The sequence below is a fragment of the Rhinatrema bivittatum genome, chromosome 3 (assembly GCF_901001135.1).
Source record: "Rhinatrema bivittatum chromosome 3, aRhiBiv1.1, whole genome shotgun sequence".
NCBI lineage: Eukaryota > Metazoa > Chordata > Amphibia > Gymnophiona > Rhinatrematidae > Rhinatrema > Rhinatrema bivittatum.
This window is the reverse complement of record NC_042617.1, coordinates 595,128,983-595,201,071: the sequence shown is the minus strand read 5'-3', so window position 1 is coordinate 595,201,071 and position 72,089 is coordinate 595,128,983. Positions and strand designations below refer to the sequence as shown.

Genomic DNA, 72,089 nt, shown 5'->3' with positions numbered 1-72,089 from the left:
TGTCTGTGAGAGACGTTGGTGTGTGAAGCTCCGATAGCGTTGTTCTTTTGTTCTTTTGTCTGTGAAATTTTTTTAGGTTTTTTGAAGATGCCTCACACTAAACGTAAAGGCCGGGTGAGGGAGGGAGCCCTGACCCCTACTAGACTCGCGCTGATTCAGACAACACTGACGAGCTTTCGACCCCCGATGGAGGTATTATCCCCGGAGAGGCCTGCTGAGCAGATTGGTGGTGAGCAAGCACCCCTGCTCCTGGGTGAAACCACCTTGAGTCCTGGGGCTCCTACAACCCCCAATCCACCAGGTGACGGTGAAAACGCTGTGGGGCTAGACCCAGTACAAGGACGGATGGCGTTGCTTGAACTGAGTCCCATCGGGAAAGCCACAGCGGGAGTAACTGCGTCACCAGAAAGACCGGAAGGTTTGTTTACCTCCTTCCCTCAAGTGGAGGGTGATTTCGGCATAGACCGAGCTGCTACCAGCGGGATGGGAACTGGTTTGGCAGCGAAGACCGTTCAGCTTCTAAGAATTCCGGACTCTCAAGGTATTTCTCTACCTGAAAGTATAAATGTTATGCCTTTCCTATTTGATGAAAAGCCTAAGGTCGTGACTATGGATCTGATATGGCAGGCAGTTATGTCGACACAAAAGGCCTTGATGACTTTGTCTTTGAATATAAAAGAAATGCAGTCAACTCTTTAGAATTGGACTCCAGAAATAAACAAACATACAGTTAATTTGGTGTAGTTAGATGAGGAATTGAATCAGATAAAACAAATACAATCTTCTATAATTCAAGGAGCATCATTGTTGGAGAAAAAGATGGAAAATATAGAGAACTCACTTAGGTACAATAACCAAAGGATATCGAATTTCCCAAAGTGTAAGCTGACATCACCAAAAGAACAATTAAACAATTATTTTCAAGAAATGTTGTTACTATCTTCAGATAAATTACCAAAGATATTAAAGGCTTAGGGGCGGATTTTCAGAGCCCTGCTCGCCGGTAAGCCTATTTTACATAGGCCTACTGGTGCGCGCAGAGCCCCGGGACTCGCGTAAGTCCCAGGGTTTTCGGAGGGGGCGGGTCGGGGGGCGTGTCGGGGGGGCGGGCCCGAACCGCGCTGCGTTTTCGGGGCATGTCGGGAGCGTCCCGGGGGCGGGCCCGGGGGCGGGCCCGGGGGCGTGGCTACGGCCCGGGGCAGCCTGGGGCCGTGGCCGCGCCCTCCGGACCCGCCCCCAGGTCGCGTCCCGGCGCGCAGGAGGCCCGCTGATGCGCGGGGATTTACGCCTCCCTCCGGGAGGCGTAAATCCCCCGACAAAGGTAAGGGGGGGCTTAGACAGGGCCGGGTGGGTGGGTTAGGTAGGGGAAGGGAGGGGAAGGTGAGGGGAGGGCAAAAGGAAGTTCCCTCCGAGGCCGCTCCGATTTCGGAGCGGCCTCGGAGGGAACGGGGGTAGGCTGCGCGGCTCGGCGCACGCCGGCTATACAAAATCGATAGCCTTGCGCGCGCCGATCCAGGTTTTTAGCATACTTTTGTTTGCGCCTGGAGCGCAAACAAAAGTAGGCCTATTCGCGGAGTATGAAAATCCGCCCATACTTTCTACCGAAGAAGAAAGATGAAGAACAAGTAAATGAAAATATACAACAAGAAAACCTGGCATTAAATGTTACTGATTTAATAGAGACTTCTTATAGCTCCCAAATAGAAAAGCGGGGAACTTTATTGGTGAAGTTTAATTTATCTGAAGAAAGAGATGCTATATTAAAATTATATCTAAATAAAAGATTGTGTTTATATCTAGGGGAAAAATTATGGGTATATCCTGATGTCTCTAAGGAGACCCAGATAAGACGCAAAAAATTCTTAGTTCTTGCAAATCAGGCCAGAACTTTTGGGATCCAAATAAGTATCAGATTCCCTTGTAAATGTGTATGAAAACACAAGGAGTAAGATATGTTTATTTTGACCCTGATCAGTTGGAGAAGTATTTAGAGAGTCGCAGGAGTAATGAGACAGAGTAATAACATCATCTTCACATTGTAGGAATCTTAGTAAACTCCGTGAACTCTCAATGTATGCTATAATAATGTATGATTATTCTTGCGAATAGGAACCCCTCCCCTCAGTTATTGTTTGGTGTTACGGAGATTTGTTTTATTGGTTGGAAAGATCTATAATTCTTTTTGGAAACATAATAATGTTTTCTGAATGTACTCCTGAATTATGCTGTTATCTTGAATTTGATTTGTCAAATTTGAAATATGCAAAATAAAAAAAAAGAAGGATTTAGGAGGGTTTTTTATTGTAGTAAATTTACAGTTTGAATTTAGATTGGAGTGGATTATAGAATGGTCCGACCAGGGTATATTCATGATCCTTGTTTGGTGGTTAGCCCATATGTCAGTACTGATGAAGACTAGGTCTAGTGTGTGAACTACTTTATGCATTGGGCCATTGATGATTTGACTAAGGCCTAGGGATGAGAGAGCATCAATAATTGAGGCACATGTGGGGGAGTGGGGGATGGTGTCTATGTGTATGTTGAAGTCACCTAAGATGATTATGGGTTTGTTGATAGTTATTTTGGTCAAGAAGAATTCTATAAGTAGTGAGCAGTTCCAATCCAGAGAATTAGGGGGGCAGTATATATATAAGACAGATTTGTAGCTTTGGTGAGTCGAATAGTGTAATTTCCAGAGGAGTGTGGGTGTTAGTTGGAAGTAATTTCATCTGTAGATTTTTTTTTATGATTAGCATTAGGCCTCCACCTTTATTTTTTGATCTGGGGATAGAAAATGATCTGTAGATAGGGTGGTTGATTTGGTTGATTAATACTAGAGATGTGAATCGTGTGATCGATCGTCTTAACGATCGATTTCGGCTGGGAGGGGGAGGGAATCGGATCGTCGCCGTTTGGGTTTTTTAAATATCATGAAAATCGTGTAAATCGAAAACCAGCACACTAAAACATCCCTAAAACCCACCCCAACCCTTTAAAATAAATCCCCCACCCTCCCGAACCCCCACCAAAATGCCTTAAATTACCTGGGGTCCAGTGGGGGGGAGGGCGGGAAAGCCAGCACACTAAAACAACCCTAAAACCCACCCCGACCCTTAAAAATAAATCCCCCACCCTCCCGAACCCCCCCAAAATGCCTTAAATTACCTGGGGTCCAGAGGAAGGGTCCCGGTGTGATCTTTTACTCTCGGACCTCCGGTGCTTGTAGAAATGGCACCGGGGCTACCTTTGCCTTGTCATATGACAGGTCAAAGGTAGCACCGGCGCCATTTTGTTTTTGTCCCCCGAGGTCAGGAGCATAGGAGATCGCTCCCGGACCCCCGCTGGACCCCCAGGGACTTTTGGCCAGCTTGGGGGGGCCTCCTGACCCCCACAAGACTTGCCAAAAGTCCAGCGGGGGTCCGGAACGACCTCCTGCAGTCAAATCGTGTTGTCTACGGCCGGCGCCATTTTGCGCCAAACACGATTCGACTGCAGGAGGTCGTTCCGGACCCCCACTGGACTTTTGGCAAGTCTTGTGGGGGTCAGGAGGCCCCCCCAAGCTGGCCAAAAGTCCCTGGGGGTCCAGCGGGGGTCCGGGAACAACTTCCTGCATGCGAATCGTTTTTCCGTACGGAAAATGGCGCCGGCCATACAGCGTACTCTCAATGTATGCTATAATAATGTATGATTATTCTTGCGAATAGGAACCCCTCCCCTCAGTTATTGTTTGGTGTTACGGAGATTTGTTTTATTGGTTGGAAAGATCTATAATTCTTTTTGGAAACATAATAATGTTTTCTGAATGTACTCCTGAATTATGCTGTTATCTTGAATTTGATTTGTCAAATTTGAAATATGCAAAATAAAAAAAAAGAAGGATTTAGGAGGGTTTTTTATTGTAGTAAATTTACAGTTTGAATTTAGATTGGAGTGGATTATAGAATGGTCCGACCAGGGTATATTCATGATCCTTGTTTGGTGGTTAGTAGGGATGTGCAGAGCAAAATTTTATGTTCATATTTTTTATGTCCGAAAGGGGGTCCCACTTGCGGCCAATATGGACATAAAAAAAATCCAATGAGTTGGGTATATGTACATATGTGCAAAAAAAAAATTTAAACCCCCTCACCCTCCTTAATCCCCCCCCCAGACTTACCACAACTCCCTGGTGATCGAGCGAGGAGTGAGGACGTCATTTCTGCAATCCTTGGCGAGAAGCATGTGACGTCGGTGGCACGTCGAGTGACGCGGCGTCACGTGATTCCCGGCGAGTTCGCGCCGGACGGCTCGTTCGGCCCAAAAAGAACTTTTGGCCAGCTTGGGGGGGCCTCCTGACCCCCTCAAGCTGGCCAAAAGTTCTTTTTGGGCCGAACGAGCCGTCCGGCGCGAACTTGCCGGGAATCACGTGGCGCCGCGTCACTCAGACGCGGCGTCACGTGATTCCCGGCAAGTTCGCGCCGGACGGCTCGTTCGGCACAAAAAGAACTTTTGGCCAGCTTGGGGGGGCCTCCTGACCCCCCCAAGCTGGCCAAAAGTTCTTTTTGGGCCGAACGAGCCGTCCGGCGCGAACGAGTCGGGAATCACGTGACGCCGACGTCACGTGATTCCCGGCAAGTTCGCGCCGGACGGCTCGTTCGGCCCAAAAAGAACTTTTGGCCAGCTTGGGGGGGCCTCCTGACCCCCTCAAGCTGGCCAAAAGTTCTTTTTGGGCCGAACGAGCCGTCCGGCGCGAACGAGCCGGGAATCACGTGACGCCGGCGTCACTCGACGTGCCGCCGACGTCACATGCTTCTCGCCAAGGATTGCAGAAATGACGTCCTCACTCCTCGCTCGATCACCAGGGAGTTGTGGTAAGTCGGGGGGGGGGGATTAAGGAGGGTGAGGGGGTTTATATTTTTATTTTGGCTCAACAATCGCGATTTCCCACATATCGAACATATCTATGTTCGATATGTGGGAAATCCGATCGTTTATGTCGAATCAATTTTTTAAGTAAAAAAAAAATATGAGTTGCGTTTTACTAATGCGGTCAATCCGAATGCACACCCCTAGTGGTTAGCCCATATGTCAGTACTGATGAAGACTAGGTCTAGTGTGTGAACTACTTTATGCATTGGGCCATTGATGATTTGACTAAGGCCTAGGGATGAGAGAGCATCAATAATTGAGGCACATGTGGGGGAGTGGGGGATGGTGTCTATGTGTATGTTGAAGTCACCTAAGATGATTATGGGTTTGTTGATAGTTATTTTGGTCAAGAAGAATTCTATAAGTAGTGAGCAGTTCCAATCCAGAGAATTAGGGGGGCAGTATATATATAAGACAGATTTGTAGTTTTGGTGAGTCGAATAGTGTAATTTCCAGAGGAGTGTGGGTGTTAGTTGGAAGTAATTTCATCTGTAGATTTTTCTGTAGCGTATGGCCGGCACCATTTTCCGTATGGAAAAACGATTCACGGCAGGAGATCGCTTAAGGCATTTTGGGGGGGTTCGGGAGGGTGGGGGATTTATTTTAAAGGGTCAGGGTGGGTTTTAGGGTTGTTTTAGTGTGCCGGTTTTCCCGCCCTCCCCCTTCCCCTCCCCCTTCCCCGATTTACGATTTTTTGACGATAAATCGGGAGAATTGTTATTGTATCGCGGCTCTAACGATTTTTGACGATTTAAAATATATCGGACGATATTTTAAATCGTCAAAAAACGATTCACATCCCTAATTAATACTGTGTCTGTGTTTTTTATCCATGTTTCCGTGATTGCTATGAAATCCGGCTTGTAATCATCGAGTAGGTCGGTGATGATGGATATTTTCTTTATTATGGATTTTGCGTTAAATAGCAGGAATGATAGTGCTATGTAGCTGCTGTAGCTCTTAGTGTTGATATGAGTGAAGTTAGTGTGTTGGTATTTGCGGTTTTTCTTTGTTTTTCTGCTTGTTTCGTTCTGAGGATTATCCACGTTTAGATCCTTTCTGTGGGTCTTGCTGTAGTCAGGGGGTTGAGAGTTTGCCATTTCTTATGGAATTTAGGTTTTTTAAGGTTTGGTGTAAATTTAAGGCTAGCACTAAGGCTAGCACTAAGAGGTACACAAAGGGGAGTGCCCGTTTGTCGCGCTCCTTCGGTGCGCGATGCCTGGGAGCACGCCTCCTCTTCAGGTTGCTGGGGCACCTCCTGATGAGGTCACCCGGGGCGGGCCTCACCTCCTTGGAGGCCCTGGTGGCTACTGGGGCATTGCGGCGGTGACCCCCCTCTTCTGTTTGGGCTCTGGGTGCCCGCTGGGGTCCACGGCGCGTCTCTTCATCAGGTGGGTGCCTGGGGAGTAATTAGCAAATTAGCCAGCTAAATCAATGTTTGAGCATGTATCTGGGTAAAATCTAACCAGCTAATAAGTTAGGCAGCTATAATTTAACCAGATAATATAGTGGCATTCCAGGGACGTAATGGGAGGAATTGAGTTAGCTGACTACATTAACTGGCTAACTCTGATATTAAAAGTTGATGGGATGGCTTAGTTGGCTAAGTCTGATTGGGCCAAAGAGCTGTCCTAAAGTTAGCTGGCTAGAGTTAGTCAGGTAACTTTAAGATAGCTGTCTTTATTCAATAGTGTGGTTGTGCTATTGAATATATCTCCAAAATTAGCTGGATAAGTTTATATGGACCTGTATATTACTGTCTGAGCACATTCACTGCAGAGAAAAGTCATTCTGAGCTTTGTATTCTTCTATCACTGTGCAATAACCAAATGTGCAAAAAAAAAAAATATATATATATAATCCTACATTGCCTCCATTATATGTAAATCTATCGCATGCATATTCATTGTGGATATTTTGAAACCGAGTCCTGTTTGTGGCTCTCAAGGATTGGAGTTGGCCTCTCCTGGCAGAATGGAACTAGGTGTTGCAGTCCCGGTCGCTAGACTTGTGACCGGGCCCTTACTTTCCTCTCTTGCCGCAGCCTGCAACGGGGTCCGGTGTTTCTTGGTCCTACCTGGCCTCTCCACGAGGGAGACGCCGCCGAGTCCTGATTCTGACTCCGCCCATCCTAGGGGTACGCGCGCGAGGGAGACCATCTTAAAGACTCAACTGCAGGAAGCTCCGGCCTGCCTCCTTGATGATGTCAGACACTGGCAAGGTATTTAAGCCCGGCGTCTGGCTAAGGAGGTTGCCTAGCAATGAGGTTCTCTCCTTGGAGGCACCAGTTGCTGTGTTTCTGATCCTGGTCCTGCTGTGTTTCTGATCCTGATCCTGCTGTGTACCTGATTCTGGTTCTGCTGTTCCTGATCCTGCTCATGTTCCGGATTCTTCTCAGCTTGTCTCCTTGGTTCCTGTTCCTGGTTCACCTCTGATACTCCATGTCTGTCGCCTGTCTCGACTCCTGCTCCGTCCTTGCTGTGGTCTCGCTACTGCCACCTAAGTCCCAGCGGTCCGGATCCTCAAGGACTCCTCCCAGGGGGATCTCAGATCTCCAGGGTGAAGATTCCATCTTCTCTTCAGAACTCGCTTCTGCCGCCTAAGTCCCAGCGGTCCGGATCCTCAAGGGGGCGGATGCTAAAGTTTGGCCTAAAGCAGCCTGTCAAGCTTTTGAGGATCTGAAACAAGCTTTCTTGTTGGACACTTTTTTATACCATCCAGATCTGCATCGTCCTTTCGTTGTAGAGGTGGATGCTTCCAACATTGCAGTATTATTTTATTTATTTATTTATTTAAGGCTTTTATATACCGACTTTCTTGATACAGATCAAATCAACTCGGTTTACATCGAACGAAGCAGAAACAATAACCAACCATATAACAAGACAATTTGAAGGAGCATAAAAGTTACATTCTAACAAGGTTGCCTTAACTGGGAGAAGGAAAAAAAGAAGGGGGGGGGGTGGGTTGCAAAATGGTTGCCGTACGGCCGGCATCATTTTGCAAAATGGCGCCGGCCATATTGCAAAATGGTGCCGGCCGTACGGCAACACGATTCGAGTGCAGGAGGCCGTTCCCGGACCCCCGCTGGACTTTTGGCAAGTCTTGTGGGGGTCAGGAGGCCCCCCCAAGCTGGCCAAAAGTCCCTGGGGGTCCAGCGGGGGTCCGGGAGTTATCCCCTATGCTCGTGACGTCGGGGGACAGGAAGCAAAATGGCGCCGGCGCTACCTTTGCCCTGTCATATGACAGGGCAAAGGTAGCGCCGGCGCCATTTCTATCAACGCACCCATGGCCCGAGAGTGGAAGATCACAATGGGACCCCCCCACTGGACCCCAGGTAATTTAAGACATTTTGGGGGGGTTCGGGAGGGTGGGGGATTTATTTTAAAGGGTCGGGGTAGGTTTTAGGGATGTTTTAGTGTGCCGGTTTTCCCGCCCTCCCCCTCCCCCTTCCCCTCCCCCTTCCCCCGATTTACGATTTTTGACGATAAATCGGGGGAATTCCTATTAAATATCGCCTCTAACGATTTTTTACGATTTAAAATATATCGGACGATATTTTAAATCGTCAAAAAACGATTCACATCCCTAGTATACACCGATCATAAGAATTTAGAATTTTTGTGCCAAGCCCAGCGGTTAAACCCTAGACAAGCCCGGTGGTCCCTCTTCTTCAATCGCTTTGACTTTGCACTTCGGTATCGTCCAGCGGCAAGAATGCTTGTGAGGACGCCTTGTCACAAACTATGGAACTTGAAGAAGAGGGAGAGCATCTCCAGTACATCTTGGATCCAGCAAGAATCAACATAGCGGCAGTGACAGTGAGCCCACTAGGAAGGACGGTAGTTCCAAAGCGTCTCCGAAAGGAGGTATTAAGGTGGGCCCACAACTCCCTTTCTGGTGGTCATGCTGGCTGAGAAAGAATGTTAGACTTGCTAAACTGTTATTATTGGTGGCCAAATGTGAGAACCGACGTTCTCAGCTACGTAAGTTCCTGCCCCACTTGCGCTAGACAAAAGCCTCGTATTGGCCAACTTTGGGGGTTGCTGCAACTACTGCCTGTTCCCACGGAACCATGGGCTCATATTGCCACAGACTTTGTGGTGGATCTACCTTCGTCGAACGGGAAGTCAGTTGTTTGGGTAACGGTGGATCACTTTTCCAAGATGGCCCATTTTGTTCCGTTGGCCAAATTGCCATCAGCACCAGAGTTAGCTCTGCTTTTCACACAGCACATCTTCTGGATTCATGGACTTCCACAGGACATTGTTTCTGACCGGGGTCCCCAGTTTATGGCCCGTTATTGGAAAGCCCTGTGCAAGACGTTTGGGGTTCAACTCAGTTTCTCTAATGCCTTTCATCCCCAGAGTAACGGCCAGACTGAGCACATGAACCATTCCTTAAAAACGTTTCTTTGCGCCTTTGCCAATGAGAGACAAGACAACTGGGTAGAGTTACTACCATGGGGCGAATTCTCTTACAATACTCAGATTCACTCAGCCACGGGGAAGTCACCCTTTCAAGTTGTGATTGGTAAGCAACTTAAACCACCGCTACCCCTGCCTCTGACCATTCCGTCACCGGCAGCCCAAGTGTCTGCTCAGCAATTGCATAATCTCTGGAATTCCATCCAAATCAGATTAACTGCATCAGCAAGCTCTGCCAAGAGGCAAGCCGATTGGCATCGTCGATCTGCACCAGTGTTTCTTCCAGGAGACAAAGTTTTGTTAAGCACAAAGAACATTCACCTTAGATTGCCTTCGAAGAAATTGGCTCCTAAGTTCTGCGGTCCATTCCGAATTGCTGAGAGAGTTGGAATGGTTTCCTATCGCTTACGGTTGCCCACTTCCTTACGTATTCACAATGTATTTCGTGTTTCTCTTTTCAAACCAGTTGTTCTTTCTAGGTTTCATCGAAGACCTCCAGATCCTGCAGATACCCCCGTTGCTGCTGATCCCACATACCAGGTTTGGGAGGTCCTTGATGTCCGATTCCTCCACCGCCGCTGGGTGTACCTGTTGGATTGGGAGGGCTGCGGTGAGGAGGAGAACCCTGGGAACCTGCTCGCAACATCCTGGACAAATCTCTCCTGCAACAGTTCCATCAAGACCATCCTGGTAAACCGGGTCCCTTGAAGAGGGGGTGTCAGAGGGGGGGGGTACTGTTGTGGTCCCGGTCGCTAGACTTGCGACCGGGCCCTTACCTTCCGCTCTCGCCACAGCCTGCAACGGGGTCTGGTGTTTCTCGGCCCTACCTGGCCTCTCCATGGCGGCGTCTCCACGAGGGAGATGCCACTGAGTCCCAATTCTGACTCCGCCCATCCCAGGGGTACACGCACACGTGAGGGAGACTGTTTTAAAGACTCAACTGCAGGAAGCTCCAGCCCGCCTCCTTGATGATGTCAGACGCTGGCAAGGTATTTAAGCCTGGCGTCTGGCTAAGGAGGTTGCCAAGCAACGAGGTTCTCTCCTTGGAGGCACCAATTGCTGTGTTTCTGATCCTAATCCTGCTGTGTTTCTGATCCTGGTCCTGCTATGTTTCTGATCCCGCTCATTTTCTGGATTCTTCTCGGCTTGTCTCCTTGGTTCCTGTTCCCGGTTCACCTCTGATATTCCGTGTCTGTCGCCTGTCTCGACTCCTGCTCCGTCCTCGCTTTGGTCTCGCTACTGCCGCCTAAGTCCCAGCGGTCCGGATCCTCAAGGGCTCCTCCCGGGGGAATCTCAGATCTCCAGGGTGAAGATTCCATCTTCTCTTCAGAACTCGCTTCTGCCACCTAAGTCCCAGCGGTCCGGATCCTCAAGGGCTCCTCCCGGGGGGATCTCGGATCTCCAGGGTGAAGATTCTGTTCCTGCGTTCATCTTGGTACCGCCTCCCGGCCTGTCTCATCTCCGTGTAGCTCTCTCTTGCAACCATCTTCCTCCACCAGGTCGGCCCAAGGGTCCACTGTCCAGTCCGCAACAGTTTGCAACACTAGGTGGCTACATTTAACTGCACTATGCGGTTATATTTAGTATATTTAGTAGTTCTGGTCACTGGAAAGGGAGCAACTTTGGATCACAGAAATAACTAGTCAGCACTAATTTTTAGCACTAGTCTGGTGAAAGGCCTATTTTGTAAGAAATGTTAATGAAGTAATTGTTAAAGGTGAAATTTAGCATTTAACGTGCATTAAAATCTTGTTCACTTGTGATATTTTTATTGCTCACTGATATCACAGAAAAATGTGGCTGAATGTGAAGGGTTAAGGGGGCATGGGAGCCCAGTGAGGTGGAGTTTTGGATTCTGGAGTGGGATTAATCTGATATCTCTTATGTATGGGGCTGCCATGGGGAGGGGGAGCCAGAAGATAATCTGGTTTGAGAGAGATTGTGTGAGGGGAATGGGTATTATAGCTCAGGGCTATCTGCTTCTTTAAGGAATCCAGTTGGGTGATGGTAATTACACTTAATTTTATTTTCTTTTTATTTTTTAAAAATTAAATTAAAAAAAAAACCTCAAAAATTCCTCTTTTTTAAAATTTACTTTTGTTTTAGAATGTTAAAAAAAACCTGTGAGCACCAAAACAGCAAAATTAAGCTAAACCTCCATTTGCCAAAGAACCAGCCTTACAAAACTGACACCGGCCTCAGGGATTGCTGGTACCCAGCGGGCAGCAGTAACTGGGGATTGCTCCTGCCCCTTTCTACTTCAGGAAGCAGCTAAGAGGCCTCTGGCAGTAGTGGGAGCTTATGAGAAAGGCGCAGGGAGGAGGTAATTTTGCAGTTTTGGTGCTGGAGAGAGGCATCTGGGAGGCAATTTCTTTTTGTTTTCTTTTTTATTTCTTTTCGTTTTGTTCATTTAATGCTTATTTTGGCTTGGAAAATGCAAGGAGCCAAAATGAATTAAAATGCAAATTTTAAAAACCACCCAAATTAAAAAATATTTTCCCTGCTCACTCCTACCCTTTAGTGAATCCCTCATTCAAGTTGGGCACTACCACATTTTTAATGCTTTTTAGAAAATAATCCCCTGTCTTTAGAAATGGCAAGCCAGTTTTCAGTGTAACCCCACTAAGTTGTAGCTGAGCACATACATTAACTTAAACAAGTACAGGATAGCCATAATGCTGTCGCCCAAATGCCCTCTCTTCCATGCGACTCGTATCCTTAACAAACTGACCCAAGACTTTTTATGGATGAAGAGGCCACAGCTTTATTTTAACATCAATATCATAACTTCACTAAAATAGCACGAGCTGCTATCCCAATTTGACACTCACCAAGTCACCGGTGCTGCCCATCATATCTCCTAGCAAGGCAGCAATCTTAACCCGGTCCCCCCGCCGTGACCTCCAAGCAAGGGGGGCCCACCAAAGCCTATTCATTTGGCCCGGTGGCTCGTGCTCCCCACCACCGGCATGAGGTAGTGCAACTTGCCTCTTGCTCCCCCCCCCAAAGCTGCAGCCTCTTCACTTCAGAAAATCGTCTGTAGCTTCCTGTAATGTATTGTTGAAAAGATCATACCCAATATCTGAAAGATGAATCCGATCTGGTCTGTACAGTCCTTCACAGAGATCATCTTCCCAACCATGTAATATGTGGCATCCCCCCATCCTCCATGCTCATCGCCCTACCTGTCGTTTCACCTTCATGCGCCCTCTTTTCCATAGCTTGCTATCTCGCCATTTCAGCTGATGTATGATATCGGACCACATGAAACATGTCCTCGGGAACCATGAAGCCAATTCCCTCAAGTCATTCTTCACGCTTAGCCTCAGTTGGACACATGATGATTTCCCCAGATCGTTGCTTCCTAGGTGAATGTCCATGACATCAGGCTCCGCCAGCATGTCCCTCATAATTTGTAAAAAGGGGAGGAACTGATCCCATGTCCTTTCTTGTTCCCCCATCCTAATTATACTAACATTTCGTGCCGCTAAACCTAAATATGAATGACTTCTGGCCCTCCCTTGCTGCCCAATGAACAAATGAGTGTCCCACGATCCAGACATACCTTTGCCGTCGTGATAATTCTGCAAAAGAGGCCAAAGAAAAGGTTATAGAATCATATTTGACCTGTCCTGATATAAGTGTACACTAGAGATGAGAATCGTGTCCTCGATCGTCTTAACGATCGATTTTGGCTGGGAGGGGGAGGGAATCGTATTGTTGCCGTTTGGGTGTGTAAACTATCGTGAAAAATCGTTAAAATCGTGAGCCAACCCCCTAAAACCCACCCCCGACCCTTTAAATTAAATCCCCCACCCTCCTGAACCCCCCCCAAATGCTTTAAATTACCTGGGGATCCAGCGGTGGTCCAGAACGGCGGCGGTCCGGAACGGCCCCCTCAATTGAATCCTTTTGTCTTCAGCCGGCGCCATTTTGCAAAATGGCTGCCGCAAAATGGCGGCGGCCATAGACAAAAACGATTCGACGCAGGAGGTCGTTCTGGACCCCCGCTGGACTTTTGGCAAGTCTTGTGGGGGTCAGGAGGCCCCCCCAAGCTGGCCAAAAGTTTCTGGGAGTCCAGCGGGGTTCAGGAAGCGATTTCTTGCCACGAATCGTTTTCCGTACGGAAAATGGCGCCGGCAGGAGATCGACTGCAGGAGGTCGTTCAGCGGGGGTTCCGGACCGCCGCTGAACGACCTCCTGCAGTCGATCTCCTGCCGGCGCCATTTTCCGTACGGAAAACGATTCGCGGAAAGAAATCGCTTCCTGAACCCTGCTGGACTCCCAGAAACTTTTGGCCAGCTTGGGGGGGCCTCCTGACCCCCACAAGACTTGCCAAAAGTCCAGCGGGGGTCCGGAACGACCTCCTGCGTCGAATCGTTTTTGTCTATGGCCGCCGCCATTTTGCGGCGGCCATTTTGCAAAATGGCGCCGGCTGAAGACAAAAGGATTCAATTGAGGGGGCCGTTCCGGACCTCCGCCGTTCTGGACCACCGCTGGATCCCCAGGTAATTTAAAGCATTTGGGGGGGTTCGGGAGGGTGGGGGATTTAATTTAAAGGGTCGGGGGTGGGTTTTAGGGGGTTTTAGTGTGCCGGTTTTCCTGCCCTCCCCCTTCCCCCGATTTAAGATTTTTTAACGATAAATCGAGGGAATTGGTATTGTATCGTGGCCCTAACGATTTTTGACGATTTAAAATATATCGGACGATATTTTAAATCGTCAAAAAACGATTCACATCCCTAGTGTATACTACGTCTGACTTCCACCTCCGATGAAGGACAAGACCAGGAACATCAGGACAAGGAGACCAGGAACACCAAGAACATGGAATGAAGAGCCATCTAGACAAGTGACGACCACGGAGGATCTTGATCCGATGAAGAAGAACATGGACAACCATGGAACCCGGATCTGAAGGCCCTGAGGATCTAGAAGTGAGCCCTTTTATAGGGATGAAGCAGGAAGTGAGAAAAGGCTGGCTTCCGGAGGGCCTGCGGGCTTTTCCCGCCGCTGGCCCTTTAAATACAGTGAATAGGCACGCGCCAGTGCCTACAGGGCCTGGGGGCAGGACCAAAGACAGTGGTGTCCCTGCCGCATGGACAAAGAAGCAGGCCCTAACGGTGGCACTAGGCCGCGAAAGAAGGCGGACCTGGAGGCGGCTTCCTGCAGCGAAGATGTGGTTGTCCCGGGGCAGCACTAGGCTGCAAAGATCATGGCATGACAGCGGTTTTAAGGTCCCAGCATCAGTGCTAGGGCCGCAGAGATGAAGGCAGCAGTGGTGGTTGCTTCCTGCCACTTAGGAGGTCCTACAGCGGTGCTCAAGCCACTAAAAGGAGGACCGACGGCGGCACTAGGGCTGCAAGGGAGGTGTTAGGGGCATCCGGCCGCACAGGCAAGGCCCCGGGGAAAGGTCCAGCAATGTCAGCAATAGTGGTGGTGAGTGGCGAGGCCTGCTCACGGGATGAGCTCCGCGAATAGGATCATAACAGCACTCCCTCCTCAAGGCCACCCCTTCAACGGCTGAAGGCAAGAAGGCATAACTACTATACCAGCTGGGGAACTTGGAGGTCCAAACACAAGAATCTTCAAAGCTTGGAAGGAGCTGAAGAATGAGGTAAAACAACATACTGTAGACAACGTAGACACACGATGAAACTCAAAAGACATGACCCAGGTTGAATTGGAAGCATAGAAGTAGAAATAGCATCTTAAGGGACGGTCCAGTTCAGGATTTTATTAAATAACTAACGGTACCCGGCCACGCGTTGCAGTGGCAGAGTCAGATTCTTTACCCTCCCTCCCCCTTCCCCTTGCTCATTTACCTCAGTCACTCATCCTCCTCCCCCTTGGTCACTCACCCCCCCTTCCCTCCCCTCCCCTGTCCCCACTCCAACTCTCTCCCCTCACACTCACCTCTCCCCTCATTCTCCATCCCCTGACACTCACCTCCCCCTCATTCTCCCTCCCCTCACTGTCACCTCCCCCCGTCTACTGCCTACCCTTCAGATCAGAAAACCTTTGTCTTTCTATTTCTGTGGGAACCCCCCCACCCCAAAAAAAAAACAAACCCCAATCCCAACCCTTTAAATCAAATAATAACCCCCCACCCTCCTGCCCCCTCCCAAGACCTGGGAAATTAAAATTGTTGGTGCTACATGTGGTCTGTCCCTGGGTGTCTGTGCGCATTATGTAGCCAAATAGGGGAGTGCCTAACCAAATTTGCACTTCCAAATTTGTTTTGTGGTCTGGGGAGGGCTATTTTGGTGCGTTCCCGAGATCGTGCAAGTTTAGTGTATGTATTTGTGTGTGAACCTCCCCCTTCCCCCAAAAAACAACCCTATGAGAAAAGTTCTCTTAAACTAAGCACCCCACACTCTCCTGCCCCCCTCTCCCCTAGCCCTGTGAAAAACAGTAGCCCCCCCTGCCCCCCCCCAGAGTTGCTGAATGAATGAAACCTGCCCCCCCTTGTGACCCCTCCCCAAGATGTTCACAATAAATTCATCACCACCCCCCACCCTCCAGATCCCCCGAGACCTGATAAAAATGCCAGTCGGTGGAGAGGGCGTTCAGGAGCGGTCCGGGAGCGATGTATTGGCGTTGGTCCATTGGCTGCGAGCACTGAAATGGGTTCCGACGGCCCTTTGCCCTTACTATGTCAGTGGGATAGAGCAATGGCAGCAGTAGGTCCTCTGACATAGTAAGGGCAAAGGTCCACCAGCTGCCAGTCCTGAAAATGGCACCAAGGGGCCCTCGCCCTTACTATGTCACATGGGCTACTGCCGCCATTGGTGTCCCTGAGTGGCATAGTAAGGGAAAGGGCCATCGGCGCCATGTTGATTGCTGGCAGCCGACAGCCGTAGTGCAAGAGATGTGTCCCGGACCGGTCCTGGCCCCCCGCTGGAGCCTCCCGGACTTCTGTCAGGTTTTGTGTGTGTTGTGAGGGCCTGGGAAGTAAATACATTTGGCATGTGTGTGGGGGGTGTGAGGAGGGTGGTTTTGTGTGTGTTGGGAGGCTGTGGGAAGTAAATCAATTTGGCATGTGTGAGGAGGGTGGTGGGTGTATTTTATCTGTAAAGGAAATAGTTATCATCCGGCAAAAAAAGTGCGCAAATGTGTTAAAATGGAAGTGAAACGTGGACCTGGACTGGCGAAATGATTAGTGTAGTGTGTGTTAGTGTATGGTGTAACAGATGGCGCTTACGTCCAGCAGATGTCGCTGTTTTCTCGAAAAACATATTTTACCTGTCACAGGTGTGACATATCTGTAATGTAAGTGCAGAAGAACCTTCCTGTATGTGAAATGAAGGTTGTGTCCAAATTTGAAAGCAATCGGTTCAGTGGTTTCTGAGATTAGCGATTTTGTCCAAACTATTTAACATCAATGATGTTCCTTATCATCTCCAACAAACATCCCTCTCCCTCCATTCCCCTTGCGTACTCCACCACTTTATTCTCCCCCCCCCCCCCCCCCCACACCCGTAGCCTTGGTGTCCTTATTGACAACCAGCTCTCTCTTAAACCCTTCATTAAATCTATCCTAAGTGACTGCTATTTCAAACTGCAAACCATCAAAAAACTCAGACACCTCCTATACTTCACTGATTTTCATACAGTACTACAGTCTATTATCTTTTCTAAAATGGATTACTATAACGCACTCTTCCTTGGTCTCCCTGCCATACACACCAGACCATTACAACTCTTGCAGAATGCCTCCGCTCGTATCCTTACCAACTCCAGAAAACATGACCACATCACTCCTACCTTCATCGAACTCCACTGGTTGCCAACACAATCCCGCATCATTTTCAAAGTTCTTTCCCTTATACATAAAAGCATCACCAATAAAAACACTGACTGGATAAACCCCCCACTTCTTCTTTGCACCTCTACTAGACCAACCCGTTCTGCCCTCCAAGGAACTCTACGTACCCCCTCTATCAAATCCACTAAACTAATCCCCACAATGAACAGAGCCTTTTCCTTGGCTGGCCCCACCCTATGGAACTCCTTGCCCCCAGATTTACGCACTGAAACCTCTACACCCAAATTTAAAAAAAACCTAAAAACCTGGCAGTTTCTACAGGCCTACCCTTCCTATGACAACCACCCCCCTGACGACCCACTCAGCTGCGGCTAGCACCTTTACATTGTATTACCTTTTGCAATATGCTTCTACCCCCCTCGTGTTAATACCTAGTTAAACTACTCATCCCGCTCCTCTCTCCCCCCTTCTACTAAAACCTTTGGAACATCCTTCTGTTACCATATTGTTCAATCGCAAATCCTGTAATTTTCTTTGCCTACCCAGATCCTCAATCAGTTTATGGACTCCTTTTCTAATCAGTTTATGGATGTTATACCATTGAATCCTGTAAATAGTTACTAATTTTTCCAGGTTATTTTGTTAGTTCCATGTAAAGGCACTGCCGAATAGTCACAAGTTATATGTAAACCGATACGATGTGCAAACGGTTGTCGGTATATAAAAAACTTTAAATAAAATAATAATTATTTTTATTTATATAGATGGGAGTGAGGAACACCTCCACAGCATCTTTTTCTTGAAGATAATAGCCCGAAAGTAGGTTTAGGGCATCATTGTTGGAATCTTGGATGCAAGATGGTGAATCACAAGATTGCAAACTTACAGATACCACTTGTTAGATGAACATTGGTACTAGGAATGCCAGGTGGAGATAGACGGTCCAACAAACATTGCTCAAAAAATGGAAAGCTGGACTTAGGGCAATTTATACTTCTTAAAGACAGAAGGTACATGGAGTAACAGTTGACAGATGAAATGAAGAGATGCACAGAGTTACTAAACCCAGACTCTTATAAAGCCAATGGCTGGGAAAAGTTCCTTTAACTAGGTTGAGAAGAAAGTTGCATAACAGGTAAAATCCACATGTCAATGTTTGCTCCCATACCACGAGGAGTCCATAAGGCGTTAGATGGTCAACAGAATTAATTGCCCAGCTTTATACAAGGAACCATTTCTTGAAGAGAATCTCCAGAATAGTGATAGAAGCAATCTCTTGAACTCGGATCAGATGAGCTACTTTAAGATAAGGGATAAGGCTCCAAAAGGCAAGGCTTGAAGACAATGAAGGATTCTAACAGAATATATTGGACTCTTATTCCCATCATAGGTGGATAGTGAGAACAGATGGTAACAAAGGTTTTTGTGAAGACAGCCTATAAGGGTGGAAACAGTTGAAGGCTGGCAAGATTTGTTCATCCTTGAAGAGCCGTCCTTAGATGGAGCAAAGGGTCCTTCCTGATGGAAACTGAGCTGAAGGACAATGAGGGCTTTCCAGACAAGCCTAAAGGTGGCAATCACAGACCTTGTCTGGCATCAGAGACAACCTCAGATGGACGGATAAAAAACAAGTTGGATTTCCCAATCCGGACTCTAGCAGCCCAGAAGCTGTGCAAAGGATACCAGAAGTATGAAGGTTTACAAGTTGGGGCATAGAGACAACTTGCCATGATGAAACCAAGATGAAGAGACCCAACAAGGTGATATCTCAGGAACTTTGGGATTAATTTGAAGCTGGACTTCCCACTTGTACAGAGCAGCATCAGGATGGTAGCTGTAATTAGTCCCATGATGAGCACCAAGCTGAGAGAAGCATGGACTGAATTGAAACTAGTGAAACGAAGCCAGGTCTAGGGTGCAGGCACCTCCTGCAGGTCAGTCAAACCCAAGGACCTGCAGTTGCTGTAATCCGATCCAAGTAAGCATACACTCTCGGAAACTTGATGATGCTCAGCGAAGAAGCAGAACTTGGTAAAGGTGATGTGGAAACCTGGGCGCAAGCGCCTCCTACAGATCGTTTGAAACCCAGGTTGGAACCCCACATCTTTGCGGAACCGAACAGAGATGGTCTCTGGAACTAGTGCAGGTGCCTCCTGCTGGTCGAGAGGAGCCCTGGGACTGGACTGGCTTGAAAAGATTTTGCTCCTGCGGGTCGTAAAAATCCTGACATACTCAAAAGGTGAAAGCAACAACAAAAAAATTTTTTAACCAGGCAAAAAGAGTCCAGGAACTAGGAGCAAAAATTTATGGGCAAAGAACAAGATTCAAAAAATGTCCAGGAAACTTGAGCCTGTTGCAGACACATGCTCACCGAGCTCATTGCCTTCGGATATTGTTGCGGGCGTAGCCTTTGGCTGTGAGAGCATGAAGGCACAGTTGCTAGCTCATGGAAGAGTGTGAGCCCCTGGACCACGGTACGACTCAGGGAAGAGCCCCAAGGCACACCATGGGAGGTGAGCACATGCAAGTGCGGGCGGAGCAGGAACAAGGCAAGGTCAGCCCTCTACTGGACCTACATGCACCAGTGTGACCCAGCAACACAATTCTTGTCACAAGAATAGCCCCCCGGCCACTTGATAGCCCTTCCAGACCCGCCGCTTGGGAATGACAAATACATGAGGCCAGATGGAGGCTGAGGACAGGAACAAGACAAGACAGGAACTCAGGAACTTGGAAGACGCAGATGAAGACTTGGAACATGGAAGACCCGGACAAAGATTCATGAAACTTGGAAGACTCGGACGAAGACTCATGGAACTTTGAAGACTCGGACAAAGACTCAGGTTTCTCAGAAGACTCGAACACAGATTCAAGTTATTCAGAAGACTCAGACAAGGATTCAGGATTCAGATGAAAATACTGGTTGAGAACAACATCGCAGCATGCCCTACACAACCGCCCATGGCTGAATGCAAAGCAGACTCCAGGCGAGGAAATGGAACATGTCGAAGATTCATTAGAGGCCTGCATTGGGGCGCACCCTCACAGCCACCTGTGGCTGGTCGCGGACCATGGTGAAGCGGAGCGGAGCAGGCACAAGGAACTCCAAAGACCGGTACAGGATTTAAGTCTCAGGATTCAAGACTCAGGATTCTCAGAAGCAAGGCATTAAAAACAGGAGTATCTTGGAGGCTTGCGCTGCAGACGAAAAGACAGGGCTTGTGCCACAGAACACCCTACACAGCCCCCCAAGGGCTGGTCACGGGCCATGATGGTGGCATGCCAGGAAAGATGGATGCAAGGAATCTGGGAACTGCATGCAGAGGCGAAGACAAAGACATCAGGACCAGGACATCAGGAACACGGAACATCAGGACATCTGGGACATCAGTACATCTGGAACATCAGGACATGGAACGTGATGAAGGAGCTCTGACGAAGAACAAGACCAGGAACATCAGGACGAGGAGACAAGGAACACCAAGAACACAGAATGAAGAGCCATCTAGACAAGTGAAGACCACGGAGGACCTTGATCCGGTGAAGAAGAACATGGACGACCATGGGACCCTGATCCGAAGGCCCTGAGGAACTGGAAGTGAGCCCTTTTATATGGTTGAAGCAGGAAGTGAGCAAAGGCTGGCTTCCAGTGGGGCTGCAGGCTTTTCCCGCCGCTGGCCCTTTAAATACAGTGAAGAGGCCTCCACAATCGCCTCATTCTCCAGTGCCGAGGGTCAGCTGGTCGCATCTTCTGCTCTGCCTCACCACCCGACGGGAGAACCTACGGATCCACCCCCTTAGGTATACCATCCTCCCGTTGGTCCAAGGGTTCACAAGCCTGAGCATAACACCATTTTGTCCTTCTGCCTGATCTACCCTCAGCACCAAAATTACCCCAGCTCTTCGTTCAACCTATCTTCCGAATTCCTGGACTACCCCAACATATCATTTCAGATAGCGGAATATAATTCACAGCACGGTATTGGAAGAACCTATATAAAAAGTTTGGTATACAACTTGACTTTTCTTCAGCATACCACCACCCACAGACCCATTGTCTGGCAGAACAGACTAATAAGTCTCTTAAAAACTTCTTGCATTGCTATGTAAACCAACGACAAGACAACTGGTCCTCGCTACTTTTCTGGGCAGAGATCTGTCATAACAATCACTGTAGGATGTCAGACGAAAAGGACGGACATTTCAGTATTTAATATCTTGGAAAAACTATGGCCCAGAAGAGAACTCCTAGGAACCAGCCAAGATCAGCCAAGCTCCCCAATTAATTTGCAAATTTCATTTACAGTTTCCTCTCACGCCCAGGCCTTAGAAACAGAAGAGAGTGCCTTGTGGAGGAGGTACTGTTAGGACCCAGACCCCTTCTTCCCAGACTGCCAGTGCGATGGGGACCCTCTCCAATGCGGCCGTGCGCCATGGCAAGGCACATGAATGGACGCAGCCACACTCCTCCCCTCACGTCAGCGCCCCTCCCGATATCCCCTTCGCCTAGCGTGGGAAAAATCCACTATTTAGGCAGAAACCCAGCACAAGCCCTTGCCTCGGCTTCAGACTTGCTTGTGCTGGTGCTACTCTCTGAGCGTTCCCACATTCCCTACCTCTTTTTTCCCCCTGCTATTGATTGTTTATAGTTATCTGTAAAACAAAGTCCATATTATCGCTTGTTCTCTTTTAAACTAGTTTACTGTTTAATGATTGTTCATTGTTCTCTGTAAAGCTCGTTAGCTGCATTTTGTTTACTGTGAACCGATGAGATGTTCCCAACGTTCATCGGTATATAAAAGAATATAAATAAATAAAATAAATACATTTCTTATGTTCTTACAGACCAGCTGGACAGATGGAGCCACAAAATTGGACAACTGTGACAGAATTTCTACTCTTGGGCTTCTCGGACCTCCCAGAACATCAGATTTCCCTCTTTGTGCTGTTCTTCACCATGTATTTGCTCAACCTACTAGGGAACACAATAATGATTACTTTAATTGTCACTGATAATCATCTTCACACTCCCATGTATTTTTTCATCAAGAACTTATCCTTTGTGGACATATGTTTCAGCTCAGTCACTGTACCACAGATGTTAATCAATTTCTTCTCGGAAAATAAAGCCATTTCATACACTGCGTGCATGACACAATTATATTTCTTCGTTACATTTGTTAATCTTGAAGTGGTCCTGCTTGCTGTCATGGCCTATGATCGGTATGTGGCCATCTGTAACCCTTTGCACTATCCCATGATCATGAATAAAGAAACATGTCTTTCTCTCCTGGGAATGTGCTGGCTCAGTGGGGCTCTGCATTCCTTGTTACACACCACCTTGATGTGTCGTTTGTCCTTCTGCAGCTCCAACAAGATCATTCACTTTTTTTGTGATATTCCCCCACTATTCAAACTTTCTTGCACAGACACATCCCTCAATGAGCTGATGATATTCACAGAGGGATCCCTGTTTGACATGGTGCCTTTTCTGTTTATCATTGTTTCTTATATTCGCATTCTCTCTACCATATTCAAAGCTTCTTCTGTGTCTACGAGATCCAAAGCTTTCTCCACTTGTTCTTCTCACATAGTAACTGTCACTTTGTATTATGGAAGCATATTTTTTATGTATTTCCGCCCCTTAACCAGTTACTCACTGCAATATGACCGTATAGCCAGTGTTATTTACACAACAATAATACCTATGTTGAACTCATTCATCTACAGCTTGAGGAACAAGGAAGTTAAAGTGGCCCTCAAGAGAGCAATAAGTGAAAAAATATTGCAGAGGGTTTGCTCTGTTGCCTAACTCATCCCTCTATACTAACTATGTAGTCTTCTGGATCTCAGTTTAAAATCCAAGAATGGAAAAGCATGCCTTTCATCCTTCTTAGAAAGAGATTTACAAAGCTGCAATATTTTACCAAAGGAAGGGTGAAATATTGCAGGGGGGAGCTTTCTCAAGATGTTTTTCTCCTCCCCAGAATAATATCGCAGCCATTTCAGCACAAAATGTTTTCCTGCAGATACAAAATCATGATATAAAGTTTTGTGACAAAATGGTAAAAAATGGCAGCCCACTTCATCCAGGGCCGCCATAGTGTTAAAGGGCCATGTGTCCCCCAAAACACAAAATCTCAACTGGAGGCCTTGAGGAACCCGTGCTCTCACCCCACTACTGCTAGAGGTAGCGCAGCCTAACAAACAATTTTATTTTGGATGGTGATGCCCTGCTTTTTCCTAAACCCCACACTTTCCAAGAAAATGACCTCTGATTCCAAACACCAAGCCCCCTCCTTCCAGTGCCAATCCCCCCAAGGCATCAAACCACCCCATACCATTTCCATAGATTCCATTTCTGGTTTCAAGAGGGAATCCCCCCCCCCTCTCTCCCCCCCCCCCCCCCCCGCCCCCCATCCTTCTCCCCGTTACCAAGAAAACAGACCCTGGTGGTCTAGAAGGGCCCCAGGATTACAAAATGGTGGTGACCAGACTTTGCCCCATCATAAGTGGGCCCAGAGCTAGGGGGTGCTCTTGGCTGCCACTAGACCAGCACAGATTCTTCTTTGTGGTGGGAGGGGGTCTGTGATCAGAAAGAGGGTAGGAGGGGGTGGGAAGGCACTATCGAGGGGACCTCTAGATCACCAGGGTCTGTTTTCTTGCTAAGGAAGATCAACTGGCCAATTAGAAACCAGGGATTAGATCTAGGGAAAGAGGGACTGGAAGGAGGATTGAATGCCTTGGAGGGGCTTGAACCAGGAGGGGCTGGGTTTTGGAATCTGGGTTCATTTTCTTGGAAAGGGAAGGGGGTTTGGGAAGAGGTGGGGTATCATTGTGTGAAATAAATCTATTATTTTACATTTTGTTATGCTGTGCCACGTCTTGTGGCTGCAGGGAGGTGGGTGAAGGTCTCGTACTTTTGGTCTTCATTTCCCTTTAAGATGTATCCTGGGAACATCAGGATGTGGATTAGCATTCTGATGTCCCAGGGAAAAAATAACTACAATTCCTTGAAATGCTATAAAATAACATGTCAGGATTTTTTTAAATCAGCCATGTAATTTTATTAGCATGTGATTGACTAGGCATTAGCTGCTTTACATGCATTTGTTAATTTTATGCATGTATATGCATGCCAGGCAGCTAATTTCAACAAGGATGTAATTTAAAAAAGAAAACCACATGAAAATGCAAATACCATGTGATATCACTGCAACATTGCTATATTGTGCAGTAAATGCTGTTTTACATTCATTATTGCCTTATTGCAGCTTAGTAAATTTATCTAAACTGAGGGGCAGTCGTATATGTATGAACAGACTGCAAATGTTTTATTCTTTAAGAAATAGGAGGGTAGCTGAAGTGATGGGGAGGAGGTGGGTCTATGCTTTCTCAAAGAATGTGAAAATTGTTGCTTCATATATATTTAATACGTCTCTAGAAACCATTGTATGCTCAAATATATTATAAAATATGAAAACTAATTCAACCTTGTCAAGTAGTCGTGTTTTTATATGTGAGCTTTTGCAGTCACGTACGTGTCACCATCAGATATGAATGGCATTAAAGATGAAGGTATGGTGAAGGGCATGATATTTTTCTGAAGGTAGAAGGCATATTGGGTACAAAAAAGAGGATTCTGCCAGTGAGGTCAAAGGTCAGATGAAACCGCTACCAAGTTGTCCTTTGAATGTTCTCACAACATCCACAACTTATGTTTCAAAAACGTATGGCATATGGTGTAATGGGGAATACAGGATGGATTGGGGCATTCTGGGGTGGAGTTTAAAGGTGCGCACACATGTTGTATTTTATAATTGTTACAAGTGCACACATTTCCAAACTTATTCATACACTTTTCCACCCGCTAATTAAATTGCAGAAGTAAAGTTGTACATGTCCTTTATTTGCAGATTTTGGGTGGGAGGTCTGGGTTAAGTGGTGAATTGTCAGGGTGAATTACTAGAGAGTGTGGGTGAACTGCTGGACGTGTTGTGAAGTTGTGATGTCAGGTACATGCGTAAATAAGTATTCTCAGAAGCAGAGTACATATACAAGAGAATGAGCTTTTTCCAGTGTAGCTCCTCAAATATGGAATTAAGCCAAAAACATTCACCTAAGAAAGGAATATCTAATTATTAAGAAAGTACATGCGTAAATAAGTATTCTCAGAAGCAGAGTACACATATGCTTTATAAAATTCACACCTTCTCATATAACTGAGGCTTATTACATGCATGCTATAATTCCTGTGTTCATAAAATGTATGCATATAATTTTATAAAATGCATAAAGTATGTGTTTTCCTTCATTTTAAATATATGCAGATACTTTTGTTACATACAGAGGCCAATATTCAATAGGCCATTTCATGGAAGTTTTCCGGCTAAAGTTAGCCAGGATACAAATCCCACTGAATATATAAGCTTACAGTTATCTGGTTACGTGTAACAAGATAACAAAAAACCTAACCGGTTATATTTGAAAATAGCCAGGTATGATTTTAGTTATCCGGCCAGGGCCAGATATCTTTATTTATTTATTTATTTATTTAATAACTTTTCTATACCGGCATTAGTAGGAGACATCATGCCGGTTCACATGACAACAAAAGAATGGAAAATACATTATAACAGGGCGGTGGGTGGGGAATATAACAACAACAGAGAAGGCAAGAAGATATAGGTCTGAGCAACTGGTTAACAGAAGCTAGGTAATACAATTCAACAGGTTATAAATTAGAGATGTACTGAATGGGAAGCAGCACCAGTGGAGTATTTACAAAGGATCCGGGACAATCTGGGGGCGAGCATTTGGGGCAGAGGTAGGGAGGGGAGAGGGGCTTAGTCTGGGAAGGCTTGCTGGAACAGCCATGTTTTTAGTTTCTTTTTAAATTTAATTGGGCAGGATTCTAGACGAAGCATCGTGGGCATGGAGTTCCAGTGTGTGGGGCCTGCAATAGAGATAGCTCGTTCCCTGGTTGATGTAAGGTGTGCTGTTTTTAAGGACGGGACATGCAGGGTTCCTTTGTGAACTGTTCTCGTAGGACGATTCAGTGAGACAGCGCTGAATGGTATGTCCAACCAGTGGGAATTGTGAGAGAACAAAGATTTATGTATGGTGGTTAGTGTTTTATAGAGGATTCGAGAGGGGATGGGGAGCCAATGTAGGTCTTTCAGGATAGGAGTGATGTGGTCAGTTTTCCGGGTGTTGGTAATGATTCTGGCTGTTGCATTTTGCAACATTTGGAGGGGTTTGATTGTCACGTAAGGGAGTCCTAGGAATAGAGAATTGCAGTAATCGAGTTTAGATAAGAGGGAAGATTGCACAACAGTGCGGAAATCTTGGGGGTGTAACAGGGGTTTAAGTTTTTTTAGCACGTTGAGTTTGTAAAAACCGTCTTTCAGAATGGAGCTCACATATTTTTTCATGTTTAGATGATTGTCTAGGTAGATTCCAAGGTCTCTTACACAGGGTTGATTAGTAGTAGGATTGGAAGAAGGGTTGGAAGGATTGGAAGGAGGGTTGGATGAAGACAGGTGTTTGGGAAAAGGATGAGGAGAGACAAGCAGGAGTTCAGTCTTGTTAGTGTTCAAGGCGAGGTGGAGGTTCGTTAGGAGAGCGTTTATAGGGGTGAGACAGGTTTCCCAGTGCTTCAGAGCATCAGAAAAGGAATTATGGATGGGGATAATGATCTGAATGTCGTCTGCATACAGATAGAATTTAAGTTTGAGCTCGGTTAGGAGGTGGCATAAAGGAGTGAGGTATATGTTAAAGAGGGTGGAAGAGAGGGAGGAGCCTTGTGGGACACCTTGTTGCAAGGGGTGAGAGGTGGAGGTTGCATTGCCGATTTTGACTGAGAATTTTCTATTAGATAGATAGGACTTGAGCCATGCTATGGCCAGTCCGGAGATACCAATGCCTTCTAAGCGTGAAAGGAGGTGATTGTGGCATATGGTATCGAAGGCTGCAGATATGTCCAGGAGGGCAAGGAGGTAGCTGTTGCCCTTATCCATTCCTATAAGGAGGTGGTCAGTGAGGGTGAGCAGGAGGGATTCGGTGTTAAGGTGCTTACGGAAACCGAATTGTGCAGCATGAAGGATATTGTGGTTTTCTAAGTAGTCCATAAGCTGTGAGTTGACTACTCTTTCCATTATCTTGGCGATGAGAGGAAGGTTAGATATGGGGCGGAAATTTGCAGGGTCTTTTGGGTCTAGGGAGGGTTTCTTAAGGAGGGGTTTAACCACTGCATGTTTAAGTGTGTCGGGGACAGAGCCAGTAGATAGCGAACAGTTGATGATGTCAGCTATTGCTCTGGAAATAGTGTTAGGGATGGCGAGGAGCATTTTAGGGGGAATGGTGTCGCTCGGGTGTGAGGCAGGTTTGAGTTTTCTGAGTATGGATTCTATTTCCTTAGAGGAAGTATAGTCAAAGACAGAGAGGATGGCAGAGGGGGGAGGAGAGCTCAGGAGGGGGGGGAGGTAGAGTCGGGGAATCTAGAGAGGAGATTCGTAATTTTATTCTGAAAGAAATGTGCAAGATCGTTGCACTTGGCATCAGCTTCAGAGTCGGGGATGTTGGGTGAGGATGGCTTAACGAGGTTGGAGACAAATGTAAAGAGAGCTTTGGGATTATACCTGTAGTCATGAATCTTGGCAGCATAAAAATCTCGTTTATGCTTTAGGGTGGTGATCCTGTAATGGTGCAGGGCCGTTTTATAGCTGTCTGCAAGCTGAGGGGTAGGCTCCTTATGCCAAATTCTCTCTTTGCTTCTGAGTTTGTTTTTTAATGTTTTTAGTTCAGTGGTATACCATGGGTTGGAGTGTTTTGAGGCGGTGTTTATAACACGTTTAGAGATAGGACAGAGCTTGTTAGCTATCTCTTCAGTGATGTTGCACCAGGACGAAAGTGCGGAGGCAGGATCAGAGCAGTCTAAGTTGGACAGGGCGTCTGAAAGGGCGGAGGCAAGTTCATCACTAGGGCAGGATTTTCTAGCTATTATAGTGGTGCACCGGGGGTTCTTCTTCACTGAGGATGCGTAGATAGTAAAGTGGCTTTCAATAAGGTAGTGGTCAGACCAGGGGACTGGGGTGCAAGATGGGGAGAAAGAGGACTGGACACTGGAGTTAATGAAAATCAGGTCCAAAGAGTGGCCAGCTTTGTGGGTGGGAGAGGTAATAATTTGCTGGTATCCAATAGCATTGAGTGCATGGAGGAAGGTATCACATGAGGAGGATAAGGCTGCAGAGTCAACATGGAGATTGAAGTCTCCTAGGATGAAGGCTGGGGTGTCGACATTAATGCAGTCGGCAATAAATTCAATGATGGGTGAGGGGTTAGTTTCAAGCAGGGTGGGAGGGGCATATACAAGGCAGATTTGAAGAGCAGGTGATTTGAAGAGCTAAGTGGCAGTTTCATTAAATGAAAACTAAGTAAAATCTGTGCCAGTGGGCCATCCACTCCCTCCCCCCCAAAATATCTAATAGTCCCAGTTGGCTGTGCCCACCTCATCCTCCAAAATGTTAAAATTTCCCTTTGCGTACCCCTCTCCCAGAACAAGAATGCCCTCTAACTGCTGGAATGATTGTATATATCAAACCCTGCAGCATATAAGCACGTGAAGTGACACACGTTTTCTCTTCTATTCAGAGATGACGACACCTCATCATCCTGTTAGTTGGAAGAGGAAGAGTGAAAAGACGGTGATGAAGGCCCAGCCCCTCCTGACAATGAAGCTGATGCCATTGCTGGGGAGGATAAAGCTCACTACCACCATCCCCTCCACCACCACCATCAGGGGACACAGCAGTGGCAGTCCAGCACCTCTGCCCCCTGGGCCAGCCCTTGATGCCATCCCTTTCCCTTTTTCATTAGGGCTTCCTCCCCTTTCTGACCTGAGATCTATGGATGCAGGATTCAGGCCAGCCATAGCTAGCCAAGGTAGGCCCACATCCTCCACCACCCCTGCCTCCATCATCTGCTGATCTATAAGCAGCTCCTGAGCCTGGCTCAGTGGCTACAACATCCGCTACAAGCCAGGAGACTGTATCTCAGGAGGCATTCATCTAGGGCATGCAGATTTTGGTAGAGGAGTTTGGAGAGGTCCAAGCAGACTTCAGGTGTCTGATCGCTATGGTGGGGCAACTCATTGAGACTCAAGAGTACCTCATAGGTGCTTCTGAACTCAATGGCATCAGGCAACCACTACCTCAAGCAGACTCCTAGGCCTTCAGGACCTGGCCTCCCTAGATCCCTGAGTCTTTTTTTATGCATATAGTTTGATCCCTAGATATTTCAACCCCCGTCTCTTTATTTTAAATTAAAATTATAAATAGTTATTTTACAGTTTTTAATATATTTAAATATTTAAATATTTATATGTTTTCTATTTAGTTTGGGTGCGTGTTTCTGTCATTTGTTATAATAAGAACATAATAGGGATGTGAATCGTGTCCTCGATCGTCTTAACGATCGATTTCGGCTGGGAGGGGGAGGGAATCGTATTGTTGCCGTTTGGGGGGGTAAAATATCGTGAAAAATCGTGAAAAATCGTTAAAAAATCGAAAAATCGAAAAACCGGCACATTAAAACCCCCTAAAACCCACCCCCGACCCTTTAAATTAAATCCCCCACCCCCAAATAACTTAAATAACCTGCGGGTCCAGCGGCGGTCCGGAACGGCAGCGGTCCGGAACGGGCTCCTGCTCCTGCATCTTGTCGTCTTCGGCCGGCGCCATTTTCCAAAATGGCGCCGAAAAATGGCGGCGGCCATAGACGAAAAAGATTGGATGGCAGGAGGTCCTTCCGGACCCCCGCTGGACTTTTGGCAAGTCTCGTGGGGGTCAGGAGGCCCCCCACAAGCTGGCCAAAAGTTCCTGGAGGTCCAGCGGGGGTCAGGGAGCGATTTCCCGCCGCGAATCGTTTTTGTACGGAAAATGGCGCCGGCAGGAGATCGACTGCAGGAGGTCGTTCAGCGAGGCGCCGGAACCCTCGCTGAACGACCTCCTGCAGTCGATCTCCTGCCGGCGCCATTTTCCGTACGAAAATGATTCGCGGCGGGAAATCGCTCCCTGACCCCCGCTGGACCTCCAGGAACTTTTGGCCAGCTTGTGGGGGGCCTCCTGACCCCCACGAGACTTGCCAAAAGTCCAGCGGGGGTCCGGAAGGACCTCCTGCCGTCCAATCTTTTTCGTCTATGGCCGCCGCCATTTTTCGGCGCCATTTTGGAAAATGGCGCCGGCCGAAGACGACAAGATGCAGGAGCAGGAGCCCGTTCCGGCCCGCTGCCGTTCCGGACTGCCGCTGGACCCGCAGGTTATTTAAGTTATTTGGGGGGGGTTCGGGAGGGTGGGGGATTTAATTTAAAGGGTCGGGGGTGGGTTTTAGGGGGTTTTAGTGTGCCGGCTCACGATTCTAACGATTTATAACGATAAATCGTTAGAATCTGTATTGTATTGTGTTCCATAACGGTTTAAGACGATATTAAAATTATCGGACGATAATTTTAATCGTCCTAAAACGATTCACATCCCTAGAACATAAGAACATAAAAAATTGCCATGCTGGGTCAGACCAAGGGTCCATCAAGCCCAGCATCCTGTTTCCAACAGAGGCCAAACCAGGCCACAAGAACCTGGCAATTAGCCAAACTCTAAGAAGAGCCCATGCCACTGATGCAATTAATATCAGTGGCTATTCCCTAAGTAAATCTGAATAATAATCCTATGGTTTATTTTCTACAATAGTCAAGTCCCTTTAAAAACCTCCCTTAGCCATAACTATCTGACCCACACATAGCCCTTTATTTTGTTTGATGCAGGTTTGTCCACTCTTTGTTATTCTTCTCTTATCTACTCTTATATCAGCCTTTACATTAGATTTAGCTGTGTAAACCTTGAACCCCTAAAACAGCTACCAGCAAGGGAGACCTCAAATCAGAGGTTTAAATATACGTATATCACTTACCTGTTATGAATCAGAAGGTGGACCCCTGTTCCGAGATAGAGTCAGTGCTACCTAAAAGGAAACAATCCCCTTAGGTCTCTACCGTCGAAGGGCGAGGCCGAATGCTGTAGCTGTTAAACGAAGACTTCACCCTGGAAGCTCGAGATCCCCCCAGGAGAAGCCCGTAGGGTTAAAGCTGAGGTAAAGGCAATACGTTTTTATGATAAATCTGTTTTTATTTTTTAAAAAGCATAAAATAATGAACATTACAAAGTATATATCTAATTACATACTGCATATTTTTGTAAAACTCTTATGTTCATTTTTCTCTTCCTAGTCCATTTAACTCCCATCCCTTCTCCCTTCTCCCAAAACCACCCCTCCATTCCATTCCTCCCTCCCTCCCTCCCTGCACCAATGGAGTTCTTAAATAGAAATACATTAAAGATCTTAACAAGTCCTTATTCAAGGATATTAAAGATCATCTGTTAGATATCTATACGATTAAGGAAAAGACTTTTTGAGTCATCTGGTAATGTTAGTATAAAGGGTAGCCAAATTGCATTTATTGCTCTTCTAGTTCTAATTGGCAGAGTGGTATTGGTCAGAGTTTCCATGGTTAATTAATTAATTAATTAATTTATTTAACACTTTTTTTATACCGACCTTCATAGTAATAACCATATCGGATCGGTTTACATAGAACAAGGGTATAACTGAAGCAATAAATAAAATAGTAATTAACAAGAGAGGTGAATAAGGCAAAGTTACATTTAACAAGGAGTAAAAAACTTGGGAAGCTTAAAGCTGGAAGAAAGAAAGGCAGGAGGAATAATAACATAAAACAAAAGGAATTTAGGTTAGAGCATAATGTGCTTTAACCTGTGATTGTCCTTCGTTCAAAAGGATAGTGGACCTCTATCCTCTATGTCCAGGAGAGATAAAATATGATTAGTGATTGTCTGGAGGGTCATCGAATGCTTGGTGAAATAGCCACATCTTGAGTTTTTTTCTGAACGTAATTAGACAAGGTTCTAATCGGAGGCTTGAAGGAATGTTGTTCCATATAGCTGGTCCTGCTATTGAAAAAGCTCTGTCTTTTGTCGAGGAAAGGCGTGAGGCTTTGGTAGGGGGGAAATTCAACGTGCCTTTGTGAATATCTCTAATTGGTCTGTTGGAAGAGTGTAATTTGAAGGGGATTTCAAGGTCGAGTTGGAGTTGATGATGGATAGATTTGTGTATTAGGGTGATTGATTTGTAGAGGAATCTAAAATTTACTGGTAACCAATGTAGTTTTCTGAGGATGGGTGAAATGTGATCTCCACGGCTGGAGTTGGTTAGTAATCTCGCTGCCGCATTTTGTATCATCTGCAGTGGTTTGGTGGTCGATTTGGGGAGGCCGAGGAGAAGGGCACTGCAGTAGTCTATCTTGGCAAATAGTAGCGCTTGGAGGACTGTCCTAAAGTCTTGGAAAAAAAGAAGTGGTTTGAGTCGTTTCAGAACCTGGAGTCTATAAAAGCAGTCTTTGGATGTGGTGTTGACCATTTTCTTTAGGTTTAGTCTATTATCCAGCAGTACCCCTAGATCTCTCACATGCTTGTGGGTGATGAGTGCGTTGTGTGAGGATGATAGGTGAATATTTTCATCGTTTGAAGAGATGAGGAGGAGCTCCGTCTTTGAGGCATTAAGGACCAAGTTTAGTCTATTGAGGAGGTTGGTGATAGATATAAGGCAGTTATTCCAATGGGTGAGCGCTTTTGAAATAGATTCTGTAATGGGGATTAGAATCTGCACGTCGTCGGCGTACAGATAATGAATTAAATTAAGGTCGGTTAGCAATTGGCATTGGGGGAGGAGGTAAATATTGAAAAGGGTTGGAGATAGGGATGATCCTTGTGGCACGCCAAGGGTGGATTTTGTTAAAGGCGATTCTTTATTATTGATTTTAACTTTGAATGATCTGTTGCAGAGGAAGGATTTGAACCAACTGTGGGCTGATCCGGAGATACCAATATCTGTTAGGCGATCCAGAAGGATGGAGTGGTTGACGGTGTCAAATGCCGCCGAGATGTCAAGCAGAACTAATAAAAAGGAGTAGCCTTTGTCTAGACCCATTATAATATGATCTGTAAGTGAAATAAGGAGAGTTTCCGTACTGCGTGCCTTGCGGAAGCCATATTGTGAAGGGTGTAGGATCTCATGATCTTCTAGGTACTCTGAAAGCTGGGAGTTTACCAACTTCTCCGTTAGTTTGGCTAAAAATGGAAGATTGGAGATGGGTCTGAAATTGGCTGGTTCATTAGGGTCTAGATTGTGTTTCTTGAGGAGGGGTTTGAGTGACGCGGTTTTTAGCCTGTCAGGGTAAATCCCTTGGGTTAAAAGGCAATTTATGATGCTTGTCAGATGTCCTGAAATCGTGTTTGGAATGAGGAGCAAAAGTTTCGAAGGGATGTTATCTGCTGGATGGCTAGATGGTTTCTGTCTTTTTAGTAGGGATTCAATCTCTTTGGATGATATTGATTCGAAGCTGTCGAATTTGCCTCCTTTGGGTGATTGAGGATTCTTGTCTGAGGTGAGAGGTAATTTGGTGGTAGAAGGGCAAGCGTGTTCTGTATCTTCTGTTGAAAAAATGAAGCGAGTTCATTCGCCTTAGATAGAACTTGTTCGTCTGGGATAGACGGAGGGGTTGATTTCGTGATTTGAGTAACGTATGCAAACAGGGCCTGGGCATCGTATTGGAGATGATGAATTTTATTGGCGTAGAATTCCCTTTTTGTTAGAAGAATCGCGGTCCTGTAGTGATGTAGAAAGCCTTTGTACTTAGACAGGGTAGTTGTGTTAGGGGTTTTTCGCCATATATTTTCCTTGTGACGTAGCTCCTGTTTCATCTGTTTTAGTTTAGGGGTAAACCAAGGTTGATTACCTTTTTTTGTAGGATTGATTGTTTTGGAGACTATTGGGCACCATTTGTTAGCAACTGTTTCCGTGATCTTGTGCCAGGAAGAAAGGGCTGAGTCAGGATTGGGAGAGGTCTAGGTTCATGAGTTCCTTGGAGAGCTGATCACTAAGTATTTCGGATGGGCATGATTTCCTGAATTGAATGGTAGAAAGTTGAGGAGAGGTGTGTGTCTGTTTATCTATGGAGAAGGAGGATTCTATCAAGAAATGGTCTGACCAGGGGATTGGAGTGCAAGAAGGTACTGATGTGCATGAGAAATTAGAATTGATGAAAATTAAATCAAGAGTATGTCCTGCTTTATGCGTAGGACTATTAATGATCTGTGTGAATCCCATCGCACTGAGGGTGGTGAGGAGCGCTTCGCAGTTTGAGGAGCGAGGTATAATGTCTGTGTGAAGATTGAAGTCACCTAAGATCATAGTTGGGAGGTCTAAGTTGATATGTTTTAGATTTAGTTAATATGTTAATATGTTAATATGTTAATATGTTAATATAGATTTAGTTAATATGTTTTAGATTTAGTTAATAGATTTAGTTAATAGATTTATTATAGAAGAATGCCAATATATTATAGAAGGATTTTCCGATGTTATCCAATTTGTCAATATAGCTTTACAAGCCAACAAAAAAACCTTTATAATCCAAAGAATCGAGCTCTTATTTCCTTTGAAAGATTTTGGAAAAATTCCAAAAAGTGCCACTAAAGATGAAAAAGGAATTTTAAATCCCACAACCATATTAGCAAAACGATAAACTTTCTTCCAAAAAATTTGAATTATTGGACAACTCCATAAAGAGTGACCCAAGTGCGCTGAAACTCCTCCACATTTGATACATATATCTGAATTAGAAAAACCTGCTCTGTATGCTTGATGTTGAGATATGTACATTCTATAGATGATTTTATATCGAGTCTCACGTAGAAGCATATTGCATGTAATTTTTCGTGACATGACAAAAGCAGCCTTAAGCGCTGCAATTGATAATGACTGTTTAAGTTCCGACTGCCATTTAAGTTGAACTTCTTCCAAAGACCAACTCTTTAATGAGGTCTCCAATTGTTTGTATAAATATGAAATGGAACGTTTCTGAGGATCATCTATATCAAAACAACTTGTAAGAAATTGCCACTTGGGATCCGTGAAAGTTGGTGAGCCTATTGATATCACATAGTGACTAGCCTGAAGATATTGAAAATAATCAATAGGTCGGAGTTTATAAAGAATGCGGAGTTCTGAAAAATTAAAAATGGATCCCTTTATATTAAATAACTGTCCAACGCATCTGAATCTAGAACGATCCCATAAACGGTAACGTGAAGTAGATGAATTTTTGGATAGCATTGGATTACCATAAAATGGAAGAAAAGGAGCTATTTTGTCAGATAATGAATTCTTATTTAATAACCATTTCCAAGTTTTTAATCAATAACACTTAATAGTTTCCCAGATACATAGTTTCATATATCACTTTTCAGGTTTACATGTTAAACCACATATATCGATGTCACCATTTTATATGTCTATTTCAAATTATGTGTTTTTTATGATTTATATTTGTTTATTAGTAAGTCTTATTTGCTTGTTTGTTGTAGCCCCTCTCCTGGCATTGACTTTGGATCGGTTTCCGACCTCTCTCCTGGCATTGACCCTGGACTGGCTTCCGACCTCTCTCCTGGCATTGATTCTGGACCGGCTTCCGACTATTCATCCTCTTAGACTACGGGACTTGCTTTCGACCATTCTTCCATTGTCACTTCTGGACGACCTACAACCTGCTGGAGGCGCCAGCAGTCTGTAAACCATGACCTGCAGGAGGCGCCTGCATCCAGACCAATTCTCCATCTTTGGTGACTGTCCTAAGTCCAAGCGGTCCTGGTCCCTATGGGCTCCTCCTGGGTGGGACTAAGGATCTCCAGGGGTGAAGCATCTCTTCCACTTCTGCAGTACAGGCCTCGCCTTCCATCTGAGGGATCTATGAGGGTTTCCCTCTCTGTAGTATCTCTACCCCTCCTTGGACTAAGGGTCCACTTCCAGGAGCATAACAATTATATGTTTATATTTTAAGTTTCCATCTATGGCAACAAGCCAGCAGATTAGCTCTTCATATATCCTGTAGCATCCCTCCCAGGAAAAAGATCTAAGTGTCATAGTGGATAATACTTTAAAATTATCGGCTCAGTGTGCTGCAGCAGTCAAAAAAGCAAACAGAATGTTAGGAATTATTAGGAAGGGAATGGTTAATAAAACAGAAAATGTCATAATGCCTCTTTATTGCTCCATGGTGAGACCGCACCTTGAATACTGTGTACAATTCTGGTCGCTGCATCTCAAAAAAGATATAATTGCGATGGAGAAGGTACAGAGAAGGGCTACCAAAATGATAAAGGGGATGGAACAGCTCCCCTATGAGGAAAGGCTAAAGAGGTTAGGACTTTTCAGCTTAGAGAAGAGACGGCTGAGGGGGGATATGATAGAGGTGTTTAAAATCATGAGAGGTCTAGAACGGGTAGATGTGAATCGGTTATTTACCCTTTCGGATAGTAGAAAGACTAGGGGACACTCCATGAAGTTAGCATGGGGCACATTTAAAACTAATCGGAGAAAGTTCTTTTTTACTCAACGCACAATTAAACTGGAATTTGTTGCCAGAGGATGTGGTTAGTGCAGTTAGTATAGCTGTGTTTAAAAAAGGATTGGATAAGTTCTTGGAGGAGAAGTCCATTACCTGCTATTAAGTTCACTTAGAGAATAGCCACTGCCATTAGCAATGGTTACATGGAATAGACTTAGTTTTTGGGTACTTGCCAGGTTCTTATGGCCTGGATTGGCCTCTGTTGGAAACAGGATGCTGAGCTTGATGGACCCTTGGTCTGACCCAGTATGGCATGTTCTTATGTTCTTATGTTCTTAATTCTATATCGTTGCCTCCTGGAATGTGCAAAGACATACAAGCATATGTGGCTTCTTGTCCAACCTGTGCACAACACAAAATTCCTACTGGGAAAACTCAAGGGCTTTTACAACCTTTACGGGCACCCTCGAAGCCTTGGACACACATCTCCACAGACTTCATTGTGGACCTGCCGCCTTCGGAGGGTAACATAGTAATAGGGGTAGAGGTGGACCAGTTTTCTAAAATGGCCCACTTTACCCCACTACCCTCCCTCCCATCTGCTCCTAGTTTGGCTCAACTGTTTATGCTCCATATTTTCAGAGTTCACGGCCTACCGCAGCTTATTGTTTTGGACCGTGGCTCTCAGTTCACAGCACGTTTCTGGCATAATCTCTGTAAGAAATTTCACATCTCATTAGACTTTACTACCGCGTTTCACCCGCAAGTAAATGGCCAGGCTGAACGTACGAATCGTACATTAAAACAATTTCTACACATATATGTCTACTCTCGTCAAGATGACTGGGCGATTCTTCTCTCTTGGGCTGAATTCTCCCATAATTCTCACGCATGTACTTCTACGGGGGCCTCTCTTTTTCAGATTGTATTTGGATGACAACCTAGGCCGCCCTTGCCTTTACCATTACCGGTATCATCCCCAGCAGCCCAACTCACTGCTACACAATTAAGATGACTCTGGGTCCTTACTCAGCAGATGCTCCATAAAGCGGCTCTCTCTGCCAAGAAATTTGCCTACAGGCAACAACGACCAGCTCCCCAGTTCCATACTTTTATGTATCTTTAAGTTATTTAACTTATTTACTGTTATTATGTTTCAATGTATTCCGCCCCTGAGGCGACAGTTTTAGTTCCTTGTAAACCGGTGTGATATGTATATTATACAGGAACATCAGTATATAAAAATAAAAAATAAATAAATAAATAAATAAATAAATAAATCCTGGTGAGAAAGTGTGGCTGAGCACCCGGCATCTCCACCTGAGAGGTCCATCCATTCGATTAGCCCCTCGTTATATTGGGCCCTTTCCGGTGCTACAACAACTAGGTCCTGTGACTTATCAACTTCATTTACCAGCAACTTTACGGATTCATAACTCCTTTCACTCGTCACTACTGAAGCCATTGGTCCACTCTTGGCCTGCTCAAAAGATTCCTGAAGCCTCCCAGCATAGAGCTGAAGAGGAGACGATTTATCAGGTACGCGAGGTACTTGATGTCTGAAAACGAGGTCGCACATGGGAATACCTGGTGGCTTGGAAAGGATTTGGACCGGAGGAAAATTCCTGGGAGCCGGCCAAGAATATCTTGGATAAGACTTTTCTTCAGAACTTTCATACTGCGCACCCGGGTAAACCCAAGCCTTCTAGGGGGAGGCCTAAAGGAGGGGGTACTGTTATGATCGCCGGCTGTGGCAGTTCGCGGCCGGGACTCATGGCCATGGCCGCCAGTCGCGGCAGACCGCGACCAGGGCAAATGCCTACCCGCGGGGTCAGAAGGTCCTCCAGGCTCCGGCGAGTGCAGACAACCCTCTCCTGTACCTCTATGGGCTGTTGCTGCTGTCGGCGTCCGGCTGCATGGCTTCCTCCCTGCCGGGCTGACTCCTCCTCCCTCTAGGTTTGATTTGGGCTGCGTGCGCGGCTGCTGGCTGAATTTAAAGGAACCACGACAGGAAGTGTAGTGGTTTCCCCCTCTGGACTTCTTCCTGTACTTGAGTATTTAAAGGCAAGGTCTGCTCCTCAGACCTTGCCTTGGTATTGAGGTTTCTTGTGGTTTAGTCCTGAGCTTCGTGGTTCTTCCGACCATCCTGTTCCTGTTGGTGTGTTCCGCTCCCGCTCTTCTCTCTCCTCGGATTGATTCTTGTGGCATTGACTTTGGACCAGCTTCCGACCTTCCTCCTGGCGTTTACTTTGGACCGGCTTCCGACCTAGCATTGACCCTGGACTGGCTTCCGACCTCTCTCCTGGCATTGATTCTGGACCGGCTTCCGACCATTCATCCTCTTAGACTATGGGAGTTGCTTTCGACCATTCTTCCATTGTCACTTCTGGACGACCTACGACCTGCTGGAGGCGCCAGCAGTCTGTAAACCATGACCTGCAGGAGGCGCATGCATCCAGACCAGTTCTCCATCTTCGGTGACTGTCCTAAGTCCAAGCGATCCTGGTCCCTATGGGCTCCTCCTGGGTGGGACTAAGGATCTCCAGTGGTGAAGCATCTCTTCCACTTCTGCAGTACAGGCCTCGCCTTCCATCTGGAGGGATCTATGAGGGTTTCTCTCTCTGTAGTATCTCTACCCCTCCTTGGACTAAGGGTCCACTTCCAGGAGCATAACAATTATATGTTTATATTTTAAGTTTCCATCTATGACAACAAGCCAGCAGATTAGCTCTTCCTATATCCTGTAGCATCACTGCATTCATCTGGCATTGATTGCTAATTGGCATATTCATCTCATAATAACCCTTCCTATGGTGCCATCTAATAGATGAAAACCTGCAGACAAGCTGAAAGAAACCCTTGTAACTATCATGTTATAAACTATGGCAGTGAATCACTGCAAGAAGCCTGGGATAACTATGGAGCTCTGTGCATAACCTTCCTTTTCTATAATTTTTTCATCACCAGAACTAAATAGTTTGAGCATTTGTCATTTGGAGTCTTTATCTTATACCAACAAGTTACTCACTATTCGCTCATCCAGAGAATTCCTTATGGGTCTTACAGATATTATAGAACTCGGCAGCCCATGTTTGACTCCTATCTTGGCCTCTTTCCATTGGCTGCCTATCCATTGGAGAATAAAATTTAAGATCTTGATATTGATTTTTGAATTTATTAATAACGAGGGTATACCATCTCAGGGAGCTTTATTTCATCAACCTGCCCACTCTGCTCTGCAAAGAGAAGTCTCCTTGAAACCTGCGTGTTTATCTCGCTCATCTCAGTCCAATAAGAGAGAATTATTTTTCAATTACAGGGCCCTCTGGAATTTTTTGCCTGAGCAGCTTAGAATTATGTCAGATATAATTAGCTTTAAAAAGTCTTGAAGATGTGTCTATATTATCAACAATCTTTTGAGCTTAATAATTAAAAAAAGATTTGTTTGCAGTCAATGGCTAACATATCTGGACTCATTAATTAAAAGGGCATTTTGAAATGAGTGTCTTAAATAGTAGTTTCCCTTCTTTTGTGGATATCATAGGCCTATGGATTTTTTATAGCAGCTGATGATATTTTAACTATTAAGGGAATGCTAAGTTTATTGTTGATTTTGTTATTATTTTGTTTTTTATGGCTTTTATGTATGTTTTATTGAAAATCACTTTGACCTTTGGATTGCGCAAACAGCAAATAATTCTATATAAATAAATAAATAGATAAATAATGCTAGTCCTCATGACCAATGATGTTATAAATTATTTGAAATATTTTTTCCTCTGATTAGCAGAGGCCTGAAGTTGTGCTATCCTGTAGCCTATGTATTCACAGTGCACTCCATATTCCGCGCAGTCAAAAGTCATAGTGATGTTTTGTTTAGGGGGATCTCTGGTTGCATTTTTTGTATCTTTCTACACAGTCAGATCAGACCATTGATCCATCAATCCCATCATTCTACATCTGACATTTCCAACCAACAGATGTTAGGAAACACAAATAAGAAACAAGGCATGTACAGAACTCTCTATCCCCTCTCATACCTTTCACAATTTCCAGCAATCATGGTTTAGGGATGGCTACCAAAATGATAAGGGGAATGGAACAGCTCCCCTATGAGGAAAGACTAAAGAGGAGGTTAGGTCTTTTCAGCTTGGAGAAGAGACGGCTGAGGGGGGATATGATAGAGATGTTTAAAATCATGAGAGGTCTAGAAGGGGTAGATGTGAATCGGTTATTTACTCTTTCGGATAGTAGGAAGACTAGGGGGCACTCCATGGAGCACATTTAAAACTAATCGGACCCGGGGGCTGGTCCGAAGGCCTGGACCATGCCCCCGGGCCGGCGCCACGCCCCCAGTCCCGCTCCCGAAACGCCATGTCATTGGGTCTCGCCCCCGACACGCCCCCTTCCGAAAACCCCGGGACTTACGCGCGTCGCAGGGTTCTGCGCGCGCCGGCGGCCTATGGAAAATAGGCCGCCGGCGCGCAAGGCCCTGCTCGTGTAAATCCGGGCGGATTTACGCGAGCAGGGCTTTGAAAATCCGCCCGTTAGAGAATAGCCACTACCATTTGCAATGTAACATGGAATAGACTTAGTTTTTGGGTACTTGCTAGGTTCTTATGCCATGGATTGGCCACTGTTGGAAACAGGATGCTGGGCTTGATGGACCCTTGGTCTGACCCAGTATGGCATTTTCTTATGTTCTTATGTTCTAAGACAGCATTTACATCTCTGAGCTTTATGATTAATAGTTTCTGGCTGACTTGCCCTCCATAAACTTGTCTAATATTTATTTCTACTTGTATTCTTGTGCAAGCCAATTAATTTCTCCTTGCAAGAACAGTAAAGATTTTTGTTTTTTCCTGCTTTCCCTGAGAGCCTTCTCTTCATTAATTGTTGATTGCATCACCTGAAAGTATTGTCAGGTACTCCCCCAGTTTCTTCCTATTTCCGTTCCTTTGGGCTCTCTGAAGCTGGTTTGGGCTTTAGTTATTCTGCCTGTCAGTGTGTTAGATAATTTATATATGACTGCTTGCACTTTGCTGCATTTGCTTTTGATTCTTGTACGGTTACCATATAGCTCCATGTCATGCCTGTGAGGAGAGGATGAGTCAGTCCTGGTTTTCCATTCAGTGCATGTTTGGACATAGATCCAACTTCTTAAGAAACAGGTAGCATTATTTTGATTGCATCTTTGCAGGGGATCAATTTAGTGCTAGACAAAAATAAAAGGACCACTTTCAAATTCTGATATGGTCTCATATGCTATTTTAGAATTCATAGAACTTCTAAATGTCCCAGAATATGTAAGGGAGAGTTCTATTTTTTGGATGTGAAACTTCCATCCCTATGTACTGGAACTTGCAGTACCTTCTTTTGTCTACGGAACCAAAATGCAACAAGAGGTGGTTGGAGAAAAAGCATGACTAGTTTAAATTCTCTCTCCAGAAACTGGGTCCCATAGCATCTCTACATTCATCATTGCAAGTTCCCAGAAATTAGACTTTAGTTTGGAAATCTGCCTAGAAGAAAAGCACTGAATATCAGACCATTCTTCCAGCAGGTGAGCAGAGAGACAACTTGCTTCTTGAGCTTTTGGTTCCACTCTCCCTATAAGGATGTTTTTCAGCTTTTTCTCTGACTGATTTGCATTTTAGAGATTAAGGAATTGGATATCATAAGCACTAAAACAAATGTAAATGTGTCAGTTTACAGCATTTCTAAATAATGTGATGATCACTCAAGGCAGCTCCACAGCAGGATTGAAGTAGTTTCTGAGAACCTGATTCAATTGTTGCTCCATGCTGTAGAGCAGATGTTCCCAAACCTGTCCTCAGGACCCCCAGTCAGTCAGGTTTTCAGGATCTCCACAATGAATATGCATGAGATAAAATTAGCATGCTGTGGAGTTGGGGCATGCAAATTTAACTCATGCATATTCATTATGGAGATCCTGAAAATCTGACTGGGAATCCTCCAGTACAGGCTTGGGAACCACTGCAGTAGAGATTATGAAGGATCAATTCCCATTGCAAAACACCATGGCACCTTAATCACAGACCACAAGATTCAACTCATAGCTTTTGCCTACACACCAGGATGTCACTGATCTGAAGAAGTAACTCCCTGAAATGAGAACCTTAGAAAGACCCATCCTTCCTTTTTTCACTCACAGGCATAATTCTGCAGAGAGGATCCTGGAACTTATTTCTTTAATTTCAGGGTGATTTATTTTTTGGAAACATCCCACTGTGAACAGAAAAGCCACAAACCCGATCTGAGATCAACTTGTTGCAGTGTGCGGTAGGATACATCTTCTTATATTGTTTTAGTTCACTGCCCTCAGGGCTGATCATTAATCAGTAGGACAGCTATATTGGTTCTTGAGAAAAATGAATTATTTGCAGATCATAATAGTTTTTACTAGGACAGCAAATAAATTAGCCAAATACATTGTGTTGCATGATCTTCCTGAGACCACATAGGCCCCTTCTATATGTTTTGGTGAATATATAGTTATTTTATGAGACGATATATGTTTATATTTTTGTAAACTGCCTAGATTTTCCCCCCGCACTCCCTCATGTGATGCTATTCTTGATTCATTAAATGCTTTAGGCTACAAGCAATCTATCCATTTGCCCACTCACAAGGCGGGTCACACCCTTGACCTCCTCTTTACCAATGCCCTCATACAAACTGACACCCCCTCTCACACACCTATCCCCTGGTTAGATCATCACCTTATCAAAACTGATCTCTCCATCAAGACACCTACCTGCCATGATAGTACAAAAAAAACCATACATTACAGGAAAAACTGTACCAGAGATGACCTTATATCAGCCATCGCTAACAAACTTGACAATCTAGAACTCACCAATGTAGACACAGCTCTTGCCTCCTGGTATGACATCACCAATAATATAGCTAATTCTGCCTGCCCCCGGCAAACTAAACTTATCTGTCCTCAAAGTAACAAGAGTAAGAAACCTTGGTACTCCCAAGAGCTAAAAAACCTTAAACAACACCTTCGAAAATCTGAAAAGATTTGGCGCAAAGATCCCTCACACACACACCTGGCACAATTTAAAACCTCCCTACATCTATATAATGACAAACTTAACATGACAAAACGAGACTTCTATGCCAACAAGATACACCAATTCCAATACAACCCTAAAGTACTATATGGTTACGTTAACTCACTTACCAAGACGGCTGCCCCCGACATCCCTGACGTAGTAGCCAAATCGAAATGTGAAGATCTAGCCACCTTCTTCCAAACCAAAGTAGACAAGTTACTTTCAAAGTTCACCCCTTGTGCCAGTCCCATCAACATTGTCGAACCCGATTTCATCAATACAAAGACTTGCAACAATACTACTGTTCTCTCCTCCCTAGACTGCACCTCAACATTAGAAATAGAAACCTTTATCAAGAAAGCCAAACCTTCCACTCACCCATCTGACACCAAACCCACAAAACATCTCCTCACAATACCCAATATTATTGCTAAACCATTAACAAATATCATTAACCTCTCCATTAACTTGGGACAGGTACCTCTCCCCTTGAAACAGGCTATCGTCAAACACATCCTAAAGAAACCCAAACTTGACCCCTCTGATCTAGCCAACTATCGCCCTATTTCCAATCTTCCATTTATTGCTAAACTCCTTGAAAAAACCGTTAACAAGCAACTCACAGAATACCTTGAAGACAATCACATCCTTGCCCCCGCACATTACGGCTTTCGGAAATCTCATAGTACTGAGACTCTTTTACTTTCCCTAACAGACCACATTATTAAAGGATTTGAGAAAGGACAATCATACATACTAGTCTTCCTTGACATCTCCTCCGCATTTGACACATGTCAGCCATCCCATTCTCCTACAGCGGTTGACTGAAATAGGCATTACAGGTGTTGCCCACAACTGGTTCAATTCATATCTCAGCAATAGAGATTACAAAATTCAGCTAGGCAATCATGTTTCCAAGGCTATCCCCCTTAATCAAGGTGTCCCTCAAGGTTCATCCCTCTCTTCAACCCTCTTCAATATTTACATTCTACCCCTCTGTCACTTCCTATCCAGCCTAAATCTCCCACACTACATATATGCTGACGATGTTCAGCTCCTCATACCCATCACTGACTCTCTTTCTAAAACCATGGATTTCTGGAACGATACTCTCCAATCCATAAACAATCTCCTTTCTTCCATCCACCTAGCTCTCAACACTACTAAAACTGAAATCATGCTCATCTCACCCCTTAACCACTCGATCCTTCCCCCTCTTTCACAGTTCCAATTTGCACAACAAGTCCATGATCTGGGTATCATTCTCGATGGGCATTTCACACTGAAGAAATTTATCAACAACATACTAAAAGATGGCTTCTTTAAACTTCATACACTAAAAAAACTAAAACCCTTACTACACCCCCCCGATTTCCAAACAGTGCTCCAAACCACCATCTTCGCCAAAACCGACTACTGCAACTCCCTTCTCCTCGGCCTTCCTAACAACGCCATTCACCCAATTCAAATTTTACAAAACACAACAGCCCGAATCTTGACCAACTTACGCAGACACGACCATATTACACCTGTTCTAAAAGATCTACATTGGCTCCCAATAGCTTTCCGTATACAATATAAGACTCTCTCTCTCATCCACAAGGCTTTATACAATCCTGAAATGAACTGGTTTAATGAATCCTTCCGCTTACACCAGTCTAATAAGCCTACTAGACACGCACATCTCGCAACTATGCCCATCCCTTCCCCTAAACTCTACAAACTAACATCTACCAGAGCCCGTGCAATATCGATAGCCGGGCCGACCCTTTGGAACACAATGCCAGTTGAACTACGGCAAGAGGAATGCCTCAAATCGTTCAAGCGGAAACTCAAGACCTGGCTCTTCGCCAAGGCATACACCTAATTTCTCCCTTCCTCTCCACTGCCCACCCTTCCTCTCCTCTGCCCCCCTCTTCTGGCCCTCTATCCCCTCACTTCGCCCTTCTCCTACCTTTTTCTCCCCCCCTCACCTCATACACTTTTTCTCCCCCCCTCACCTCATACCTTTTTCTCCCCCCCTCACCTCGTTCCCTTCCCTCTGCTCGCCACTCCCCCCTCTCCTCCTAGCACCCCTAAACTGCTTATCTCTTAGTGTCTTCCTTCTGTACATATGTATATATTTACAAACCTCGTTGATTATTTAATGCAAATTTCCCCTTGTTATTCACACCCTCATTTATTCATTTGTTAACTTGTTTTATTTGTTCAATGTAAAGCGCCATGCCTGGCATTTGTTTGTGTTACACTGTAAACCGATGTGATATCCTGGATGAATGTCGGTATATAAAAATTTTAAATAAATAAATAAATAGATTTTCTATATGGGTGGTATATCAAGTCTTCATAAACATTTAAAGGTCCCATCTATATCAATAGGATGACACCATGAAAGTAAACCAGTAACCAGCAGGATCAATCACAGACACAAAGAGAGAGACTTTCAGGTTAAACGTGAGGGAAAATCTTTCTTCACCTTTAGGGCACTGAGGATCCGAGGCAGCGTAAATTCAGGTAAGAAACTTTTGCAGCTAGAGATCCTCTTGACACTCATCTTAGAGTTCTATTGCCTGAATTAGTCCTGGAGAAAACTGGATTCTTATTCTTTACAGACTATGGTAACTTTTAGAGGCCAAAATAAGATATTTTTCCACATGAGAAGAAACTATGAAGGCAATATTTAGCGCCGTTTGTCCACATAAGTTCGGTCTTAGCTAGAAATAAGAACATAAGAACATAAGAAATTGCCATGCTGGGTCAGACCAAGGGTCCATCAAGCCCAGCATCCTGTTTCCAACAGAGGCCAGACCAGGCCACAAGAACCTGGCAATTACCCAAACACCTAGAAGATCCCATGCTACTGATGCAATTAATAGCAGTGACTATTCCCTAAGTAAACTTGATTAATAGCAGTTAATGGACTTCTCTTCCAAGAACTTATCCAAACCTTTTTTGAACCCAGCTACACTAACTGCACTAACCACTGCCCATGAGTTAGCTGGATAAATGTTTATCTGACTAAAAATTATCCAACTACTTCAGGGGAGGATCAGGGCAATCAGAGGCAGAGTTGGTTATCCAGCTAAGGAATACATTTTCAAAGTGGTTTCCAGCGTAAAAGTGGCATAAATGCATGTAAGTAGCTTGTACGTACAGATATGCTATCTTATAAATGTTGACTCGTGTATTTTCCATTTAACGTATTGTGTTTACCGGCAGCGAAATGGGGTGGTTTAGGGGCATTTCCTGGTGGGATTTAGAAGGATGCGTACATATTACTGAACTTATTTGTACATTTACTGGTGCAATTTTTGGGTGGGAGGTCTTAGGGAAGTAGTGGAATTAGAGAAAGTAAGCACTGGAAATATTTGCATGTACTGAAACATGCAGGTGTACCTTCAAAGCAGAACTCCACCCTATTTTATAAACTGTGCAGATCCTACCACAGAGTTTATAAAATAGGATAAATCTCCACTCATCCACTTATACATCAAATGCTGTACCACGAATAGGTTTGAAAATTGGACTCCCTGTTAGCTGGATAAATGCTGATTTTCTGACTTATCTGGCTAACATTGCCAAATAACTTTAGGACACACAAAGAGCAGTCGGGTATACTCAGTGATGGGGCTGCGCCACTGAATATCCTGCCAAAGTTAGCCAAATAAATTTGCAGCTGAATATCAAACTCTGTAAGTCCTTCATCAGATATGGTCCAGAGCAGAGCTTCTCTGCCACCGTGCCACTGCACACTGGTGTGCCACAGCAAGATCCATTCTGTGCCACGGTGGTCTCCCTTCCCCCTTCTCTGCTGCAGAAGGAAATTTAGCACCATTCACATAGGGCCTGTGCCCAGAGTCTCAGAGACTCATTTTTTTTCAATCCCAGCTGGGCCCGGGTCAAAAAAAGAAGGCTGCTGAGTGGGTCTGGGCCCTGCAGCTAAAGACAGAATATTGGAGCATTGGGCCCAGCTGTGGAGCCCAAGAGAAGGCTCAAGGCTGCCACATCAGACCTGACACAAGTGGCTGAAGAAAGAAGGCTCTTAGTCATGTCCGGGCAGTGCAGCAAAAGAGAGAACATTGCTACATTGGGGCCAGGCTGTGCAATCAAAGACAAAATGTTGCCATGTCGGGCCCAGGCCATGTGGCTAAAGAGAGAAAATTGATCCCCTTGATGGAAGAGAGGTGGTTGCAGCATCAGTGGCAGTGCAAAAGAGAAGAGTCAGCTTCCAACAGCAAAATGCACATTCAGGGGAGTGTGAGAGAGTGTGAGAGCTTATGTGAGTGAATGTAAGCAGTAGCATGTGCAAGAGGTGTGTTTGTGAGCAATAGCTTGTGTGAAAGTTTGTGTGTGAGAGTAATAGCGTGTGTGAGAGCTTGTGTATGTGTGAGCAATAGAATGTGTAAGAGCTTGTGAGCACATGTGAGTGATGCAGCATGGGTGCAAGGAGGTAACTGATGCTGTCTGCACATCCCTGGAAGAGAGAGAGCATGCAAGAACAGATAGGGGAGAGAAAAAATGAGAGAGCATGTGTGTGAGCATGTCTGTATGTGAGTATGTGAGAGAGAGTGGGATTGGGATTGGGATGCTGCTTGTGTATGTGCCTATAAGAGAGAAGGAGAATGGGAGTCTGTCTGTGTGTGTGCTTGTGTGAGAGAGAGTGACATTGGGAGCCTGCTTGTGTTTGCCAGTGTGTGAGGGAGAGAGTTTGAGAGCCTTCTTGTGTACCCCCTGTATGTGAGAGTGAAATATTGGGAGCCTGCCTGCATGTGTGCCTGTGAGAGAGAATGAGAGAGAAAAATTGGGAGCCTGTTTATGTGTGTGTGCGTGCCTGTGAGAGATAGATTGAGAACCTGCTTGTGTGTGTGCCTGTGAGGGAGAGAGAGAGAAAGGGAGATTGGGAGCCTGCTTGTGTGTGTGTGTGTGTGTGTGTGTGTGTGCCTGTCAGATAAAGGAAGAGAGAGAGAGAGAGACAGAGAGAAAGATTGAGAACCTGCTTTTGTGTGTGCTTGTGTGAGAGAGAGAAAGATTGGGAGCCTGTATGCATGTGTGTCTGTGAGAGAGAATGAGAGAGAAAAATTGGGAGCCTGTTTATGTGTGTGTGCGTGCCTGTGAGAGATAGATTGAGAACCTGCTTGTGTGTGTGCCTGTGAGAGAGAGAGAGAAAGGGAGATTGGGAGCTTGCTTGTGTGTGTGTGTGTGTGTGTGTGCCTGTCAGATAGAGAAAGAGAGAGAGAGAGAGAGAAAGATTGGGAGCCTGCTTGTGTGTGTGTGTGTGAGGGAGAAAATAAAGCGTGTGTGGCCCTCACTCCCCCAATCCTTGACAATCTCAGGGTGACAAAATCAAAAGAGAGGAGTTTTTTAAAATCCTTAATTTAATCATTGGATATTGTTTGAGTTTCTGCTTTTTTTTATTTTTTGTTTATGCATTTTTGTCAAACATACAAAGAATCACCTTTGCATTGAAATACATGGACAACAATTCTAAGCAAATAAGCAAACAATAAGAAACCAAGTTATACTGGTTACCCCACAAGTCCAGTTCATACTAGTTTTACACATGGTTTTTCCCCTTGCTTAAGTTTTATCCAAGTTTATTCTCCTCCTTGTTCAATGTAAGACAATTTTTGTCATTGTTTGTGGTTGGAATGTAAACCGTAGTGAGAAGTAACTCTGTTATTTGAACTTCGGTATATAAAAGTTATAAATAAATAAATATTGAATTATCGTCCATTTAAACAAAGAAAAAGAGAGGGAAGTTGTAAACTAAGGCCTGGATTTATCAAAATGCACTAAATATCACATGTGATAGGAAAAGGGGTGTGTTTTATGTTAATAGGCTGTTTATTGCAAAGTGCGCTATCTTAGTGCTTTGCATAGGTATCAATGCGGTAACTTTTTTTGCACTTTGTGGTAAGTACCACAAGAGAGAGAACCTAGCTATAAGGTCTTCATACTAGATAGGTATTTATTAGGGATGTGAATCATTTTTTGACGATTTAAAAAAATCGTCAGATAATTTTTAAATAGTCAAAAATCATTAGAGTCGCGATACAATACAAATTCCCCCGATTTATCGTGAAAAATCATAAATCGGGGGAGGGGTGGAGGGCGGGAAAACCGGCACACTAAAAAACCCCTAAACCCACCCCGACCCTTTAAAACTAATCCCCCACCCTCCAGAACCCCCCCAAAATGTTTTAAATTACCTGGTGGTCCAGTGGGGGGGGGGGGGGGCCCGGCACGATCTCCCGCTCTTGGGCCATCGGCGCCATTTTGGCTGCCACTAATATAAATTGTGCCGATGGCCTAATAAAACAAAAACCCACCCGACCCTTTAAAATGTCCCCCTTAGCTTCCCCCCCTCCCAACCCCCCAAAACCTTTTAAAATTACCTGGTGGGCCAGCGGGGGTGCGGGGAGCGATCTCCAGCTCTCAGGCCATCGGCTGCCACTTATAAAGATGGCGCCGATGGCCCTTTGCCCTTACCATGTGACAGGGTATCCGTGCCATTGGCCGGCCCCTGTCACATGGTCGGAGCACTGGATGGCCGGTGGCCATCTTTGAAGATGGCCGGCGCTCCTACCATGTGACAGGGGCCGGCCAATGGCACAGATACCCTGTCACATGGTAAGGGCAAAGGGCCATCGGCGCCATCTTTATGAGTGGCAGCCAACGTCCCGAGAATGGGAGATCGCTCCTGGGACCACCACTGGACCACCAGGTAATTTTAAAATGTTTTTGGGGGATCGGGAGGGTGGGGAAGCTAAGAGGTCATTTTTAAAAGGTCGGGTGGTTTGTTTTTTTTTATCGGGCCATCGGCGCCATTTTTGAGTGGCAGCCAAAATGGTGCCGATGGCTCGAGAGTGGGAGATCGGTCTCCGCACCCCCACTGGACCACCAGGTACTCGTAAAAAGTTTTGGGCTGGTTTGGGAGGGTGGGGGAAGGTAAGGGGTCAATTTTAAAGGGTCGGGCCTCACTAAAAAAAAAATTAATGATGTGAATCGGAACCGATTCCGATTCACATCACCACCGATCAGATTTTTTTGTCCCTCCATCCGAACCCGATCGTTAAGACGATCGGGCACATGATTCACATCCCTAATATTTATACCTCTATAGGAGGTCCACCTAGCTACTCGAGGTGAGCTTTAGGTATTAGTGTATGGAGGTTAGGTGCCACTTTGACATGCAACGTGTGACGTACGAACAGAACAGTGTGCTCTTGTGAAGATTTGATGACCTTCGGAGTGAGGAAACTCATCCAAAGATGAGATTTGTGCAATTTTCTCTCAACCTAGCTTGATGTTACTTAGGTAGAGAGTCCATCATGCTAAGAGAACATTGCAAAAATCTCATCTTTATGTGAGTTTCCTCACTCCAAAGGTCATCAAATCTTCACAAGAGCACACTGTTCTGTTCGTATGTCTCACTCTGCATGTCAAAGTGGCCCCTAACCCCCTACACTAATACCTAAACCTCACCTCGAGTAGCTAGGTGGACCTCCTATAGAGGTATAAATACTTACCTAGTATGAGAGCCTTTTAGGTCATCTCTCTCTCCCTCTTTCTCTCTCTCTCCCTCCCTCCCTCCCTCTCCCTCTCAACACTGTTTACCAGAAATCCTGTCCCAAACTCCTCCCCTTTTCCTAATTTGCATCGCATTATACGTTATGCTGTTTTCTCATGCGTTAAAGGTGCTTTTCACATGTGAAAACGCCATATAGCACTTTGATAAATGACCCTCTAAGGGAGAAATAAAGAGGAAAAAAAGAAATTAGCTTAGCATGCAGTTTAACTGAACATTATCAATACCACTAATGATGCTGGAGAGGAAGTTAGTGGGTGTTTGGAGTCCAAAAAAGCCTTAAGCTGTTCAGAAACAAATATTATTATAGCTAATATGATATTTCAGGGATATCTAAGGGAAAAAGAACATCAAACAGATAGCTTCTTGCCTAAAAGACAAAAATGTTCTTCTTCTCTCCTGAGTTGCACATGATATGTCAGGAAACACCAGAATGGGCTGACCATAAAATAAAGATGAGAAATTACAAAAAGAATTATGCATAACTCAACATAAATCCTGTGAGGTAAAAAAGGGAACTAACAATGTGGAACGATCAAGAATATCAGAGGAGCTCTCAAGGAAGTCAGTCAAATTAGAAACTACTTGGTTATTTTGAGAAGAAACAGAGGAAAGAAAAAACATTTTTCTAATAGATGGAAGACTATCAGTTGGAAATTTCAAGACCTCAGAGAGATATAGTTTAACATTTATTCTTTTTCTTAGAATGATTTTAATATTATGAATGCTTGATGTTTTGTGAGGAATGATGATATTTCTGTTTTTTCATTGTTGCACTGCATAATACAGTCGGGCTTGTGGTTTCCACTTCAGTTTTTGTCAGCATGTTTATATTCATGCTCTGTCCTTTCTATTTTGTTTTGGGGAGGATCTGAATGTATAACTTTAATTCTTGCTGTAAAAATGATGTTATCTCATCACTGGCTTTTACGGCACTATGGTCATCTCGTCTTTATTTCTATTTTAAGAACAATTAGCTGTTTATTAATTTCGCCTGCATACTGTTGCGCGGGAGGTGCACCCTTGGTCTGGTGGAGGATTGGTATGGCCCTCTGGTCAGACCCAGAGAGTGCCTGCCACCAGGAGGCAGAGCTCACAGGGAGACAGAGGCTAACTGGAGCTTCACCAATAACAGTCCGGGGTTTCCGCAAGTTGAGCCCTTGGGTACCTGGACCACCTGGACTTAGGTGGGCCTCTGCTAGTCTCCCGGAGAGGTAGTGGAAGGGTGTGCCCACCACAAGCAAGGGTGCATGGCTGATGCAGAATGAATGGACTATACCCGAACTGGAAGCTCCGGAGACCTCAGGGAGGTAGCAGTCCAGGGAGGCTCTCTGGGTGAGACAGGCAGCGCTAATCATACTAGGCCACCAATAGTGCCTTCGAAGCATCTCGAGAGTCCGAGCCCGACTGGATGGCCGGTCAGCTTAGAGTTATGAGCCCAACGGAGCATGCACTAATAGAGACGGTGAGGGACCACTGTCTTCCCAGCTGGTAACGTGGTGGTGACTGCTACTGATATGCAAGCGGGATCGATGATGTGCTTAGGCGTCTTGGGTGTGTCTTCTGGCTCAGCGGAGTGAGAGAGTGCATCTGCATGGAGGTTTTTAACTGCAGGGTGATAGGGGAGTTTGAAGTTTAAACGTTCAAAGAACAGGGCCCAATGGGCTTGTCTTGGGTTAAGTAATTGGGCCTCCTTTAGATGTTCTAGATTCTTGTGATTAGTAAATATTGTGAATTTGTGTTGCGCTCCCTCCAGCCAGGGGCGCCATTCCTGGAGGGCAAGTTTTACTGCTAGGAGTTCACGGTCCCCTATAGTACAATTTTGCTTGGTGGAGGAGAATTTATGTGAGTAGAAGGAACATGGTACTAGAGTTCCCTTACTGGAGTATTGGCTCAAGACCGCCCCTGCTCTGATGGTGGATGCATCGACTTCGACGATGAAGGGGTGGTTAGGATCCAGATGTTGTAGACATAGTCTGGTATAGAAGGCTTCTTTCAAGGCCTGAAATGCTGTCTAGGCCTTGGGGCTCCACACACGAAGGTCACATCCCTTCCTAGTCATGGCGGTGAGTGGAGCGGCCAGCGTGGAGTAATTAGCGATGAAGTTTTGATAGTAATTTGTAAACCCAAGGAATTTTTGTAGGGTGCAGAGGCCTACTGGTTGAGGCCAATCTGGAATGCCCTGGAGTTTGTCGGGGTCCATGGTGAAGCCACGGTTGGAAATGATGTAGCCTAAATAGGGAAGACTGGGTTGTTCAAAAATTCATTTCTCTAATTTCGTATAGAGATAATGGTCTCTGTGATGTTGGAGGACTGTTTGAATGTAGGAATGATGAGACTTTGTCTTTGGAGAATATTAGTATATCGTCCAGATATACTATGACAAATGTGTATACAAGGTCCCGGAAGATCTCGTTCATTAACCGTTGAAAGACTGCAGGGGCATGGCAAAGTCCAAAGGGCATTACTACGTACTCGTAATGGCCGTCTTTTGTGTTGAAGGCAGTTTTCCAGATGTCTTCCAGTTGAATCCGTACAAGGTTATACGCCCCTCGGAGATCCAATTTTGTAAAGATTTGTGCACCCTGCAGGCGGTCAAATAGTTCACTAATAAGTGCAAGTGGATAATGGTCCTTACGAGTTACTGCGTTCAAACCTCTGTAGTCTATGCAGGGTCTCAAGCTGCAATCTTTCTTCTTTACGAAGAAGAACCCGGCTCCTGCCGGGGAATTAGAGGGTCTTATGAATCCTTTATCCAAATTTTCTTTGATGTAGGCAGACATTGCATGGGTTTCAGGGAGTGACAAGGGATAGGTTCTGCCCTTGGGGGGCATGGTTCCAGGCAGCAGTTCTATGGGTCAATTAAACTCTCAAAGTGGAGGCAGGATGGGAGCGTTTTGTTTGGAGAATTCCGAGTATGGGGCAGGTAACCCAGGAAGGATTGTTGAGTTGAGGATGGTCAAAGATGGAGACACCTGCCATAAACAGTGGGTTTGACATTGAGGGCCCCACTGTTAGTTGCAGGGATTGCCAGTTGAAGTGGGGTGCGTGTAACTGGAGCCAGGGAAGTCCAAGTATTACGTGGTGCGTGGATCGTTTCAAGATCAGGAGTGAGATCTCCTCATCTCACTTAGCCACTGCCATTAGCAATGGTAACGTGGAATAGACTTAGTTTTTGGGCACTTGCCAGGTTCTTATGGCCTGGATTGGCCACTGTTGGAAACAGGATGCTGGGCTTGATGGACTCTTGGTCTGACCCAGTATGGCATTTTCTTATGTTCTTATGTTCATCATGGAGGGTCCTAACGGTGAGGCGAATGGTCATGGTACGGTGGGTGATGCTACCGTGGTGATGCTACCGTGGAGATGCTCTCCCTGTATCGAGGCAATACTGAGTGGTACCTCTAGAGGTTGGATGGGTATTTGGAGAAGCTTGACGATATCTTCCATAATAAAGTTTCCAGTCGCCCCAGTGTCCATGACGGCGGTGGTGGCGAATGATTGCGACTCCCTAAGGAGGGAGATAGGAAGCAATAGTTGAGGGCCAGAAACAGTAGCTCCCAAGCTCAGGATCCCCGCTGGGCTCAGGCTTTTGAGTTTCCCGGACGCACTATGCAAGTCTGAAGAAGATGTCCGGAACTACCTCAATATAAGCAAAGGCCCGCCTTTCTGCGTTGGAGTCAGGCGGCCATGATTGATTTGCATGGGCACCTCGGGAGGCTGAGGAGCCACTGGTAAGGCCTTCAACTGAGACTCGTTGAATGGGTTGGTCATAGAGCAGGAGGTCGTAGGACCCTTACCTCCTGTTGTCGTTGTCAAAGACGGTAGTCGATTCTACCGACCAGGGAGATGAGGTCTTCCAGAGATACAGGGATCTCAAGGGCAGCCAGTTCATCCTTAAAGGCAGGAGACAGTCCCTCAAGGTAGAGTGCCTGCAAGCAGTCTTCTTGCCACCCTAACTCAATGGCTAGTGTTCTAAACTCCACTGAATACTCAACGAGCAAGTGCGAGCCTTGACGGAGGTGGAGTAGGTGGTGGCCAGTGACTGCCTGTTGGCCCGGGTCCTTGAAGGTACGTTAGAAGTTGAAGATGAATTGAGGGAGCTGGCGAAGAATGGTGTCAGAATGCTCCCAGAGTGGGGAAGCCTATGCCAGGGCCTTCCCCCTCAAGGCATTGTTATCGCTCCGCTCCCCCTGAGGGGCGGAGTTAGCAATCTGTTATCACTCTGCTCCCCAGAGGGGAGGAGTTAGCCATCTGTTATCGATCCACTCCTCCAGAGGGGAGGAGCTAGCAATCTGTAGTGATGTACTCCTCCAGAGGGGCTGAGTAGCAATCTATAGTGGATCAGCTCCTCCAGGGAGGAGGAGTTAGTAATGTTATATCTTCTGCTAGGAGGCAGCAAAGTATACTGCTCCATAGACGGAATTAGCTGTCTGTTAGCGATGTTGCTAGAAGGTTAGCAACTGGTAGTTGCTAACCTTCTAGCAACAGTGGCATATACCATAGCAATTTCCAAAAGGACACTTACATGAGTAAAATGCATTTACATGTGTAAAACCCAGTTTCAAATGTGTAATTCCTTTCGAAAATTACCTCTTTTATGAACATTTTTCCACCAGCATACTTTGTGGGCTGTTTTGAAAGGATATAGCAACAAGTTCCACAGATACAAAAATACCAGCATATTTTGGAGCAATGTGGCCTATTGAAAATGCTCCTCACATGGATTATTTTGTCAAGTTGTACAAATTGTCATGCCAAAAGAGCCAACAGAGTTTCTAGAATCAGAATCTGTAAAGATGATGGTGATGCTGAAGATGTTTCTGAAGTTGTTAAAGGACAGCCTGATGGCAGTCAGGATTATGATATTACTGATGATTTATTTATTTATTTATTTATTTATTTATTTATGGTTTTTATTTACCGGCATTCATGAAACAATCACATCATGCTGATTTACAAATAAACAGGGGTGCAATAAATACATCAAAACAGAAATAATGTGTCGAAGAAAGCAGTTACAATTAACAAGGACTGTTGAACTGGGATCAGAGGAAATAAAGATAGTTTAGCAGAGACTAAATTATATACAAGGAAATGAGGTATGGCTGCTGTGTTGGATAAGTTGATGGCGAGGTGCATTAATTTAAGTCCGGGAAAGCTTGCAGTAACAATGAGATATTACAGCTACCGGTAGTAAGAATGATCACTGCTATAATAAAATAGTCATTTCTTAAACTGGTGAAGCAGAGGATGATCATTTCAAGATAATGTGTTTCTCTTGCTGATGTAATTTTTACAGACCAGCTGGACAGATGGAGCCACAAAATTGGACAACTGTGACAGAATTTCTACTCTTGGGCTTCTCAGACCTCCCAGAACATCAGATTTCTCTCTTTGTGCTGTTCTTCACCATGTATTTGCTCAACCTACTAGGAAACACAATAATGATTACTTTAGTTGCCACTGATCATCATCTTCACACTCCCATGTATTTCTTTATCAGTAACTTGTCCTTTGTGGACATGTGTTTCAGCTCAGTCATTGTACCACAGATGCTAATCAATTTCTTCTCGGAAAGTAAAGCTATTTCATACACTGCGTGCATGACACAATTATATTTCTTCATGACATTTGCTAGTATTGAAGTGGTCCTGCTTGCTGTCATGGCCTATGATCGGTATGTGGCCATCTGTAACCCTTTGCACTACCCCATGCTCATGAATAAAAAAATATGTCTTTGTCTACTGGGAGTGTGCTGGCTCAGCGGGGCTCTACATTCCTTGTTACACATCGCCTTGATGTGTCGTTTGTCCTTCTGCAGCTCCAACAAGATCATTCACTTCTTCTGTGATGTTCCCCCACTATTCAAGCTTTCCTGCACAGACACATCCCTCAATGAGCTGATGATATTCGCAGAGGGATCATTTTTTGACATGATGCCTTTTCTGCTTATCATTGTTTCTTATATTCACATTCTCTCTACCATACTCAAAGCTTCTTCTGTGTCTACGAGATCCAAAGCCTTCTCCACCTGTTCTTCTCACATAGTAACTGTCACTTTGTATTATGGAAGCTTATTTTTTATGTATTTCCGCCCCTCAACCAGTTACTCACTGCAATATGACCGTATAGCCAGTGTGATTTACACGACATTAACACCTATGTTGAACTCATTCATCTACAGCTTGAGGAATAAGGATGTTAAAGTGGCCCTGAAGAGAGCAATAAGTGAAAAAGTATTGCAGAGGGTTTGCTCTGTTGCCTAACTCATTCCTCTATACTAACTATGTAGTCTTCTGGATCTCAGCTTAAAATCCAAGAATGGATTGGAAAAGCATTCCTTTCAGCTTTATTAGAAAGAGATTTACAAAGCTGCAATATTTTCCACAGGAAGGGTGAAATATTGCAGGGGGAGAGAATTTCCAAGATGTTTTTCTTCTCCCCAGAATAATAATGCAGCCATTTCAGCACAAAGGGGCAGATTTTTAAAATTATGCATGGGGGTACAAGTGCCCCAATACAGCGCTACCCAGCTGTGTTGGGGCACTTGGCCACACCCCCAGACCGCCATCACACTCCCGGAGCCGCCCCTGAATCGCCCCTTTTTTGAAGCCCCGGGACATACGCGCATCCCGGGGCTTACGCGCGTCGCCGACCCTATGAAAAATAGGCTCGGCCCGCGCAGGGGCAGATTTTCTCAGGTTACGCGCGTATGTTACATGTGTAGCCTTTGAAAATCTGCCCCATAATATTTTCCTGCAGAAAAAAATGATGATATAAAGTTTTGTGACAAAATGGTAAAAAATGACAGCCCACTTCATTCAGGGCCGCCATAGTGTTAAAGGGCCATGTGGCCCAAAAAACACAAAATCTCAACTGGAGGCTTTGAGGAACCCGTGCTCTCACCCCACTACTGCTAGAGGTAGCGCAGCCTAGCAAACAATTTTATTTTGGATAGTGATGCCCTGCCTTTTCCCAAACCCCACCTCTTTCCAAGAAAATGACCCCTGATTCCAAACACCAAGCCCCCTCCTTCCAGTGCCAATCCCCCCAAGGCATCAAACCACCCCATACCATTTCCATAGATTCCATTTCTGGTTTCAAGAGGGAATCCCCCCCCCCTCTCTCCCCCCCCCCCCCGCCCCCCATCCTTCTCCCCGTTACCAAGAAAATAGACCCTGGTGGTCTAGAAGGGCCCCAGGATTCCAAAATGGTGGTGACCAGACTTTGCCCAGTGGGCCCAGAGCTAGGGGGTGCTCTTGGCTGCCACTAGACCACCACAGATTCTTCTTTGTGGTGGGAGGGGGTCTGTGATCAGAAAGAGGGTAGGAGGGGGTGGGAAGGCACTATCGAGGGGGCCTCTAGATCACCAGGGTCTGTTTTCTTGCTAAGGAAGATCAACTGGCCAATTACAAACCAGGGATTAGATCTAGGGAAAGAGGGACTGGAAGGAGGATTGAATGCCTTGGAGGGGCTTGAACCAGGAGGGGCTGGGTTTTGGAATCTGGGTTCATTTTCTTGGAAAGGGAAGGGGGTTTGGGAAGAGGTGGGGTATCATTGTGTGAAATAAATCTATTATTTTACATTTTGTTAAGCTGTGCCACGTCTTGTGGCTGCAGGGAGGTGGGTGAAGGCCTTCATTTCCCTTTAAGATGCATCCTGGGAACATCAGGATGTGGATTAGCATTCTGATGTCCCAAGGAAAAAATAACTACAACTCCTTGAAATGCTATAACATTTATTTTTTTATTTATTTATTTTAATTTTTATATACCGGAATTCCTGTATGCAATACAAATCAATCCGGTTTACAAGTAACGAAAAGGTTGCCCTGGTCTGGGAGGTTAGACCTGGGTTTTTTTTACATAGAACATTGAACAATAACAATCAACCATTGAACATTATTACAAGGAACATTGAAAGTAACAATAATATTTAACCAAATAACGAATAACCTTATTCGTGTATTGAATAGTATGTGTGTGTTCACCTTTTACAAGCAACTTTAGTAGCATATATGGTCTACAGTAAGCGGTTATATAAAGGTGAATAATGACTGTTAAATAGACATGCGAATAAGCAAGTACGGGTATGAAATTAAGTGTCAAGGTGTTAGTGACACCCTGCAATGGTTGGATCTGAAAGTCAGGAGGAGGTGCCTAGTTACACTCTGGGAATTGGAATGCTTGCCTGAAGAGTCAAGTTTTTAACCTTTTTTTGAACTCTGGTAGACTGGGTTCGAGTCGTAACATGACAGGATTTTTTTTAAATCATAACATGTCAGGATTTTTTTTAAATCAGCCATGTAATTTTATTAGCATGTGATTGACTAGGCATTAGTTGCTTTACATGCATTTGTGGTGGATGCCTGGAACACCCTTCCAGAGGAATTGGTGAAGACCAGAACTGTGAAGGACTTCAAAGGGGCGTGGGATAAACACTGTGGATCCATAAAGTCTAGAGGACGTGAATGAAGAGTGGGTGGCTCGCGGGAATGATGGCTACTGCCTGGAGATAATACCCTTATTCAATAAACATACTGTGACTCCAACATTGCTCTAAGCTTCAACAGCAAGAGCAAATGTGGAAAAAAGGATTTGCAATCACAAAAAAGCGGGGAGTAGCTTGCTTGTTACGGCAGTTACTACCCCAAACCAAATAAGCCTGATACTTCACTTTCAATGCATATCAAGCATAGCTCTCTGCTTCAACGGCAGGGGAGAAAGACTGATACATCACTATTTTCCAGCATAGCTCTCTGCTTCAAAGGCAGGGGAGAAAGACTGATACATCACGCATATCCAGCATAGTTCTCTGCTTCAACGGCAGGGGAGAAAGACTGATAATTCACTATTTTCCAGCATAGCTCTCTGCTTCAAAGGCAGGGGGAATGAAGAAAAGTGGATCTATATACAGACAACAACCTACAAGGATTGAATTATTTAGTCTGGGTAAAAAAATAAGCCTGGGTGTAGCTTGCTTATTGCAGCGGTTACTACCCCTAACTAATTAAACTAGATATTTCACTTAGATGAAGTTCCAACACTGCTCTCTACATTAATGGTGGGGGTGGGAAGGGAAATAGACCAAAAGGTTACTAAGAGCCAAGAGTAACAGACAAGTATGAGGAAAAAAAAAGTGTGAAACTTGCTGGGCAGACTGGGTGGGCCGTTTGGTCTTCTGCGTCATTTCTATGTTTCTATGTTAAGTTTATGCATGTATATGCATGCCAGGCAGCTAATTTCAACAAGGATGTAATTTAAAAAAGAAAACACATGAAAATGCAAATATCATGTGATATCACTGCAACATTGCTATATTGTGCAGTAAATGCTGTTTTACATTCATTATTGCCTTATTGCAGCTTAGTAAATCTAAACTGAGGGGCAGTCGTATATGTATGAACACACTGCAAATGTTTTATTCTTTAAGAAATAGAAGGATAGCTGAAGTGATGGGGAGGAGCTGGGTCTATGCTTTCTCATAGAATGTGAAAATTGTTGCTTCATATATATTTAATACGTCTCTAGAAACCACTATATGCTCAAATATATTATAAAATAAGAAAACTAATTCAACCTATGTCAAGTAGTCGTGTTTTTGTATGTGAGCTTTTGCAGTCACATACGTGTCACCATCAGATATGAATGGCATTAAAGATGAACGTATGGTGAAGGGCATTATATTTTTCTGAAGGTAGAAGGCATATTGGGTACAAAAAAGAGGCTTCTGCCAGTGAGGTCAAAGGTCAGATGAAACCGCTACCAAATTGTCCTTTGAATGTTCTCACAACATCCACAACTTATGTTTCAAAAAAGTATGGCATATGGTGTAATGGGGAATACAGGATGAATTGGGGCATTCTGGGGTGGAGTTTAAAGGTGCGCACACATGTTGCTATTTTATAATTGGTATAAGCGCACACATTTCCAAACTTATTCATACACTTTTCCACCCGCTAATTAAATTGCAGAAGTAAAGTTGTACATGTCCTTTATTTGCAGATTTTGGGAGGAAGGTCTGGGTTAAGTGGTGAATGGTCAGGGTGAATTACTAGAGAGTGTGGGTGAACTGCTGGACGTGTTGTGAAGTTGTGATGTCAGGTACATGCGTAAATAAGTATTCTCAGAAGCAGAGTACACATATGCTTTATAAAATTCACACCTTCTTACATAACTGAGGCTTATTACATGCATGATATAATTCATGTGTTAATAAAATGTATGCACATAATTTTATAAAATGCATAAAGTATGCGTTTTCCTTCATTTTAAATATATGCAGATACTTTTGTTACATACAGAGGCCAATATTCAATAGGCCTTTTCATGAAAAGTTATCCGGCTAAAGTTAGCCAGATAACTGGTCTGATATATTCAGCAGGATACAAATCCTACTGAATATATAAGCTTACAGTTATCTGGCTACATGTACAAGATAACAAAAAACCTAACCGGTTATATTTGAAAATAGCCAGGTATGATTTTAGTTATCCGACCAGGGCCAGATATCTTTAAAGTGCTAAGTGGCAGTTTCATTAAATGTAACTAAGTAAAAATCTGTGCCAGTGGGCCATCCACTCCCTCCCCCCCAAAATATCTAATAGTCCCAGTTGGCCGTGCGCACCTCATCCTCCAAAATGTTAACATTTCCCTTTGTGTACCCCTCTCCCAGAACAAGAATGCCCTCTAACTGCTGGAATGATTGTATATATCAAACCCTGCAGCATAGGAGCACGTGAAATGACACACGTTTTCTCTTCTATTCAGAGATGACGACACCTCATCATCCTCTAAGTTGGACGAGGAAGAGTCAAAAGACGGTGATGAAGGCCCAGCCCCTCCTGACAATGAAACTGATGCCATTGCTGGGGAGGATAAAGCTCACTACCACCATCCCCTCCACCACCACCATCAGGGGACACAGCAGTGGCAGTCCAGCACCTCTGCCCCCCTGGGCCAGTCCTTGATGCCATCCCTTTCCCTTTTTCATTAGGGCTTCCTCCCCTTTCTGACCTGAGATCTATGGATGCATTATTCAGGCCAGCCTTTGCTACCAAGATAGGCCCACATCCTCCACCACCCCTGCCGCCATCATCTGCTGATCTATAAGCAGCTCCTGAACCTGGCTCAGTGGCTACAACATCCGCTACAAGCCAGGAGACTGCATCTCAGGAGGCATTCATCTAGGGCATGCAGATTTTGGTAGAGGAGTTTGGAGAGGTCCAAGCAGACTTCAGGTGTCTGATCGCTATGGTGGGGCAACTCATTGAGACTCAAGAGTACCTCATAGCTGCTTTTGAGCTCAATGGCATCAGGCAACCACTACCTCAAGCAGAATCCTAGGCCTTCAGGACCTGGCCTCCCTAGATCCCTGAGTCTTTTTTTATGCATATAGTTTGATCCCTAGATATTTCAACCCCCGTCTCTTTATTTTAAATTAAAATTATAAATAGTTATTTTACAGTTTTTAATATATTTAAATATTTATATGTTTTCTATTTAGTTTGGGTGCGTGTTTCTGTCATTTGTTATAATAAGAACATAAGAACATAAAAAATTGCCATGCTGGGTCAGACCAAGGGTCCATCAAGCCCAGCATCCTGTTTCCAACAGTGGCCAATCTAGGCCATAAGAACCTGGCAATTAGCCAAACTCTAAGAAGAGCCAGGTTCTTGTGGCCTGGTTTGGCCTCTGTTGGAAACAGGATGCTGGGCTTGATGGACCCTTGGTCTGACCCAGCATGGCAATTTCTTATGTTCTTATGTTCTTAAATACCGCATCTTTTTTTCTCTCAAGAGAAAAAGATACAAATAATGTAGTTCCCTTATTTATAATGTCCAGAGACTTCAAGAAAAGATGAGATCCCTGGACTATGATCTAGCTCTTCACAGCCGCGAAATGAAGTTGGTCTCCATGTTGATTGTGGTCGGAAAACACATTTAAAGACTTGTCAGTACCAGCGAGCTGGTTTTATCCCGAAAGCTGAGGTCCAGGTTTAGGACTGAGTTGAAATAATCCCCTGATGTAGGCGGCAGGACGGCTGCCGAAATGCCATGGTGTCGGGTGTGTTGTGAAGCACATTTCTCTGGAGAATTGGAGCATATGACCATCAATTGCAGGCATCAGGTTTTTGGATTGATGATTTGAATCACATGATCTGGGACATGGACGTGAACCTGATAAAGCAAGATATAAGGAGATATACAAACTTGAGCATGTGTTTGCCAGATTAAGTGGTTGATCACGCTTGCCTCCGGTGGAGGATAATGTTCACGAATTAATGTGACATTCACTGCAATTTTGTTTTTTTTAGAAGGAGTCATTTGAAAAGCACGATATTAATTTTAAAGATTTTGTGTCACAGGCAGCATTTATACATGTTTTATCGGGTGTGTATGAATGGGGAAAGGTGTGTATGAATGGGGGAAAGGTGTGAATGGAGTATGTAGGTATGAATGAAAAATTGGGATATGTATTGAATTAGATTGTGGAGGGAGTAATGTGTACATTCCCATTTAAAAATCTTAAAAAGGTTCTTGGGTACTTGCCAGGTTCTTATGGCCTGGATTGGCCACTGTTGGAAATAGGATGCTGGGCTTGATGGACCCTTGGTCTGACCCAGTATGGCATGTTCTTATGTTCTTATATAAAAAAAATCTTGAATTAATAAATACAAATTTGATATTTGCATTAGAAAGGTGATTGATTATTCCTCAATAATAGAATTAGTGAGCTGTGGTAAAATAACATTTATGGCCTGTCTTATCTGGATTCATGTGTAAATATGTACAATTTACACGTGTATATAGAAATAAAGGCCTGACTCTTAATGCATAGCTTTCTGAATGAATCATGTCCCAAAGATTTGAGAACTTGTGAAGAGCCCCAACTTTCTACGTCATAAGATGGACCTTCTTGTCCATCAGGTCATGAAGGGCCAGCATCTCTTGTATGGAAACCAGCCCAGGAGAGAGGGCTCATAAAGGAAGGAGATGTTATGGAAGAAGATCCTCCACCAGCTCAATACGATTTATCATAACAACTGCATTATGAAAAACCTGAACCACCAGTGGCAGGATTTATGACATCTCATCAACAGGAAGAAGGCCAGGAGGAGAGCTGAAGGGCCTGATAGCCGTGTCACCTTCCCTGCATTGGAAAAGATGGTGCTGAGCACAATTTTGGATGCAGCTATGAGAGGCGTTGACCAATCAGACACCTCCCATCTTCAATGCCAGCAAGGTGAGCATTGCATATAGGAAAGTCAAATAAAGTGTGGTATAGAATGAATTATTATATGCATTGAACCATTTCTTGATGTACGTTGTCTTTGTACAGTGAAGATCCTGGGCACTTGGGCACATAGGGAGGGCCAAAGAGCACTCTAGGCCTCATGACCTCCCAGAGATTCTGGACAGGGTGAAAAGATGAGAATTGTCTTTGCCACTATGCACTTGTAAGCATTGACATTTCTGCAGTTCCTTAATCAAACTCATGAATAAAACGCTCTGCACCCCATGGTATGGTAGACGCTGTATTTATTGAAGGCTTGGAAATGAATAACTAGGAACCCTTTCTGCATAGTGTTGCCTCTATATCTATTTCCATTTTCCTGTATACTTCACACCCTCTACAATGGACAGGTCTTTGGAACAGCTACCATTTCTAACCTGGAGCACATCAATAGATGAACGTTAGACATCTACATTAGTTTAAAATGAATTATAAAAATAAAATAAATAGGGGCCAATTTGTTTCTTTCATGGACCCCAAATGAATTGAGAGGGCACCCAAATTAAATTAATCCTATTTGTTTCATTTGTTTGAAATTGAATTTCTATAAGCCAATATAGTAAATGGAAATCATAGGAGAGAAACAGGTATGCAGTTAGAAATGTATATAGTGTATAGAGAAGGCAGTCAGCAGACAAGAGCAGGATGGGCATGTTGTCAAGGAGACAAGAGGGATGAAGTATAACAGTAAAGCAATTTGCCAATCTGACCTATTGCTGCGCACTAAGTACAGTGATACTGACCTTGAAGCCTGCTGTGCATTCCTTCTGATGACATTGTCTATGTGAAGGCATATGCTATTTGAGTTCCCTCTGAGTTCTAGTTAATAGAGATGTGAATCGTGTCCTCGATCGTCTTAACGATCGATTTCGGCTGGGAGGGGGAGGGAATCGTATTGTTGCCGTTTGGGTGTTTAAAGTATCGTGAAAATCGTTAAATTCGTGAGCCGGCACACTAAAACACCCTAAAACCCACCTCTGACCCTTTAAATTAAATCCCCCACCCTCCCGAACCCCCCCCCAAAATGCCTTAAATTACCTGGGGGTCCAGCGGGGGTCCGGAACGGTCTCCTGAAATCGAATTGTGTTGTCTTCAGCCAGCGCCATTTTGCGCCGCCATTTTGCAAAATGGCGGCGCAAAATGGTGCCGGCCATAGACCAACACGATTCGACTGCAGGAGGTCGTTCCGGACCCCCGCTGGACTTTTGGCAAGTCTTGTGGGGGTCAGGAGGCCCCCCCAAGCTGGCCAAAAGTCCCTGGGGGTCCAGCGGGGGTCCGGGAGCGATCTCCTGCCGCGAATCGTTTTTCCGTACGGAAAATGGCGCCGGCAGGAGATCGACTGCAGGAAGTCGTTCCGGACCCCCGCTGGACTTTTGGCAAGTCTTGTGGGGGTCAGGAGGCCCCCCCAAGCTGGCCAAAAGTCCCTGGGGGTCCAGCGGGGGTCCGGGAGCGATCTCCTGCCGCGAATCGTTTTTCCGTACGGAAAATGGCGCCGGCAGGAGATCGACTGCAGGAAGTCGTTCCGGACCCCCGCTGGACTTTTGGCAAGTCTTGTGGGGGTCAGGAGCCCCCTCCCCAAGATGGCCAAAAGTCCCTGGGGGTCCGGGAGCAATCTGCTGCTGCGAATCGATTTTTGCGATTCGCGGCAGCAGATCGCTCCCCCAGGTAATTTAAGGCATTTTGGGGGGGTTCGGGAGGGTGGGGGATTTAATTTAAAGGGTCAGGGGTGGGTTTTAGGGTGTTTTAGTGTGCCGGTTTTCCCGCCCTCCCCCTTCCCCTCCCCCTTCCCCTGATTTACGATTTTTTGACGATAAATCGGGGGAATTGTTATTGTATCGTGGCCCTAACGATTTTTGACGATTTAAAATATATCGGACGATATTTTAAATCGTCAAAAAACGATTCACATCCCTACTAGTTAAACCTTTCCCAAACTGTTCTTTTGCTGCTGCCCATTTTATATTTTTCTATTAGGGTTGTGTGCCCATTTTATAGTGTCACTCTACCAGTCACACAATAGAGCAGAGCTTTCCAAACTGTGTGTCGCGACACGTTAGTGTGTCGCCTGCAGTGTGAAGGTGTGTTGCCCGGTCCATGAAGCAGCAGGGCCAGTGAAAGCAGAGAACTACAGCAGGAAGATTGGCGGGGCCGTGGTGGAGCTTACCTCACCACGGCCCGAAGAAAAGGGTTACGTTCACTCCTCCTCCTTCCTGCCTGCGCAGCCCCAGAAGAAAAATGTTGCTGGAGCTGCGTGGGCAGGAAGGAGGAAGAGCATCTGCCGTGTACAGAAGAAGAGCAGAGTTAATGGGCCGCCGCATATCTCACGTTGCAGTGGCCCGAGAAGAGGAGGAAACCCGGTAGTAGGGCCGCTGTGAGAATGAGAACCTGATTGTGTGTTTGAGGGAAGAATACAGATGGAGAGAAAAGAAATAGAAAAAAAAAGACCCTGTAAAAGGAATTGGCAAAAAAACAAGAAAGATGGGGAAAAAAAGCTTGTGACCAACTGATGAGAAAAATAAGATCAGACAGCAAAGGTACAAAAAATGCTTTTTAGTGATTGGCATATGTTATCTTGGGAATGTGCAAGAGTAGCACTTTTTCTATGCCGATCTCACATTGTACGAGATCGGCATGGAGGAAGCCTGCACATATTTAATACTGCAGGGCCTGCACAGAAGAGGTGTTAAGAATGTGAGCCGGAGCGAGAGGTGATGAGCGCCGAGGGGCAACCCTCAATGGAACTCGTCTCCTGGGTGGTGGCGTAGGTGAAGAGGAGGACTCACGAGGACAGGTTCCAGGGAATCAGGCAGGATAGTCCTTCGAAGAGCTGAATAGCCTATGAATGCAGGAGAGACCCCGAAGAGCAGGTACTCAGAGCGTTCAGCCAGCGAGATAGGAACCGATCTTCATGAAGAGGTGGAATGGAGTCCAGGCAGAAGATCCGGGGCAGGCAGCAAAGAGATGAAACGAAGTCCAGGCAGAAGATCCGGGGCAGGCAGCGAAGTTGCAAAACGAAGATACAGGCCAAAGGTCAGGACGGGAAGCAGACAAGCAGAGACGAGGAGACGAGCCGAGGTCAAACTGTAACCGTCTCTTTTTAGTCAGTAAGGAGGTCCAGACAACTGATCCGTAAAGATAGACTTTTATTGCCAGCAAGATGCAGCTAAGACAAAGGCTTAGTACAACTGCATGCCCCTCCCCTCCAGGAGCAGACTCTTATGCACTTTACAGTTCTTATCTTTTACACATGCGTTCTAAGCATTGCTGAGCAAGCATATTCCGGCTGAAGGGGCTACTGACCCCCTCCCTAGACACCCTGGAACTTTCGTGAAACTTCTCCCATGTTCTGCAGGAGAGGCTGCTGGGACTTGCAGTTCTGGAAAGGAATTTGCGAGTCTGCAGTAATACAGCCCTTCACATAATACATCCATTGTTCTAATCTAGGTTACAGCAGTGAAAGCTTATCAGAGAATAAGAACAGCGAAGCCAAAAAATGAAAATGTGCAATGTGCTGACAGAGAGTTTCTCAATGTCCTAATTACAGCTGTATTGCAGACTGTAAGTAAACCCGTCATGAAGCAGGGAATTCTGGTACATGAAGTCCTTTGTCAGGTTGAAGCGTTCAGACCCCTTCATTCCCCCCTTTGATACTTATCATTATTTATGAAAAGTATCACACCATCACAACGCAACTGTGGAGCTGAAAGAAACAGAAACAAGAAAAATTAGCAATTTGAGTTCTCAGGGGGCCCTAATTTCCCAAACAGTCCGATGGTTTCTTCACGGGTTTGAGACGGATGGGCCCTAATGGCTCCACCCCCCCTTTGTAGCCCGAACTTGTCATGTATGGGAAGATGGCCCAGGATAAAACATGAGGATGGTTAAACAGGTTCTATAGGCTCAGAGGAATACATGTACAGTGACAGAAGCTGCGTGGCTGTTTTGCGTTCAGCAATGTCCTTCATCACCCGACGAAGGCGGTTTGAGCAAGAAAGGAATAATTCAGGGTCCTAAAAAACAAAACAGAATTAAACTGGCTGGGATAACAAACAAGCTCTTAAATCCACCGATCATGGAAAACCAACCACGGAATCCATTGGTCCAGTCCCAAGCACTATTCCACTGCTGGACAGGGACGTGTGCCATCTTGACCATGCGATCAGTGATGTCTTGGATAACCTTGTTTTGGTCATCTACCTGTAAACAACAATTGGAGAGGTTAAATGTTCCACAAACCCTCCTTCCTGGGCCAGAGGGTAATCTAAAACCAATCTATTCTGGTACACTGCAGTCATAATTTTGGTATTTTGTTTTGCCCAGAGTTTAAGAGCGAAAGCAGTCGTTGGTGATGAGCTCCAGGACTGCCTGAAGCCTGATGATTCGATGCAATTAATACTGCTTGGAAGGGTTCCCGAGTTGCCCCTTTTTGCTGCTTCATCTGCTCTCTGATTTTCTTGACAATAGGGTTTGATTTCCTGGTGTGTGCTTTGCAATGCATTACAGCCACCTTGCGAGGAAGCCAAACTGCGTCTAGTAATTCACGTACTTCTGATGCATTGTTCAATTGTTTTCCCTCTATAATGCTCCATGCACTTGAATTGTAAGGAAGGCATATTTAGAGTCTGTATAGATATTTACAGTTTGTCCTTCTGCCAACTGCAGAGCTCGAGTAAGGGCAATTAGTTCAGCTTTTTGTGCAGACGTTCCTGGGGGAAGAGGTTGAGCCTCAACGATTTCATCTTCGGATACAACAGCATATCCAGCAGAACGTATCTCATGAATGATTTGGCTGCTCCCATCAGTTAATAAAGTCCAAGCTCCTTGCCAGGGTTGATCCCTCAGGTCTGGTCTACTGGAATGTATTGTAGTCATGACTTCTTCACAATCATGGGCAACTGGTTCAGGTGCCGGCATAAGAGTGGCCGGGTTCAAGTTTTTGCTGTCTTGTATTTGAATTTCAGGTGTTTCACACAGTAAGGCTTAATACTTGACGAGATGTGAATTAGTCATCCATTTTGGTCCATGGGTCTCTAGCAGTCCTTGAATGGTGTGGGGAGTTGTTACATTCAGAGTTTGACCAAAAGTTAATTTGACTGCTTCTGGAATTAGTAAGCATGCAGCCGCAATGCTTCGAAGACAACCTGGCCATCCTTTTGCAACATTGTCCATTCCTTTTGACAGATATGCAACAGGTCGTTCCTATGATTCTAGAGTTTGAGTCAATACCCCAATGGCCATTCCTTTCTTTTCATCGACGAATAGATGAAATGGTTTCATCACATCTGGCAATCCTAAGGCAGGTGGTTCAATTAAGGCTTCTTTTAGTTGACGTAAGCTTGCCAGCTCGTTTCCTTCCCATTGGAAGGGTTGAGATTCTGCTTCTTTACCCCGCAGCTTGTCGTATAGGGGTTGGGCCATAACAGCATAGTTAGCAATCCACAGCCTACAGTATCCTGCAGCTCCAAGGAACGCCCGGAGCTCTTTCTTGCAAGTGGGTACAGGTTGATCTCTTATAGAACTGGTGCGAGAAATCCCCAGACATCGGGTTCCTCCACGTATTTGGAAGCCTAAATACTCTACTTCCAATTCACAGATTTGCGCTTTCTTTTTACTTGCACGATACCCTTTTGAGTACAACATCTTTAGCAGCTGAAGAGTGGATACCGCACATTCGAGGTACGTCTCTCGAAACAACAGAAGGTCATCCACGTATTGTATGACTGGCCCATACTTTACTTGATACATCTTTAAATCTTTTGCCAGTTGCTCACCGAACAGCGTAGGTGAGTGCCTAAACCCTTTAGGCAACCGAGTCCATGTGTACTGCTGCTTTACTCCAGTATCTGCATCTTCCCATGTGAAAGCAAAAATCTTTTGACATTCCTCCGCCACCGGGACGGAGAAGAAGGCATCTTTGAGATCAATGACACTGTACCACTTTGATGCAGGAGAGACTTGAGCCAAGATTGAATACGAATTTGGGACGAGGGCTACTAGATCTGCTACTTGACTATTCACTTTTCTTAAGTCTTGTACTGGTCGATAGTCATTAGATCCAGGCTTCTTTACTGGCAACAAAGGGGTGTTCCAAGCAGATCGGATTCGCCGAAGAATGCCCAAATCATACAGTCTTTGCAGGTGTATCTGGATTCCTTGTCTGGCCATATATGGAATGGGGTATTGAGGTTGATTAATCACCTGTGCATTCTGTTTCATCTCTATCCATATGGGGGTAGCGTCGATAGCTATTCCTCCCGGGTTCTGTTCGAACCATACTTGGGGTAAACTATCCATCAGTTGTCTTCGTTTTTGTTGAGGGGGGTGTTGTTTTCATATCGATGTTCGATGGTTCGTTCGACTATGGGAAGATGTAGTCTCCATTCTTCTTGGAGGGGACAGATGAGTATCACTGGATGGTCCCCGAAGGAGGCTTTAACTTCCCCTGTTGGTTGAAATCTCAATGTGGTCTGAGGCTTACACAGCAGGTTCCATCCGATAAGGGATACCATGGTCCCGCCTACTTGTATAGTTCATTCTTTCTGCAGAGGGGCAGTGAGTACCTGACCTGAGGCACCCACTATAGAAACAGTCTCTTTCGTCGGGGGGGCCGATTGGTGCAGTCATGACAGATCGTTGGCCTCTGAGTCCAACAGGCCCCTGATTTTTGTTGTGTTACCTCGTGGATCTCCACCAGAGGGTCAGTGGGGATTCTTCCCTCCCGGTCTCTTCAGGCTGTATGCTCCTTGTCGCCTCCTCCGCCATCTGCCAGTGGGGGTTGTCCGATCTCCTTCCTCCTCGGCCCCTTTGTGTCGGTGCAGGTCCATTTTTGTCGTTAGTATTCACTGCAGGGCTCCCGTATTTCTTTTGCCATTCTTCACAGTCTCTCTTCCAATGGCCTTCATTTTTGCAGTACGCACACTGATTCTTTCCCAAAGGGGGGGTCTTGTTCCCCCTCCTCTTCGCGGTCTGCCATTGTCTTGGCTCCTTCCCGTCCGCGTGTCCTCGAGAGCGGCGGCTAACAGTCACTTTCTCCTTCATGTCTCTACTTGCTTCTCTCTTTTCTCTTCCACTTCTCTATTTCCACATACTTGGTCTGCTATAGCTTTTAACTGGCTGAGGCTCATGCCCTCAAAGCCTTCGGCCTTCTGCAGGTTCTTTCGGATGTCAGGTCTATTATTAAGTTCCTGGTTGCAGGGACGGGCCCTTTTCTTCTCTTCCTGATCCCTGTTCCCATACATCTCAAAATACGATGAGTCATTAGTGAGAAGTTCCAACACTGCTTGTAGTCGGATAATACGATTTAACATATAGATTGGAATTCTATATCCATAAGAACCATCTTCAGCCCAAGTGGCAGGGCCAGAAGCTGCAAAACATTGCTTCCTTCATACTTGTAAGTTTGGCATTGGGTTAATTCAATAAAGTCAACCTGGATCTGCAGGCAAGGATCCAGGGGGGGGGCGCTTTAGGTGTGCAGGAGTGATGATCAAACCCTTGGAAGCCTTGTATCAATTACATTGCAAACACTAAGAACAT

General features: G+C 45.2%; 1 protein-coding gene across 1 annotated transcript; it reads left to right on the top strand.

Annotated features, from left to right (window-relative positions):
• The first annotated feature begins 21,960 nt into the window (after window positions 1-21,960).
• On the top strand, window positions 21,961-57,524 carry LOC115088684 (olfactory receptor 5I1-like). Its single transcript, XM_029596940.1, has 2 exons — window positions 21,961-22,561; window positions 56,581-57,524. Exons 1-2 carry the CDS (start codon window positions 21,961-21,963, stop codon window positions 57,522-57,524), a joined length of 1,545 nt encoding a protein of 514 aa, XP_029452800.1.
• The last annotated feature ends 14,565 nt before the right edge of the window (window positions 57,525-72,089 follow it).

What these genes read in the sequence shown, in the direction of transcription:
- LOC115088684 (XM_029596940.1), top strand. Translation starts at nt 21,961, where the DNA reads ATGGAGCCACAAAATTGGACAACTGTGACAGAATTTCTACTCTTGGGC. An exon ending in CAATGAGCTGATGATATTCA is followed by an intron (nt 22,562 to 56,580) that starts CAGAGGGATCCC and finishes AGATGGAGCCAC; the next exon opens with AAAATTGGACAACTGTGACA.